This window comes from Lepidochelys olivacea (assembly GCF_965140295.1).
Source record: "Lepidochelys olivacea isolate rLepOli2 genome assembly, chromosome: 7".
NCBI classification, from domain to species: Eukaryota; Metazoa; Chordata; order Testudines; family Cheloniidae; genus Lepidochelys; species Lepidochelys olivacea.
This window is the reverse complement of record NC_140417.1, coordinates 77358433-77427302: the sequence shown is the minus strand read 5'-3', so window position 1 is coordinate 77427302 and position 68870 is coordinate 77358433. Positions and strand designations below refer to the sequence as shown.

General features: G+C 42.1%; 1 protein-coding gene across 3 annotated transcripts; it reads right to left on the bottom strand.

The window, feature by feature from the left end:
* Window positions 1-36690: 36690 nt before the first annotated feature.
* CDK1 (cyclin dependent kinase 1) lies at window positions 36691-50790 on the bottom strand. 3 transcript variants are annotated; one of them, XM_084633602.1, is made up of 8 exons: window positions 50572-50739; window positions 47502-47557; window positions 45812-45968; window positions 43439-43562; window positions 42688-42858; window positions 41689-41852; window positions 41418-41559; window positions 36691-36979 (listed from the first exon to the last, which is right to left on the bottom strand). In XM_084633602.1, exons 2-8 carry the CDS (start codon window positions 47536-47538, stop codon window positions 36863-36865), a joined length of 912 nt encoding a protein of 303 aa, XP_084489728.1. In that variant the 5' UTR covers window positions 47539-47557; window positions 50572-50739; the 3' UTR covers window positions 36691-36862. The 3 variants fall into 3 exon arrangements, with proteins under 3 accessions (XP_084489728.1, XP_084489730.1, XP_084489729.1); XM_084633604.1 differs by having other exon boundaries at window positions 50577-50598; XM_084633603.1 differs by having other exon boundaries at window positions 36692-36979; window positions 50654-50790.
* Between the last annotated feature and the right edge of the window lie 18080 nt (window positions 50791-68870).

The window sequence follows — 68870 nt, the reverse complement described above, 5'->3', positions numbered from 1 at the left end:
AAAGGCCTGGTGGACTAAATGGGCCCTATAACATGAAAGTTCATAAATCTAGGCTATTTTGAACCAAGATCAGAAAGGCATTCCAGAGCCCCAGGATCCTGATAGCAAATTCCCTGCTGGGTGTCCCTTCTCTGTTATATGGAGGGGATCTAGCATTATTATTTATTTGCATATTACCATAGCACTTAGCAACCCCAGTCATGGATCAGGACCCCATTGCAGTAGTTACTTTATAAACAGAACAAAAAAGACAGTTTTAAAATCTATTTGGCAACTCAATGGTAAACAGTGCAGGTCCCAGAGCACCATTTTTTTTTTGTCATTGTGTAGCCCCACAAACAGCACATTGCACAACAGTCTACCCTTGAAATTACAACGACATGGATGATGGTATTAAACGTGTGGAACAATATAAAGCCAGTAAACCAGGCTTCTGCTTCCTAAAGTTGTGGAATAGAACTCTCCCCCTCCAGATCACAGTTGCATGCTTCAGCAATTACGCACAGTAGCCAGGATTTAGCACCACTTTATTCTACGCATCTGACCATCCACTTTGGAGAAATACTGATGTAGTTTTCTCCTCCTCCACTGCTTTCTGCTGTTCTGAAGTTTCTGGATAAGAAAGTGACTGATGATGCCCACGAGAGAAGATTTTATTCTTTAGCTGACTTTTTTACCTCTAACTAAAAAAAAAAAATGAATTCTGTATTCCCTTGGGGGATTAATTTTTTGAAGCTGTTATGGCCATTTAGAGCGGATTACATGGTGTGAAAGGTATTAGTGTTGAGCATTCTAATGATCTCTCCTGTAGCCCATTGAAGCTGAAAATTCTATTGTCTATCTGTGGGTACATGATAAATTAAATTGTTACATATGTATTATCAAGTATATAATCCGGACATTCTCATGGATGTGAATCCCTCCTAGACTATTAAGAACATTTAGTTGTTGAATACGTATTTAAAAGAGTATGTTTCCTTAGATTTCCAGTAAGGTCTCCACTTAGACCTATGTCCTTTTTCCTACAAAGTGTATTATTGATCTCCTATACTAACTATATCAGCACTCTCACAAACTTTCTTAATTGTAAAGTGATTAGAATATTAATTGGTAGATAATTAGCAGATCAAATAATTTCTACCACATCACACATTTTATGACCACTATTTAGACAGGTGGTTCTGTAAGGAGAAGGGAAGAATTATTCTAATGAATGTTGTTTATTCAGCTCCAATTGATGAGATAAGGCTCAAGCTGCCTGGTTTGGGGTCTTACAAATCTCCCTCCACTTTATTTAATTTTATTACAACCTGAACATTTTTGTGATTGAAATGGACTCTCTAGTTCTCAAACTCCTCTTATGGGAGTTGCCTTGTCTGATGTCATGGAGGCTTTCTCCTGCCACTACTGTCTGTGCCTTCTTGTGGCATTGCCAAAATTTGAACTAAATCCTTGGGTTGTGTAGGGAGAAGGTTTCTGAAGTATCAGGCAGGGTCAGAAGACAGGGTACTAGGCTAGATGACTGGGTTGGTCTGACCCAATATGGCCATTCTGATTTTCTTAAGAGGCTGACAGGGAAACAAAGGAAGACAGCAAGCCTTGCAATTTAAGGGCAGGTTGAGTCATTTTAGGTTAAGCTGATGTACTGCGCTAATTTGAGATAAATAGAAGGGACCAGTTAGGAGAAATCACAATGAGATGCCTTCTATGGCATGTAGCCAATCTGCAACTGCTAGCAGCAAATATCTCTAATGACCAGAGATGGGACACTAGATGGGGAAGGTTCTGAGTTACTAGGGAATTCTTTCCCAGTTGTTTGGTTGGTAGGTCTTGCCCACATGCTCAGTGTCTAACTGATAGCCATATTTGGGGTCAGGAAGAGTTTTCCCCCGGGTCAGATTGGCAGAGACCCTGGGGTTTTTCGCTTTCCTCTGCAGCATGAGGCACAGGTCGCTTGCAGGTTTAACCAATATAAATGGTGGATTCTCTGTAAATTGACATCTTTAAATCCTGATTTGAGAACTTCAGTAACTCAACCAGAGGTTAGGGGTCTATTTCAGGATTGGTTGGGTGAGGTTTTGTGGCCTGCAATGTGAAGGAGTTCAGATTAGATTATCATGATGGTCCCTTCTGATCTTAGAGTCTGTGAGTCTCTTTTGCAGATCCATCTCCCTTTGTGCAAACTCTCTCTCCTTGCTGTCTCCATGACTTCCTCCCACACAGCTAGAAGTGTTACTGGCTCAGTCCATCCAGCTGCTCAGTGTGCACCCTGAGATTCCTTTTCACCTACAATTAAGTATTGAGGGCCTCTTCCTGCTCCCTGATAATCATCCATGCAATGGCTACAACACACCCAAAGCATCAAGTTTTCTGCAGTTCCCTTATTTCATCTTCATTCTGGTTGGTGAATGGCAGTGAAGTTGAAGCTTTCACAAATGAGTTGGACAGAGTTCATCTCTGGCAGACCACCAGGGTCATTGAAGAACTACAGTTCTCACAGATGCCCATCCTTTCTCAAGTTACTGTTAATGCAAAATAAATAGGCTTAGTGGCAGGCTGCAAAGATTGATTGCTGTGTTTAATGGACAGTTTAGTTGAACTGAGATTTTTCTTCTAGTCATCGCAAGGTTTGCTTTGTTTTCTGGAAATGAATTGGTTAAGAGGAGGAAGGAGAAATGAGTAGGAATTAATGCACCTGGGGCAAAAGATAATTGGACTCTTATATTAACATTGAGGAATTGATATACTTTTATTTTGAGTCTAAATTAAAGGCTAAGTAATAGTGTCTGATGGTCAAGAGAGTCCAGCTGATGTAGGCATTCAGAGTAACAGCCGTGTTAGTCTGTATTCACAAAAAGAAAAGGAGTACTTGTGGCACCTTAGAGACTAACCAATTTATTTGAGCATAAGCTTCGCTGGCTGAACATTTTTTCTTCAAAGATTGTAGAATCTTTTCATAAAGTTTCTGTGATGTCTGTTAACACAACTGACTCTGTTCTTCCAATAATGAAAAAGCAGACTTGGAAGGAAAAAAAAAAGTAAGTCCAAAACAGGCTTATGATTTGTGAGGCCCCAGGGAAAAGTGGGTTTTGGGATGAAATTACCTTCACACCCACATCCCACGTGGTATCTTTGCTTTCTATGGCAACATTAAGAATATGGGGTAATCACACCAACACAGATTCCAAATAACTGTGTTTATTTACTGTGTACAAATACAAAAGCCCTAGCTAGCTATATACACTGCTGCTCTGGCAGGGTTTTGAATGGCTTCTGCCATTGAAAACACAGGGTACATCTACCAAGGGATAAAAACCTGCAGTTGGCCTGGGTCGGCTGACTTGGGCTTGCGTGGCTCAGGGCTGAAAAGTTGCTGTGTAGACATTAGGCACCTGTGGGGTTTCCTGGGACACTGGGAGGGTGGAGGGTCCCAGAGTTCGGGCGCCAGCCCTCACCCAAACGTCTACACAGCAATTTTTAGCCCCGCAGCCCAAACCCTGCAAGTCCGAGTCAGCTGAGCATTGGGGATTGTGATCAGATAGGTAGCTGCTCAGTTAGCTTAGAACCATATTCTATTCAGAGCCTCTGTCAGGGACTCCCTGGAGAGCTGAGCGTTAAGCGGCTGGAAATCCAGCAGCTATAACTGTTGCAAAATACACTCATAACATTTTAACCTGTTTTAGATTAGGTATTTGGGAAATAACTCCAGCTAAGTTGTGCGCAGAAAGATTTAGGGGGGAGGGTATTCATGACTTCTCTCTGACACTGGCAATTTAGAAAAGTAGGCTCTTTGCACTTTCTTCCTAGGAACAGCTGGAACATGTGGTGCATGACTACGTAGAAAGCTTGCATCTTTAACACTGTACTGTTTACAGCAGTAAATGTCAACAGTTATTCAGGGTGACACTAGCTGGAAGTGTATCCTAGTGGATTATAAACTTTGTTTTCATCTACATTTATAGTAGATTATGAACAATTTACTTCATGTTAAAAGCAAGTGATGTATGCTCTCTTAGCATACTACTGCCTAAGACATATTAATATTGTAACAACGCATAGCTCTTATATAGCGCGTTAACTCTCAAAGTGCTTTATACTTGCAGCTAAGTATCATTAGCCTCATTTTACAGATGGAAGAGCTGAGACACAAAGAGGTGAAGTGACTTTACCATGGTCACACCACAGGTCAATAGAAGAACAGGGATTAGAATTCCAATCTCCTGACCTCTACTCCACAGTTGATCAACACCGACTTTGTACAAAGAGTCAGGAACGAACCAAAGGTTTAGTAACTCAGTTCTTTTTGCCATTTTATTTTCTGCTATCCCCTTTTATATAAAAGATGGATCTTTTCCTTGAAATACAAGCCTTCTTTTTTAATTGTTTACTTCACAAATTAATGGCAGGTAACCCCCACCTCCAAAAGTCTTGATTTAATATTACCAAATGAAAGCATTTCAAGTTAGACTGAAATTCCATCTTTAACTCAGCTCATATGACCTTAACTACTGTACTGTACTGTGTGATACTTTATCTAGGCAGAACAGGTTGACTTTGACAGCTGCAGCTTTAAGACCCCACTTGCAAACACCTTATACCTGGGAGTAACTATGCAAGAGTCACACTGAGTTCAATGGGACTGCTCACATGTGCAAGCGATTGCAAGACCTGGCTTCTAACTCTGCTTTTTGGTGTTTACATTTCAGATCTGTACATGTAAGATTATGTGATTTAATCACTAAAAATTTTCCCTTGAACCCTTCAGCAATCATTTACTCTATCCTCTCTTAATTTTCCTGTGTATTTGAGTGAAGCATTAATCAAATCACACAAAATAATTTGGCCTCGTTGTACTTGACATTTCATGAGAATCCTCGTGCTTTGACACAAGCTGTAACCTGAGTGGAATGAGGGCAGACCCTGTCAATATTGCTATTTTTGTGCTGTCTGAATCCTTTTAAATAGGGCTTTTCACTAAGAGCTAGCTAGTTCTTTTTGTCTACGCTGAAATCAGTCATCCATATTGGACTGAAAGAAGAGGGATAAGACCCTCATGACAGGGAACTGTCCTGTTTCGATTTGGAAGATCTGCATACAGAGGTCATTATTCTGCCATTTCCATGACTAAGCTGTGATGGGGCCAGGGACTAGGATCCTATATACATTTACTTCTGCATTTCAAAAGCCATTGTTGGGAGCCGGGATTTTAGGACTGTTGAAGCCCAGGATGGGAAGGGTGAGGGTTAATTTTCCTCTTACTGTGACGTTGTGTTTCTCTGGGACTATCCATATAGACTCTCTCTGAGTGCCAATGATCCACCCCATTTCAACTCCATTTTACTCACCCTTTTGCCCTTAATGCTCCTGTGGTGCAATAACCCTTCTTCTGGTAAAGGCAAGTTGGATGTGACTTCTTCTGTGTGACATACGGAGTTTGAAGGAACTCCTGAAATCTGATGAGGTTCAATAAGGATAAGTGCAGGGTCCTGCACTTAGGACAGAAGAACCCAATGCACAGCTACAGACTAGGGACCGAATGGCTAGGCAGCAGTTCTGCGGAAAAGGACCTAGGGGTGACAGTGGACGAGAAGCTGGATATGAGTCAGCAGTGTGCCCTTGTTGCCAAGAAGGCCAATGGCATTTTGGGATGTATAAGTAGGGGCATAGCGAGCAGATCGAGGGACGTGATCGTCCCCCTCTATTCGACATTGGTGAGGCCTCATCTGGAGTACTGTGTCCAGTTTTGGGCCCCACACTACAAGAAGGATGTGGATAAATTGGAAAGAGTCCAGCGAAGGGCAACAAAAATGATTAGGGGTCTGGAACACATGACTTATGAGGAGAGGCTGAGGGAACTGGGATTGTTTAGTCTGCAGAAGAGAAGAATGAAGGGGGATTTGATAGCTACTTTCAACTACCTGAGAGGTGGTTCCAGAGAGGATGGTTCTAGACTATTCTCAGTGGTAGAAGAGGACAGGACAAGGAGTAATGGTCTCAAGTTGCAGTGGGGGAGGTTTAGGTTGGATATTAGGAAAAACTTTTTCACTAGGAGGGTGGTGAAACACTGGAATGCGTTGCCTAGGGAGGTGGTGGAATCTCCTTCCTTAGAAGTTTTTAAGGTCAGGCTTGATAAAGTCCTGGCTGGGATGATTTAATTGGGGATTGGTCCTGCTTTTGAGCAGGGGGTTGGACTAGATGACCTCCTGAGGTCTCTTCCAACCCTGATATTCTATGATTCTATGATTCCTAAGATGTTGAGTGCTTCACCTCCATAACTCCTGGATTAGCAGGGCTGAGGACACCTAGGCCTGGTCTACACTACGGGGTTAGGTTGAATTTAGCCACATTAGGTCAATTTAAAAATGACTGCATCCACACAACCAACCCCATTCCGTCGACCTAAAGGGCTCTTAAAATCAACTTCTGTACTTCTCCCCAATGAAGGGAGTAGCGCTAAAATCAACCTTGCTGTGTTGAATTTGGGGTAGTGCAGACACAAATCGATGGTATTGGCCTCCAGGAGCTATCCCAGAGTGCCCCATTGTGACCACTCTGGACAGCACTTTGAACTCTGATGCACTAGCCAGGTACACAGGAAAGGCCCCGGGAACTTTTTAATTTCATTTCCTGTTTAGTCAGCGTGGCGAACTCAGCAGCACAGGTGACCATGCGATCCCCCCTGAATCATAGAGCAAAGAATGTTTCTACATTCCCCCTATCATCTCCGTCCCTGAGGTTATCGCGGATTAGAAGGCAAAAAAACCCACACTCGTGTTGACACATTTTCCGAGCTCATGCAATCCTCCCGGACTGGTAGGGCACAGCTTAATGCATGGAGGCATTCAATGGCAGAGGCCAGGAAAGAATTAAGTGAGTGTGCAGAGCGGAGGCAGGCCACAATGCTGAGGCTAATGGGGGAGCAAATGGACATGATGAAGCGTCTGTTGGAGCTGCAGGAAAGCCAGCAAGAGCACAGAACCCCACTGCATCCCCTGTATAACCACCTACCCTCCTCCCCATGTTCCATAGCCTCCTCACTCAGACGCCCAAGAATGCGGGGCAGGGGGAAGCTCTGTGCACCCAGCCACTCCACTCCAGAGGATGGCCCAAGCAACAGAAGGCTGTTATTCAAACAGTTTGATTTTTTGTGTGGCTACAATAAGCAACATGGCCTTGTCCTTCCCTCCTCCTCCACCCCCACCTGGGCTACCTTGTCTGTTATCTCTCGCTCTTTTTTTAATTAATAAAGAAAAAATGCATGGTTTCAAAACAATAGTTACTTTATTTCAAAGGTGGGAGGGTGGTTGGCTTACAGGGAATTAAAATCGACAAAGGTGGCAGGTTTGCATCAAGGAGAAACACACACAACTGTTACACCGAAGCCTGGCCAGTCATGAAACTGGTTTTCAAAGCCTCTCTGATGCGTAGCGTGCCTTGCTGTGCTCTTCTAATCGCCCTGGTGTCTGGCTGCTCAAAATCAGGCACCATGTGATTTGCCTCAACCTCCCACCCCACCATAAATATCTCCCCCTTACTCCCACAGATATTATGGAGCACACAGCAAGCAGCAATAACAATGGGAATGTTGGTTGCACTGAGGTCTGACCTAGTCCTCAAACAGCGCCAGCGAGCTTTTAAATGTCCAAAGCACATTCTACCACCATTCTGCACTTGCTCAGCCTATAGTTGAACTTCTCCTTACTACTATCCAGGCTTCATGAGCCATGGGAGCAAGGGGTAGGTTGGGGTAGGTGCGACTGCACAGTATTGCTGGCTGGGAGAGCAGCCTGAGGCAGAAGCCTCCAGCTCACATGATATTCCAGGCAGGACTGAATCTCCCCAAGCCAAAACTTAAAGAAGAGAATGACCTGGAGTCTCTGGCTCCCATTCGGTGCTCGAAGAGGAGAATAGCCATGTCTGTCCAGGCACCCCGATCAACCAGGAGACGTACAGTGACGGTGAGCTGAGTGGGCTCCATGCTTGCCATGGTATGATATCTGCATGGGTAACCCAGGAAAAAAGGTGTAAAACGATTGTCTGCCATTGCTTTCATGGGGGGGGGGGGCTGATGACATGTACGAAAACCACCCGCAACAATGTTTTTGCCCCATCAGGCATTGGAAGCTTAACCCAGAATTCCAATGGGCAGCGGAGACTGTGGGAACTTTGGGATAGCTACCTACAGTGCACTGCTCTGTAAGTCGATGCTAGCCACGATAGTGAGGACATACTCCACCGACTTAATGTGCTTAGTGTGGACATACACAATCAACGGTATAAAATCGGTTTCTAAAGATCAACTTCTATAAAATCGACCTAATTTCGTAGTGTAGACATACCCCTAGACTGCCTCAAGCATTGGTCTAGCCCAGAAGAGGGGAGTATAGAAACAGAAATGTTCCTGAGGGATGAGGTTAAGAATCTGTGGTCAATCAGCCTTAACAGTGTGTTCTCATCTTAAAAATGTTCTGTATCAAATTCATCCCTGGTATAGCTTGACTGCAAACAATGGAGCTACACCAGAAAGGAATGTGACCTACAGCAAAATGTTTTTTTTCCCATTCTTTGGAACAACTTGTTTGCTAAACTTGAGAATCTGAAGTGTCAGAGAAATAGATGCTGGGAAGATCAAAAACAACGCTCCTCTAACCCCTCCCTGCAGCAGCAGAAAACTGATTGGAAGGAGATACACTCACCTGATCCTACAAAATCATTAAGAAACCTTACCACTTTAATACCACCCTTTATCCAGAGATCTCACAGGACATATTTCATTCCATTTTTATCCTTCTGGAATGTTGAAGCCAAGGAGTTAATTTTCTATCCACATTTGATATAAAAACTGCTCATTTAGCTGTTGGCAAATATCTGCCTCAGGTTTCAGGTTTTTTAAATTAATTTTTCCTTCATCATATTTTCATGCTCCAGCATCACTCGCTGAGAAGGATTAACCCTAAACGGGGGCCAGATCAATGGGACAATGATTATATTCACATGTGAAAGGCTGCACAACGGAGACCCCTTTGGCACATAAGAACTCAATAGATGGTTCTGCCCTAAGTCTGTCCATGTTCACTTGGGCATGGTACAGAGTGGTTTTGTCTACAATGTACACACAGCTTTATGCATGTGTCTCCAGCCTGACCCACAAGACACTTACAGTTGCAGCCTTCTGAAGATGATGGTACTTGTGCGAACTGGAGGAAATGGCATGAGAATGTTCCATGTGAAAAAATGTCTGTTAGGTTAAGGCTGTCTCACACTATGATCTAAGGTACATTTAAACCCATCTCCCCATAGTGAGACATTAGAGCATTAATCCCTTGTACTACCAAGCCCTAGAGAAGTGATACTCAGACTGAGGCTCGTGAGCTGCAAGTGGCTGTTTAATGCGTCTCCTCCAGCTCTTTGCAGCACATGATATTAAAACACTGTGATTAATTATTAACCAATGTAAGTGATTAGCCAATCCGGATGCTTTTACTATGTTATTAACCAATTGTAGTTGATAAAATAATAATACTTGGTCAGTGATTTTGCTGTGAGAAATATTTATATATATATATCGCTAAATATTTCTTCTTTCATACTGTTTAAATAGGAATATATTTTACTATAGTAAATTAAACAATTAATTCATACTACTGTGGCTCTTTTGGGTAATGTTGATCGCTAATTTATCTCCTGAACCGCTGAGGTCTGAATATCACTGCCCTAGAGTCATTAACTTTGTGCTCCTTTTTTAAGGTAGCCCATTTCCATGTTGGGAATTAGCGAGTCAGCTCCCAGTTCCCTTCGGAACATGCTTTGTCCTATAGTATATAAAAAGTGCTGAGCTCAGCTAACATCTGTGAAGGGGAACAGCTGCACTTTAGTTTTAAATGTAACCTGCAGCCTGTTACTATGTGTACTGCTCCTGCATCAGTACAACTGTGTCTTGCTGTCATTTCTCTCTACCCTGTTGGCTTTTACGTTTTATTGACTTTGTTTTCACTACCAATGTGCAATGCTGACAGAGCATCACTTAGTGAGGTCTATGTTTCTTCCATTGCATTTGGGTGTAATCTTTCATTCTGATGAGCTTTTTCAATTTTCTTAAAGCTCTTTACCACTCTGCCAGTGGAGCATGATTTACTTTGTTAAGTGGTTTACATGCATTAAAGTGTGCAAAGCTTTATTTATTTGTATCTGATGGGTTCCTTCCTGGCTAGTGGATCTAAGTGGTTTTGCTAGTTTTTAGCTTTCAGGGTGTAATTAGAGTGGGGTTTCAAACTAGCTGGCTTTGGCCAGCTCATGCCAGTGTAGTTTCCTCAACGCCATACAGCCAGTATGTGTCACGCCACCATCCCAGCAGGGGCTCTTCTCAGTGTGTGCGGATAGTGCTGGGGAATCTTTAGACTGTAAGCTAGAAATATCATTAAAATCAGTTTTCCTTGTACATTACCACTCCTGGTTTTAGTCCCTGCCAGGAGCTGAAATTTAAAATAAAAAGGAACTAGACATTTCAGGTTCTGTTCAGATTTGACTTTAAAAATGCACAAAGGCTTGAACAGGTTCTTATTTTTCCCAGCCTAATTTGCCCATCCCTTATTTTAACCTTCCCAAGGTATGTGTAGGGGATTCCCCTATCAGATATCTTATTTGGTTTTGTTGTAGAACAATTGGCATTAAATGTATGGGATGATTGTAAAATTCCTGGCACCAGAAAGAAGGGTTGACTAATTGATATTCTGTGCAGGTGATCTCATCCTATGTATAAGTATTACCTGAACAGTCCGTCTCCCAGAGATTACAAACATAGGGAGTTCCTTTTGAGATTCAAGTAGAGCATCAGTTGGAAAATATCAGAAGTATGGTACCTATAAAATACTTGTGTGCCCTCATAATTTTGCTTGTGATAGCTCATCTGTTAGGGTAGCTAGATATCTTATTGACACTAGGTATGAAACAGGTGATTCCTTATTCCTGCAGCTCTGCAAGAACACGGCTGTCATTAGATCTGACTCAGCAAATATCTTCCTGGGGATGCTTAAATTCACCCAAAAAGAACGACCATTTTATACAGAAACCTAGGCTCAAGTTGCAACAACGCATACTTAAAGCGGATGTCCAAATCCTGTATCTGGGCACTTCTGTTGGCACATCAGACACACGCCAGTATTGATTTGATTGTCAATAATACAGGATTAGTCTCTACTTAGTTTTTCCATTTTTGAAAACTGATATCAAAGGCTCTGAATTTTAAGACCAGCAGGTCTCTCTCATTTACCAGTTTACATCAGTTTGACTACATTTTACATCAGTTCAAATGAGTTCAGAATCAGGCCCAATTTTTAATACATATAAAATAGGTACTTTTGATTTTAGAATTTGTTTAGAGAAAAAATAACCAGGGTTAAATATCTCTAAACAGCAGGTGTCAGCTGAACCCTGGGAGGAAGTATGCATTATTTTTAAAAGATAATTTATCACTGAGTGTGTACTCTTGCTCCTGTTTGGCTTTAGGCAGTAAGTAGGGCCCTACCAAATTCACGGTCCATTTTGGTCAATTTCACAGTCATAGGATTTTAAAAATCGTAAATTTAATTATTTCAGCTATTTAAATCTACAGTGTCATGTGTTGCAATTGGAGGGGTCCAGACCGAAAAAGGAGTGGGAGGGGGTCGCAAGGTTATTGTAAGCTGGGGTTGCAGTACGGCTACTCTTACTTCTGCCCTGCTGCTGGAGCCGGCACTGCCTTCAGAGTTGGACAGCTGGGATCCCAGCTCTGAAGTCAGAGCCACCGCCAGCAGCAGGGCAGGAGTAAGGATGGACTGGTGTGGGGTGGCCACCCTTACTTCTGTGCTGCTGTCTGCAGAGCTGGGCCCTCAGTCAGCAGCTGCCACTCTCTGGCCGCCCAGCTCTGAAGGCAGCGCAGAAGTAAGGGTGGCAATACCATGACCCCCCCTCCCCCAATGACTTTGTGACCCCTCCACAACTCACTTTTGGGTCAGGACCCCCAGTTTGAAATACTGGTCTCCCCCCGTGAAATCTGTATAGTATAAGGTAAAAGCACACAAAGACCAGATTTCATGGCGGGAGACAAGATTTCACAGTCCGTGATGCGTTTTTCATGGCCAGAATTTGGTAGGGCCCTAGTAATAACAATGCTTGCTAATGACAAGTAATCTCTTTCTCAAACACACTCAGGCTCCTTGTCCCTTTCAGTTTAGTAGTTCATTAAGCAATATTAAGAGTGAGTCAAGACTCATAATGATGGCGCTTAAACTGATTCTGTGTGATGTGAATGAAGATATTTCCAGCCCATACATACAAATGGCTTTTCTTTGGCCCTGTTTGCTGCTGAGTTGATGATATGGCAGAGCTGGTGGCAGCTCAGTATCTTCCTTTGCACAACTAGCCAGAACATGGCTTTGCTGGCCAGTTGTGAGAGGGTATCATGTTTCCTGCTAAATATGATGGCTCAGTTTTATTTCATTTGGAAAGGATTTTGGAGGTTAACTGTGGCAGAGGAGAAAAAAATCCCATCATACTAAAAACAGTAAACTAAAAGCTGAATAGATTGTTTAGAGCCTGATGCAAGTAATCTGAGCACCTAATAGCTAAAATGTCAATAGCACCTTTGATCCAGTGATAGGAAAGCACATTACTAACAGTAATTAATTTATCTCCACAATGCCTCTGTGAAGTAGGTATTATCATTCCATTTACAGTTAAAAATGGATATTTTAGGTTCATAAAAATATCCCATGCTAACTAATTGTAACTACATCACCCACAAAAAGCAGTAATTACCTCTATGCAGGGCATTACCCAGACACTAATGACCAGCTAGTATTAATGGTCCAAGGTGTCCCCCAACTGGCCATTAATCCCTAGGAAATACACTACACTTTACTATTTATTCTTTTAATTAAATATCCTCTCTTTCCTTAGTACAATAATGGGGGGTGGTGGGGAAGACTATAGTGATGAGAGGAACTTGGTGGTGTTTTGTTTGTTACAAAACGCGCATTGCATTCTGATGAAATAGTGCATGTGTGACTCACCGCAAGGAAATTGAAAGAAGAGGACTTCCAAAAGGGCATTCTCTTGGATGTGAAAGTAGGGCAGAAGTAGACTGTGATGGATGTATGTGCCTTTTCAGATTAGTAAGTCCTGGAAGTCAGACATGTATTTGCTGAACTATCGATGGCTTAATAGTGTTCACAATACAGAAGTTAAAAAACACACAAAACAAAAAACTACTCAACTTTGACCTGTTACACCGAGCTCCCAGCTCTGAGATAGAGTAAGTGGGTTTGTTTGTTCCCTCTCTCAGAACAGCCATCCCTTAAAAGCACCAAGCCTGTCAACTCAGCTTTTATAGCCCTGTAGACTCCCAGAAGTCCTTGCAGCTTTCTCCTTCCCCTTTCAGGACACTGCCTCTGTATTTCATTGCAGTGCTACTGCCAGTCAGGATGCTGCCCATTTATATAAGGTTTCTTAAAGGTCAGCTTCTGTGTTTAATGTCTTTTCTTTTCTGCTACAGCTGTGGTGTATTAAACCATAGCCTACATCTTTTATTTCTCATTCTACAAAATAAGAAATATTTGTTTCATAAGAACATAAGAATGGCCATACTGGGTCAGATCAAAGGTCCATCGAGCCCAGTATCCGGTCTACCGACAGTGGCCAATGCCAGGTGCCCCAGAGGGAGTGAACCTAACAAGTAATGATCAAGTGATCTCTCTCCTGCCATCCATCTCCACCCTCTGACAAACAGAGGCTAGGGACACCATTCCTTACGTATCCTGGCTAATAGCCATTAATGGACTTAACCTCCATGAATTTATCCAGTTCTCTTTTAAACCCTGTTATAGTCCTACCCTTCACCACCTCCTCAGGCAAGGAGTTCCACAGGTTGACTGTGTGCTGAGTGAAGAAGAACTTCCTTTTATTTGTTTTAAAGCTGCTGCCCATTAATTTCATTTGGTGGCCCCTAGTTCTTATATTATGGGAACAAGTAAATAACTTTTCTTTGTTCACTTTTTCCACACCACTCATGATTTTATATACCTCTATCATATCCCCCCTTAGTTTCCTCTTTTCCAAGCTGAAAAGTCCTAGCCTCTTTAATCTCTCCTCATATGGGACCCGTTCCAAACTCCTAATCATTTTAGTTGCCCTTTTCTGAACCTTTTTCTAATGCCAGTATATCTTTTTTGAGATGAGGGGACCACATCTGTACGCAGTATTCAAGATGGGGGCGAACCATGGATTTATATAAGGGCAATAAGATATTCTCTGTCTTATTCTCTATCCCGTTTTAAATTATTCTTAACATCCCATTTGCTTTTTTGACTGCCGCTGCACACTGCGTGAACGTCTTCAGAGAACTATCCATGATGACTCCAAGATCTTTCTCCTGATTAGTTGTAGCTAAATTAGCCTCCATCATATTGTATGTATAGTTGGGGTTATTTTTTCCAATGTGGATTACTTTACATTTACCGACATTAAATTTCATTTGCCATTTTGTTGCCTAATCACTTAGTTTTGTGAGATCTTTTTGAAGTTCTTCACAGTCTGCTTTGATTTTAACTATCTTGAGCAGTTTAGTATCATCTGCAAACTTTGCCACCTTTCTGTTTACCCCTTTCTCCAGATCATTTATGAGTAAGTTGAATAGGATTGGTCCTAGGACTGACCCTTGGGGAACACCACTAGTTACCCCTCTCCATTTGTTTCCCAAGATGTAGTACGGTCTTTAATGTAAAAATAAAAGCAAACCAACAACAAGAACTAGTATGTTCTGAATGTGCTTCTTGCCAGAGACCCATTGCCAGAGGACAGTGGAATCAAATTCTCTTATGGAGACTCTGCTTCTGCTGTAACACTCCTACAGCTTTTGGGTGAGAGGATCCCAAGGGGACCTGATGCCTTCAGAGATCACAGAGACAAGAGAAGATGGCTGACTAGCCAAGAAAAAGAGACATTATGTATACTGTCTGTACATAAATACAGCCCACATGCTGCTGCTCCACCCCTGATCCCCTTCTGAGGACTTTCTGGAGAAAAGTAGGTAAAGTTTTTTGTTTTTTTTTAAATTGAGGTCCATTATTTAGCTCAGTGTGGGAAAGGGCAAGAATGCAATAGTTTGTATCAATGCTATCAGCTCCTTGGTATGCACTTGTAATATGGACCTAAAGTACAGGAGATAAACTTACTTCTTCCTTGCGAGATTATTTCTATTAATGGTATTAGTCTATGGTGTACACTGTATTTAGTAATGCTACATTTGGTTTCATATGGAGTACATGAGTATAAGGAGAAAATACGAGCGACATTCACATTCTCTTTTTAAATCAGACATTCTGAAAAGTATCCTGGCAGCATCCTTTGCAGCCTGTCTCTGGTGAAAGTTTTTCAGTGTTTTAAAGCATGGAGAGCTGTTCAGTCACTCAGATAACTGGACTAGATACAGCATTAGGAGTCAGAGTGGTAGCCATGTTAGTCTGTATCAGCAAAAACAAAAACAAAAAGGAGTACTTTTGGCACCTTAGAGTCTAACAAATTCATCTGGGCATAAGCTTTTGTGGGCTAAAACCCACTTCATCAGATGCATAGAATGGCTCATGCTGTGGAACTGATTGTTCAGATTTTATAAACCATTATTGGTTTGTACAGGTCCTTGAGGTACATTTTAGCATATCAACCCAGCAAAGAACAAAGCAGATGGAGAAGATGGGGGTGCTCCAAAGTTCCAGATATATAACATTAATAAACAGAAGTAGCTATTTCCATGTTTCAACTGATACAAGGCAATACAACAGGTGAACTGAAGTAATTGTTGGAATTATTGGGTCTGTATTATTATGGATTTTAGGTCTATGCACAATTATGGTAGCCAGGCGTGGATTAAAGCTATCTGCAGCCTTCGGCATGACCCAAAGTTCCCCTTCCTCCACCTCCCATTTGGGAGTGGGGTGTTGTCATGGAAGCTCCCTCCCAGACACATAGTGGCATGGACTATTTTACCCTCAGGAGCAGTAGCAGAGGTGCCTCTCTCTCTCTCTTCCCTCAAGCACAGCACAGATCCATTCTCCCCTGCTCCCGAAGAGACAGGAGCAGCAGCAAGGTTGTCTCCCAACAGTCAGTGTGTATCTGCTAGGGTAGGTAGGCCAGGCTCGCTGCAATCGTCTCCTGTTGCCACACAGAGTTCTCTGGTGGGAATGTGTTGGTGAGGCCCCCAGAGTCTTTGAGTTACCATCCCATTGGGATGCCTGAGGCAGTTCACACCTCTCAGAGTTATTGCTTTATCCTCTTAGCAGATTTGGCACTCAACCCTGAATCTGTTACACTCAGTCCATGTCTTTAAGTTTTCCTTTGCAACTATGTGGGCTAAAAACTTACTTTTTTAAAATGAAAACTGAGATTCTGACATAATCACATGACTCCTGGAGCTGGGGTCCTAGGTACTGGCCGAGAGTTGCACTGGCCTTAGTCTGGCCCTGGTAGCTGGTCAGACAGCCTTACAGAAATAAAGGTGATCATGTGGTGTCTGTCAAAGTTTGGGGAAAGAAACTTTGAAACTAATTATAATTATAAAGCAGTCATAATGAGCTTACTTTCATGTCAGGTCATTACACTTCTGGCTCGTTTTGCTCAGAGTTAACTCCGACAGTTTATCTGTGGGATAAACCTGAAATGTAAGTTTAACTCTTGAGTAGCTGAAGGACTCTTTGAACCTTCCCAAGATGATATTTTGTGAATGGGGAGAGCTGTGCTTATTGCAATAGTGGAATCAAGCACCAGTCCAAGCTATGGTGAATTCTGTGATTCCATGACCTGGAATTTACATTTAGCAATAACTGCTGTAGATATCTTACCCCTGACAGTGGAGCCCTCAGGAGTGTTTCAGGGTTGTACCACTATACAATGGGTAAGGAAAGAGGGAATGACAGGGCACCTGCAGCCAAGAAGAAACCATCATGTAGGTGTGGGGGAGGTTGATCCTTATTGACCGCTATTAGGTCAGCAGAAGCAGAAGGGGAAGCAGGCAAAGCATCCATAAACTGAAGTTCCAGAAGGCAGCAAGGGACCTCCTGGCTGCTCCTGGAAGACCCCAAAAGGCTCTTTTCCCTGTACAAGAAGACAAGATGAGGTAGAGGGAAGGTTGTGGGCTCTCTAGAGGGGACTGTTTGTAGGAGAGGGTAGTACATTTGTAGGGGTAGTGGAAAGACAACATGTACATCTCAGGTAAGCAGGAACCAAGCATCTAAATCTGTGAATGTGTATCTAAACCCAAACTCTCCAAATGATCATCTATCCATTACACCAAGAACCTACTGGGACTAGTTAATGTATCTACCAGGCTCTCCACTCACCCAAGCATTGCCTCCCATGTCTACACTGCTGTTTTTAGCGGTGTAGTGTCCCATTGCTACAGCCTTTTCCCTCTGACTTCCCCCTGCTGGAGTCTTTTCCTGTCACATTGTGGGAGAGTCTCCTGCAATAGGGGCCTGTCAGAGCCCAACAGCTCCCTGCTACAGTAATCTTTCCCTGAGGCAAGGAAAGGCTTCAGTAGTGGGAAGCTGCTGGAAGATGCAAGAACCTTTCTCCAGAACAGTGAAAGACTCCAGAAACAAGGAACTCCCTGAGCCTTTCTCCACTGCCTCCCTGCCAGAGCCTTTCAGTGACACAGGCTACACCCGATAGTTGGACGCAGCCTGCTTTTTACTGCAGTGTGTAGCTACGCATACCCTACACGCCTACATACCTAGTACACAGTGTAGACTTAGCCATACTCCTATCTGCATGCTTCAGCTCAAGGAGTTCTCAGGGCCTACAGAGCAGCTTGGTGTAGCATAAAGCTTCTTTCCCAGAAATAGCGAAGCTTGGGCACCTATCTACAGTGAGCATTGTTCACAGTCCACCATGTGTGTGGGAGAGGTAACACTAATTAATTCCTTCACTGGTCTGTGTAAAAGCCTTTGGTGAGAACACCAAAAATAGAAGCAATAAACAGTTTTAACAGAACTTGAATTCAGGGCGGAACCAGAATAATGTACAGAAATCTAAGAGTTTTGACTTCGCTAATTCAGTCTTCCACAACTAACTGATTCTGTGAAGCAAAAAACTTCAGCATGCTTATTCCTAGCTCTTTGTCCTTCAACAATAATCTTATTTCCTGCCAAACTGGGGTCAAAATATAATAACATGTTATCTCTTTTCCAAGAGATTTGAAGTAGCAGCATATTTGTAGGACAGGGTGAAACAGACAGTGGGGGTGCTCCCAAATGAAACATAAAGGATGACTGAATGATAACTGTTGCTGGCTGGGGATTGGTTATTGAACTGACAGCTAGTTTGAATATGTTGAAAGCTCAGTTTGGGGGTTGATTGTTTTTTCTGGTTACTGCTGAAGAAGCTTTGCTTGCCACAATATTTTTTTATGGAGTGCATTGTCACTTCCTAGATTTATCTAATGTGAAATTTGATTCTAGACATGGAAAATCACGCTGCAGGAATGTGTTTATTTTGCTCTCTGCTGGAGGTAATGCTGAACAGTTTATTATCTGGCTCTGTTGAGGTTTCAGCTATGATGTATGTTACAAATGTGATCATCAAAGCTGGCCTACGCAGCAAACAAAGGGAAGGCCCAGATCCTGCAATGAGCTTGCCATACACAGAGCCCTGTGCCCATGTGGAACTCATTGCACTCATAAATCAAAAGGGCCAGATCCTCAGTAAGTTAGCTTAGTTTTCATAGAAGTCACTGGAGGTACACTAAATTACAGCAGCTCAGGGTCTGGCCCTAAATGTTTAAAATATATTTATCTGATGGAGAATGTTCCCCGGGCTTCAAAATATTCAGTGTATATTTTTAAAATCCATTATGCTATTCAATTAAAAAATCAAATTAAAAACACCATTTATATAGAACCTAAACGAAAGTAACATTTTGTGCTGTACTGCTGCGCAGGTGGCAGAGAGATCACAAAGTAAAATCTTTACTTTGCAAAGGAAAGTGTATTTCTGATGAAAATAACTAACTGGACTGTACATTTTAGGAAATAGTCTCACTTACTTTCAGATCAAATGACAATAAAAAGGTTTGGAGGGCTTATTAAAAGTAGTTAATGTTTGTGAGAGCTTTGAAGATGAAAAACACAATAAAAGTGCTTATTGTTTTTTTTATTATCTAACAACATCCTCCTCTTAAAGCCAAGATTATTCTTACCTAAGAAAGAATGTTTTCATGCAGCCTCTGACACATCACGAGAAGAAAGTTTCATATTGCAATTTACTATCTTTTTAATGTGTTTTTAGTCCTAGTGTCGGAGCCAGGGTTTATTAAAGTGTTTTGTACTGGGAATGGCAATTTACAGAGAGAAGTTAGTTTTATAGATACATTTAAAAAAAAAAGTTTTTTCGCCTTGCTGGAGTGTGGTCAAATTAATAATGTCTCTGTTCTCTTTCTCTAGTCTTACTATTAATGTGATCAGTCTGCTTTGCAAGGGACTGTTCTAGTCTGTGTCACATACAGCAAGGGTGACTGCAAGGGACAGAGTGGTAGTAAGGATATGTCATTACTGTCTCACATTAGAAATATTACTTCTATAGTGAAAGGCTTTGCCTTGTAAATGTTTTGGCTGCGGGTTGGTTCCTGTCTGGGTGTCTTGTTCAGTGTTACAGATGAATTCTGAGGGAAAAGATGTAGTCATGGAGCAAGAGAACTGTGTCATCTGTGTTCCTGATTAAATGGGCACATTTAAACTTAATTGGAATGTCTTTTAGAGAGATGGGCCCAAGCTGCAAAAGTCAGCTCTGAGTGTGAACTCTCCCACGGTTCATTGACACTGGGATCTGGAGTTTTGGTTTGGCTCATTATAGAACCAGGATGAGCTACAGATCCTAACTTCCTAACTTCCTGAAAGTTTAGGGCTGTTCAGATCCGGGGTTCTGGTTTGTTTGGATCCATCTTGGCATTAATGTGTTACTCCATCATCAACTTATCAAGACTACCCCTAACCAGAATGGCATTGTTTGTACTCTCCAAAGGACTGAACTTTTGCCCCACCACAGAATCTGATACCATATTAACATGTGGAGAACTAGAGGAATTCTTTCAACAATTCCACCTCAAAGAATTATTTCACAACAAAGACACCACCCCTCCCCCCAACTACTAGGTCCCCACCTCTCCACCAAAAAACAAAACAACAAATAACAAAAAAGAATCATCTGACTGGATGCCCCACAGCGGACAAAACCATATACTTGATCTTTACAGTGATTGCTTCTGGAAAAAAAATAGACTGTGAAATCCTTAACAAGCATCACATCCACCACAATCTCTCCATCTCTGAAAGGTCAGCTATACAGACCCTGGAATCCAGCCACCTGGTAATGATCAAATTAGCAGACAAAGGGGGCACCATCATAGTCCCCAACCATGATGACTACGTCAGTGAGGCCAACTGACAACTCTCTAATACCATCTACTATAAAGAACTCAAAGAAGACCCCACACCACAAGTCACCCAGAAATTTAAGGATATCATCAAATCCTTCTCCAAACAACCCCAAGAGAAACTCTATAACCTCATCATCCCCCATGAGACTACCACTCCAGGGACCTTCTACACGCTTTCCAAGATACACAAACAAGGGAACCCAGGAAAACCCACGGCACTCTTATTGGAGAAATATCAGGACTATTCGAAACCATCCTCAACCCATTCAACACACAAAAGGCCAGTTTCTTCCAGAACACAATTGACTTCCTCCAGAAACTGTGCAACATTAACAACCTCCCGCAGAACACCATCCTTTCCACAATGGATGTCACCTCCTTATACCCCAAGCTCCCTCACAATGACTGAATCGCTGCCTGCCTCAAATTGACAAGGACAGCACTCAGATATCTACCCCAATACATTACTAAACTCATACATTCATCCTCACCGATAACCGTTTCATTTAACAAAAAGCTCTTTGTCCAAACCATGGGAACAGCCGTGGGTACTAGGATGACTCCCCAGTATGCCAGCATCTTCATGGGCTATGTTGAGGAAGAATTTCTAGAGAAATGCACCACAAAATCAACGATAAAGCTGAAATACATCAATGATATTTTCATCCTCTGGACAGACAACCTAAACTTCCTCATAGATTTCCACCACAATTTCAGCCAATACCACCATCATCAAAGTCTCTCTGGAACACTCCCACACCAACATCAACTTTCTGGACACCACAAACAAGAATGGAACCCTACAGACAACTATATACAAGAAACCCACAGATCTCCACATTTACTTAGGAAATCCAGTAACTACCCCAAACACCAAGAAATCTGTTAGCTACAGCCAGGCACTCAAATACCACAGAATATGCTGAGGAGAAAGTCTTGGATATACACCTTAACATGCTTAAAACCACCTTCACCAAACAAAGACACTCCACCAGGGAAGTAGCTCGCATCGTAGAATAGGCCACCCAAATATCTGAGAGAACCTGCTTCAATACAGAAATAAAACCCACTCTGAAGCCCACCCCTAGTTGTCACCTAGCCCCCTGTCATAAATATAAAGGGAAGGGTAACCACCTTTCTGTATACAGTGCTATAAAATCCCTCCTGGCCAGAGGCAAAACCCTTTCCCCTGTAAAGGGTTAAGAAGCAAAGGTAACCTAGCTGGCACCTGACCCAAAATGACCAATGAGAGGACAAGATACTTTCAAATCTGGAGGGTGTGGGGGGAACAATTGGTTGGTTTGTCTGTGTGATGCTTTTGCCGGGAACAGATCAGGAATGCAGCCTTACAACTCCTGTAAAGTTAGTAAGTAATCTAGCTAGAAATGCGTTAGATTTCCTTTTGTTTAATGGCTGGTAAAATAAGCTGTGCTGGATGGAATGTATATTCCTGTTTTAGTGTCTTTTTGTAACTTAAGATTTTGCCTAGAGGGATTCTCTATGTTTTGAATCTGATTACCCTGTAAGGTATTTACCATCCTGATTTTACAGAGGTGATTCTTTTACCTTTTCTTTAATTTAAATTCTTCTTTCAAGAACCTGATTGATTTTTCATTATTCTTAAGATCCAAGGGTTTGGGTCTGTGTTCACCTGTACAGTTTGGTGAGGATTCTTATCAAGCCTTGCCCAGAAAAGCGGGTGTAGGGCTTGGGGGGGGGAAAGACATCTCCAAGTGGGCTCTTTCCCTGTTCTTTGTTTAAAATGCTTGGTGGTGGGAGCATATGGTTCAAGGACAAGGCAAAATTTGTACCTTGGGGAAGTTTTTAACCTAAACTGGTAAGAATAAGCTTTGGGGGTCTGTCATGCAGGTCCCCACATCTGTACCCTAGAGTTCAGAATGGGGAAGGAACCTTGACATCCCCCACACTGGAACCCATGTGTGGTATCAAACAATTATAACCCATACTAGATGAGGACCACATCCTAAAAGAAATCTTACCCCAACTCCCTTTCTGACATTCGTACAACCATCCAATCTTGCCAAGCTCATCAGCAGAAGCAAGCTCCCTGCAGACCAGGACATATCAACGCAAAGCAGCACCAGCCCGTGCCAGAATAACAGATACAAACCCTGCAGACATATCTCCACTGCTACGATGATCGACACCCTCTACCACACAGCTTTCAAGAACCATGAGTCATACACATGCCTATCACAACACATGGTGTACCTCATCCAGTGCACTAAATGCCCCAGTAACAACTATTGTGGGAGAAATGAAATAATCACTACTCTCTTGAATGAACTCCCACAGAAAGTGACAAAAGACAAAAACACCATATCACCAAAAGATCACTCCATATCTGACCTCAGAGGAAACCTGCACAACACCATCAAAAGATGAGCCTGGGAATTTAAATTCATAATTGTTTCTACTAGACACCAAACAAGCATGCACTTAATAAAGACATAGCTGTAATGAGCCATAAATCCAATCTGTAACCCACTAACCCTCATTTGGGATTATGAGTATAGAGGTGTGAACTGCCCACTTCACCTGGACTGGTCTCTTGCAATATCTGTTAACTCTATCTGTTCCACCTTGTATTTAGCTTTGACACCCTGAGTACATTTCCCAGACCTGAAGAGCTCCATGTAAGCTTCAAAGCTTGTCTCTTTCACCCCAAAAGTTGGTCCAATAAAAGATACTACCACCTCGTCTCTCTAAATTGCCTATTGTCAGTTAATTGTAACTAGGATTCTCCTTGCTAGACTGAGGATGCAGCTTGTGAATTTGCAGTTCCTATTGGTTAGGAGTGCAGCCTGGATTAAGGAGAAAGGCTAATCATTTTTATTTTGAAGGGGAACACTAGAGGCCAAATCCTGCCATCCTCACTGTCTCAAAACTTCCATTCCATGTGTGGTGTCCTACTGTGCCTCTGTAATTAGGTTAAGGAGACAGTGATGGACTTTGCAGAAGGGTTCTCCATTAACATGCATGTAGTATCCACACTCAGGTTTGTTACCTAGAAACCCATTGTGAAGTATGTATGTTTTCACATTTCTCTGTCACACACAGTGAGACATTTTTTAATGCTTATCCAGTTGCTATAACATGTCCTCTGTTGAAAGCCCCCTTATGTGAAATACAGATGACACATACTGTACAGCTGTGGACTAACAGTCTCCCATAGTGTATTGTTCGTTGACTGTGTGTTAAATGCACCCTAAGCAAGTCCATATGACAAAGATTTATAGGATAGTTAGGTGACAAGCAGTGTATAATTTTATCATTTCAAAGAACAATTAGCAGACAAAGTATGCATCCTACTATATTTATTACCTGTGCACTTGAGTCAAGCTGATAGGATGAACTGAAAAATGTTAGTGTTAACCTGTGTCAGTTAAATAGTTTCACATCACTACATATTTTGCAAAACCAACTATTGCTCATGTATTCACAAGTACTAGAGATAATTTTTCAAGGTATGTGTCCATATAATCCCATGCATCAGAGCGCGGAGGATCCAGTCATCTGAGAAGTATCTTATTTGCTTCTGCTGTTAGCCAGAAGGTTTTGTCTTTAGATAAAGTAAATTTCAACAAATAGAAACAAAACAATATTTAAAACAAATGTTCAGGGTCAGACTCTCAGCTGGTGTAAATTACACCATCTGAAAATCTGGCCCTGCATTTAAGAGAAGCCTAGAAAATTACAGAGCAATAAACAAGAGAAAAGGCATGTATTATGTGCACTGTACTACTACAAACACAACAGAAAAAGAGTGTAGGTCACACTCTTGAGTTCCATAAAACACACTGGAGAACTGGCCACTGTGATCAATCAGTAAACTGGTGTTACTGAGCCTATCATAGTTTAACAGTATCAACTGTCAGCTGTCACTTTGATGACACAATATTAAAATAAAGTCAGTTGGGTAATTAATTTTAGCTTTAAAGTGTTTTGCTGAGGCTTTTGAGGTGTTTTTGTATGTTAGCCTAAGTGACTCTTCTCTGAAGAAAAAAAATGTATGTCAGTATGGGGTTGGATGTCTTTGAAGTGAGCAGAATTTAACTGTCCAGATGTTTCATGAAAGCTTTCAGGTCAGAGAGTATTTTCAGCCTGGCTGCCCACCAGAAAATAAATACTCTTCAATTTTTCACAGAGCCCTAAAAGCTTGATAATCCCTCCCACCCCGCCATTTAGCAAGTCGTTAATATTTAGATACCGTAGTGACATCTTGTGGTCAAGAAAGACACACACAAAACAGAAATGCTATGACAATCAAAAGAGCAAGTTTAAGTGGTTATCTGGTTTTGTTTTTAATAACACACAGTTCAGGATTTATTAATTAGGTTTTATTTTATAGTTCATTCAAAATAGCCTTTTGGTTTCTGTTTTTGTTGCTTTAGTTTTCATTGCACTTACCTACACAAAACAAACCAACCAACCCACCCTATATATGATTTAAACTGGTGAAACTATAAATACATATTTCTGGAAAGCAACCAGAAAGCACATTTTGGAAATCTGTTTCATTTTATTTTACCATTGAGGACACCAGGTGTTAGTCAGGCAACAATTTTCAAGGAAGAATTTCCTTACAAATACCGTTTTCTTTATTCAGAATGTTAAATATTTTAAGATCTCTCAGGCATCTGTCCATTTTCTACATTGTTTACAAAATGTATTCTGTTTCATTTACTTATAATTTCTTTAATCCCCCAGCCTGCTCCCGACAGGTGCTGAGCACTCATGATTCCAACTGAAAGTCCATGGAGGTTGTGGGTGCCCAGCCCCTCAATTTGATGAGATTATTCATGAAAATTGTAATCCCTTGTCCTCAGATTGCAGACTTAAAATCAGATAGAGAAAATGTAACAGATGAGAATTTATTTCTCAGTCATGTGTGTAAGAAATCTAAACATCCACAGAACATGTCCCTGTGTAGTTACAACAAAGGCAGGTGTCACTCAAAAATGCATAACGTAAACCCTTTCCAAACATTAACTAATCCTCACACTGCCACTGTGGAGAAGGTACATTCTGTTGTCCGCACTTTACAAAAGGAGGGGTTGGAAATGGGCAGAGAAATCAATGGGAGTTAGGCACTTAATTACCTTTGAGGATCTGGGCCCTAGTTAAGTGCTCTAATTCACACAGTGAGGTAGCGGCAACACCAACATTAGAAGAAAATGGTTGTTTACCATAGTAACTGGTTCTTGAAGAAAGTGACCCAAAGTGAGGCACACCTTTAGCATGCAAGCTCAGCGGTGTTCACAGGGACCACTTCGCTCTCCCTCCCTTGTTCTGGGTTCTAAGAGCTAGATTCACAAAGGGATTTAGGCACCTAACTGCCACTTTAGATGCTTATGTCAAATCCTGCTCAACTGCTGCTTAACCCTATGGGTGCCTAAGTTTCTGCCAATAAAATCCCCAGGCACCTACAAATCTGCACTGGGCAAGCACACAAATGCTTCTGTCCTGATGCCTGGGTTCCTAGCTCACACCTAAGCCCCAACTGGATCCTCAAACTAAACATTCATTGCCCTGCCTATCTCGCCGGTGAAGCCCAATCCAGTAGGTGAGCTCAGAGGCTGCCTGAACAGATTGGGCTCCATGCAAAACAATGCCCCTGGAGGAATAGCCATCCCTCCACTCCTGTTTGCCCAATGGTCCAGTGGTTAGAGCGCTCACCCAGGATGTGTAACAACCAAAGTTCAATCCCCCCCTTCTGCCAGATGTGGAGCAAGGATTTGAACCCACACCTCCCACCACTCAGGAGAGTGCCCTAACCACTAGTTATGAGATAGTTTGGCTGCCAATCTCTCTCATTCTCTCCTGTTGAAGCCATTCCATTGTGTATAATTAATTAGTCATTAGGACGGTGAATGACTCTAAGGGTATGTCTACACAGCAAAAGAAAAATCCGCAGCTGGTCCATGACAGTTGGCTCGGGCTGTGGGGCTGTTTCAGTGCTGTGTAGACTTCTGGGCTTGAGCTCTCGGCGCCTGCAGGGTGGGAGAATCCCATAGCTTGAGTTCCAGCCCAAGCCTAGAAGTCTATACACCAATGAAACAGCTCCATGAGCCCAAGTCAGCTGGCACAGGCAACCCACAGGGTTTTCTTTGCTGTGTAGACATATCCTAAGAGACTGAAGACCCTGCTCCAATGACTATTGTATACAATAGAACAGCTTCACCAAAAAGATAGAGAGATCGCCATCCCAGAATATCCCATAGCCCATTGGTTAAGGCACTTACTTGAGAGTTGGGGGTTCAAATCGCTGCACCTCTTCAGGTGGGGGGGGTCCCCTACATTGTGGGTAAGTATTGTAAACACTGGACTACAGGTGGGGGAAGGGCATAGGCATCTAACTGAAGAACAGGGCTCACAGCTGTGAATCCTAGGCAAAAATAGGAATCTCTCTATGTCCTTTTGAGTGGTGGGGCTTAGGCCACCTGCATATCCTATTGGCTTAATAAATTACTAATTTAGTTAATAATTTAATAATTACTTCAACATTCAATTAGAAGCTGATTTGTACAAAGGGACATTTTCCAAGATAAATTTTTAGGAACTGCATAATGTTATCATTTAATAAGGATTTTTAAAAATCATTAACCTACATCTCCTTATCACACATCATTAGCCTAACCTTATTCCCTGCAGCACTAAACTATGCACTAAGTATAAAGTGGCAGGTAACACAGCGACAGCTGCTTTTTCATTTTCCTGTAAATTAAATGGTTTTCTACTGAACTCAGTCTTATCATATGTGGCAAATATTCTTTCCTTGTGCTAATAATTACAGTTACACCCACTGTTGAAAGTATTTGTTTCCTTTAGCAGTTGGCTCAGAGTCAGAGTTCCCCCTACTACGTCTCACAAAATATCCAACTTGGTTTATTCTCTAGGTACACTGTAAGCTCTCTGGGCAGGGACCGACTCTTATGTGTTTGCAGAGGGCCTAGGACAATCAAACATCACCTTGGTTGAAGCCACTAGTTGCTACTATAATACAAACAAAAAAATTACCCCATGCTCATCACCATAATATCTGAGATGAAAAGATAAAGGTGAGTGTATTTGTTTTCCTGAAGTTAGTGATCTGCAAGACCCAATAAAGCTCCTGAGGACAACAGACAACTAAGCTACCACTTGCTGACCTGAATCACAGTGTTGATGTAAAAAGTCTGAGAGATTTACAGACTGATTCAGAGACAAGACAGGAATTGCTTGGACCATAACAAAGAAAGCAAGAGTCTTAAGCTGAAGACATTCTTTATCAGAAGAAGTTTAGAGTGAATAAAGACATTTCCTTCTACTTTCCCACTCACTTCCTATGCTCCTCTGAAGCCTCTCATCTTACAGTGCTCTGTCTTTTTATACTCTTGGCTTCCTACCTTCTTTCCTGCTGCTCCTTCTGCTTGGGGCAGTCTCCTACTTCCTGTCCATCAAGACTTCCCACATTTCTCCTGAAAACCCACCTCCAGGAAGCCTCCTTCCTCTACTCACTAATAATGAGAGGAGACAGATCAGGGACAGGACACAACTCTGGCACTCCAGAAACGTTGGTTTTATTCTGAACTCTGCCATCAACTTGCTGTGACACGTTGGACAAATCACATAACCTCTTTGTGCCTCAGTTTCCCCCCTTCTACAGTGAGGACATTTACCAATGCTACACTCCAGTAGAAGATGTTAGTAGCTTGCAGCCATGCCACCACGTGGATGCATATGCAGTTAAAAGGTAGCTATGTGTCAGCCAATAGCTCGCTACTTTTAAATATTGGTTGATGTGATCCTTCCATGTCTCTTACGAAATTCACAGAGGCGTCCTGGAGATTAATGAATATTTGTACGGTGCCATGAGATCTTTAAATAAAAGTCTCAAATATTGCTACATTATTACTGCATACACCTGGTGACTCAACAGTGGATAGGTGGCAGATGACTTACACTGTACCTACTGTACACCCTGTGCATTCAGTAGAAATGTATTCCATTTTAAGCAGATTGACTTTTATTCACTTCCGGAATGATACCTGAAAACTGGTTAACTGAAAACGGAGGACATTCTCTGTGTACAGCTGCTGGCTGTTGCCTACTGAGCCCATCTCCAATTGCTGGTTTAGTACAGTTCTCTTGTCAAAAAAATGCTATTAAAACAGATGAACCAGTAAAGCCCTGCCATCCAATCTGATGCGCTCAATTTATGGACAAAAGCAACTCTGTATCTCAGCATACAGCCCTTGCGTTGTGTATGGATCGTGTCTGGCTCTCAATAAAAACAAGTCGGTTACATTTAACACAGGGCTACACAGTCTTATCACTAGCTGCAGTGGGCCAAATCTGACGAGGTACCAGACACTTCACCTTTCCACTTACTTTAAATGAAGGTGCTGATGCTCAGGACCTCTCAGGATGTGGCTCTGTGGCACACACAAAGACAGTAATAACTCTTCCGCATATCAGAGCTGCACAGTAAAAGAATCAGCTGTAAATAAATGTAATATATTTTCTTTTTCCATGGCTGAATGATTTTTACTGTCTGGGCCTAATATTTTCTGCCATCAGTGGTGATGAACTTACACTGCCTTTCACAATAGAACTACTCTTGTAGTGATGCTGTCATGTCATTGTCACATGCAGCAGTGTATCCTAACTTACAAAAGTAAAAACAATATGTACATTCCTCTCTCCACTCTGACTGAAGAGATCAAGGTTGTGACCTTGCCCAGGGTATAAGCTAGTTGTATGAACTGCTATCTCCCCTCAAATCTCCAACCTGGGGTGCCTTTTACCCTGCTTCGCTGTGAGAGCAGCCACTCCTGGTCTCATCATACACAGCCTCCAGCATGTAAATCACTCCCAGCTATACTGTATGAGTGCTATAGCCAGCCACTCATGAATTACACTATACGGCAACACCAGCAAACTCCCAGTCTCAGACTTTGCCCCAGAAGTGTGTGTCTTGTACTGCCCAGCCCCTAAGTTCCCTGTAAGCTGCATGGTTGTGCAGCCGCCCAACAGGCTATCAAGTGCTGTGCATACAGGTATCCCTCCCCCACTGCCATGTTCTGCTCCTGCCCTCTGCCTTGGAGCTGCTCCCCGGAGCCTCCTGCTTCCTGTGCAGAGTGGTGGGAGGGAGGGGAGAGGAGCGCTGTTGTCAGGGTGTCCCTCTTCCCCTCCCTCTGTACCCCATCTCCAAGAGCAGGGTGGGATGAAGAGGGGAAGGACCCGACAGGGCTCAGGATGGAGAGAGCTTGCTGGTAGCTGCTGCTGTGTCTCAACTTGCTGATCTACTTAAAAGGAAAGCGTACTTAAAGGGGTTTCTGTCTCACACACATGGTGTGTCTGTCTTACACACACACTGTCTTTCACACTCACCTCCTAACACATACTTGTATTGCTGTTGTTACTTGATACTTCTTTCAAAGTGCGTTATTTTATTTTTTTGACTGGTCTATGCATTTCATAATTTTTATTTCTCTCTCACGCTTAAATTTAATTCTTTGAGTAGTGAGTTCTAAAACGCCTAACCTGTCCTGGCTGGAGTAATTATCCCTATGGTAACTTTTTAAAAATATATATTATATCTAGGTTTTTCGTTTCTACTGGTGGTGCACATCCGCACATTACCTCAATATGGTGCACATAACAAAATTCATTCTGCAACGGGATGAAAGAAGTTAGAGGGAACACTGCCCAACAGCCCCCTGGACAATACAATCTGTGATTTATACAAGGAAGGAGTAAAAGCAGCAGAATAAGAACAATGGACTTCAAAAAAGCAGACTCTGACAAACTCAGAACTGGTAGGTAAGGTCCCCTGGGAAGAAATTCTAAGGGAAAAAGGAGTTCAGGAGAGCTGGCAGTTTCTCAAGGAGACAGTATTAAAAGCACAATTGCAAATTATCCTGATGCAAAGGAAAAAGAGGAAGAATAGTAAGAGACCAATAGGGGCCCATCAGGAGCTCTTTAATGACCTGAAAATCAAAAAGGAATCCTACAAAAAGTGGAAGCATGGACAAATTGCTAAGCAGGAGTACAAAAGAATAGCACAAGCATGCAGAGACAAAATCAGAAAAGCTAACACACATAATGAGTTTACCTAGCCAGGGACATAAAAGGCATTAAGAGGAGGTTCTTTATGAGCAAGAGAAAGATGAAGGAAAGCATAGGTCCTCTACTTAGCGTGGAAGGTGAGCTAATAACTGATGACAAGAAGGCTGAGGTGTTTAATGCCTATTTTGCTAGTCTTCAATAAAAAGGTTAATGGTGACCAGATACACAACACAATTAATAGAAACAAGGGGGAAGGAATTCAAGCTAAAATAGAGAAAGAACAGGTGAAAGAATATTTAGATGAGTTAGATGTATCCAGGTCAGTAGGGCCTTATGAAATTACTTCTAGGTACTTAAGGAATGAGCTGAAGAAATCTTGAACTATTAGCAATTATCTTTGAGAACTCCTGGAAGATGGATGTGGTACCAGAGGACTAGAGAAGGGGAAACAAAGTACCTATCTTTAAAAAGGGGAACAAAAAGGACCCAGGGAATATAGACTAGTCAGCCTCGCTTTGATACCTGGAAAGATAGTGGAATAAATAAACAATCAATTTGTAAGAACCTGGAGGATAATAGTATAAGGAATAGCCAGCATGGCCTTATCAAGAACAAATCATGCCAAACCAACTTTATTTCCTTCTTCGATTGGGTTACTGGTTTAGGATTAGAGAAAAGCAGTAGATGTGATATGTCTTGATTTTAGTATGGCTTTTTGACACTATGCTACATGACATTCTCATAAGCAAATTAGGGTAATTTCATCTAGATGTCATCAGGTGGGTGCACAACTAGTTGACAGACCAAACTCAAAGAGTACTTATCAATGCTTTGCTGTGAAATTGGTTGGGTGGATCTAGTGGGGTCCCACACAGGTCAATCCTGGGCCCAGTACTATTCAATATTTTCATTAGTGTCTTGGATAGTGGAATGGAATGGGGAGTATGCTTATAAAATTTGCAAATGACACCAACCTGGGATGGATTGCAAGTACTTTGGAGGACAGGTCTGGAATTGAAAAGAAACTTTAATTGGAGAAGAAGTCTGAACAGGATCTTGGCATTATAGTGGATCACAAATTGAAAGAGTCAGTGTGGTGCAGCTGCAAAAAAGGCTAATATTCTGGGATGTGTTAAAGGAGTGTTGTACGTATGACACGAAAGGTAATTGTCCCTCTCTACTCAGCACTGGTGAGGCCTCAGCTGGAATAGCAGCTCTGGGCATCACACTTTAGAAGAGATGTGGACAAATTGGAGAGAGTCCAGAGGAGAGCAACAAAAGTGATAAAAGATTTAGAAAACCTGACCTATGAAGAAAGGTTAAAAAAAATCTAGGCATGTTCAATCTTGAGAAAAGAAAACTGAGTGGGGGGGGGAAACCTGATAACAGTTTTCAAATATGTTCATAGCGGTTACAAAGAGGACTCATCAATTGTTCTCCATGTCCACTGAAGATAGAACAAGTAGTAATGAGCGTAATCTACATGGAAAGATTTAGAGCAGCTATCAAGAAAAGCTTTCTAACTAACTGTAAGGATAGGCATGCTCTGGAATAGGCTTCTAATGGAGCTTGTGGAATCCCCATCACTGGAAGTTTTTAAGAACAGGTTGGAAAACACCAGTCAGGGATGGTCTAGGTTTACTTGGTTTTGCCCCAGCACAGGATGCTGGACTTGATGACTTCTTGAGGTCCCTTCTAGCCCTACATTTTTATGAAAACGTCATTATGGCTAGTACTCACATTTCTAAGGTGCTTAGTTGGAGGATTCCAACTAAACCTCCTGGAGAAACTCTAGTGTAGCTGCAATCAGCAAAACTTGGGGATTATTATTATAACACAATAGCTAGTAAGAGTTCAGGGCCCCATTGTGCTGGGTTCTACACAAATAACAAGGGTAGTCCCTACCTCAAAGAGCTTGCTGGTTCCCTTAACACTGGAAACATAAATTGGATCTGATCAATGAATGAAATAGCCTTAAGTTCTGTCTGGAGACAAAACTGCATCCAAAGCTAATGGAGAATCCATGCTTCTTTTCTCATACCCATGCTATTAGCTGTAGGTGTTCCTGGTCTGAAATAAGGAGTTACTGCTTCAAGAGGTCTGGAGATTCCTGCAGGTACAAGGTGGGATTCTTGGCTGTCTAGCAAGTCCAAAGTACCGTCTGGGTCAGTGGAATACTAGGAGGACTTCAGCTGTCCCTTTCCCTCTTTTCTGTATCCTTTATGTGAATTGTCTTGAAAGATAGCAGATTCTTTTCTACCCAGGACATTATTTGCATTGCTAAGGACCTTTGATCTCTGGTTACTTTGGAAGGGATAAAAGACAGTCATGCCTCAATGATAGGAAGACTGCCTCCGAGTGCCATAATTGCCTACTCGTTAGTTTGTTGCACCTTCCACTGATACAACTGCTACTGGTCATTGCTATAGAGAAGGTACTGGACTCACTGGACCAGCATTCCGCTCCCCTAATGCCACATCTGTGAATTTTATGTTTTGGTGTTCTTTTTTAAAGAAACACTCTGATAGAAGTATCAAAATGAACTAAAAGGATGTGTATAATGAGATTTTGGAAATTTGTTGCCCAAGTATACTTGTTTCCATAGAAAATATGCAAGGGGGGAGAAATGAAAGTTGGGTTGTTTGTATTTACCTTCCCTTTTTCAGCATGTTGTTTGTATTTACCTGCCCACAAAAGGGCATTCAGATGTGATCTGAGAATGATATGTAATTTTGCATTGCATCATGTGTATGGCTCTATGAACTCAAGGAATTCCTGCAGGTGCATTTTAAGAACCCCACATGGGGATGAAAGCTGAAGCATGGCACAAGCACTCCTTACCATTGGAGATAACTGGCTACTGGGGATCACTCAAGAAATGATTGATGCAATGAAATTTGGGAGCTTTAAATCTTTACCATTATGGTAAAATTATAGTCACAGCTATGTCTGTTTTGACTTCTTGGTGAGCAATTGGAATCAAAAGCTCTCTTTGATTTTGAAGAACAGGTGGGTATAAATCCTTACAGCAGCTCTCAAGTTATGTCCTGTTTCTTTTGACCGGGTACTGATAAGCATGTTGTCTATGCATGGGCAATGTGCAACCTTGTGACTTGCTGGGACTACTCCCAGCCACTTGAGACAGGTGCAGAGAAGGAAGAGTCTAGTACAAAAATTGCAGGCTCTTATGCCAGAATGCTTTTTGTCTCTCTCTCATACTAAGAATCTTGTTGGTTTGAAGAAAAAATTAATCGAGATTTCCTTGGAGTCCTCTGTTCCAGATTTTTCCTTCCGCCAGAGGGATAGTCCCTTCATGGATATGCCTGAATTGTTACGCGGTCTTTGGCGGTGAGGGCTGAGGCCTTTTCAAATGTTTCACACCAACAACTCCTCACATGTAAGTATGGATGCATTAGACATCCATTTAGGATAAATATTCTTGAGTGTACCATTGTTTCCTTTTAGCCAAGTTAGAATCTATTGTTTGTCACAAATCACATCAAGGGTGTGACCAAGAGAAACCCAAGACAGCTGCCTCCCAACCAAGAATAAGGAACCACAAAGTAGGCTGTCCTTGCTAAATATGGGAGTGTCTACGAGCAGCTATGCTGCTGTAACAATGGAGCGTAGATACTTCTTAAATTGATGGAAGGGGTTTTTCCATTGACGTAAATAATCCACCTCTCCAAGCAGTGGTAGCTAGACGCAAGGAAAAATTCTTCAGCAACCTAGCCATATTTACACAAGGGATTAGGTCAGCTGAACTACAGTGCTTGTGGTGTGAATTTTTTTTACATCCCTGAGCGACAGAGATAGGGTCAATTTAAATATTAAGTGTAGACTGGGACTATATGAATAACATTTGGTCTGAAAGGCTATAAAGGAGGCTTTGACACTGGCATGTACTGTCATCACTGGGTCTTTTGGAAGGAAGTTACATTCTGAAGGGGACCATCTTTCACTGGGAATTACTGCTGCACCAGGATTAAGTTTGTTTTTATATGAACATTTTAGTTTAACATTTGGATTAATCAGATGTCCTCATTTGGATCTTATGACACCATCAAAAGGAGGCACTGATGGGAAAACATGTATCTAATAGTGCTTGAAAGGGAACATATAATGACTTTCTTGCAGGGCACTAACATCCTGTCCTAGAAAAGTCCCGTAGGATTTTGTGAGCAATAGTACTGCTTCCCCTGGTGTTTACGCAAGGGAGTTAATACACTATTCATCCAGTCCTGGGGACCACACAGAGAAGGGGTACTGGTACACACCTTGACTGTGGCAGTAGCTTGCTAGAGGTTCCCAGGAGAATGAAAGGCTACCTGCCCCGCCCCTTCCCCACAAAGGCTGGCTAGCACACAAGTAGTAGAGGAGCAACCTAATATCACATGAGGTTTTACTCAGTAGGTTAGAATCATTTTGATTCTATGAAAGAATTTCTCACTTACCTCACTGTAATCCCTTGAGGATGCAGCTTCATGGGGAGTGGAATCTTCATGTACCTGTTCTGGTCACAATCTTTCCTGAAGTGCTCCTAAGGCTTTAATGTGGAGCCAGCCTTTGGAGCAGGAAACCCCCTCATCTTTCAGAATCAGAGCCCTTTGCCCTACCGGAGTAAGGGTCTTTGGACTGAAAGCCAGACAAGCACAATCCCCATTAGACTACACCTGCAAGCTGAGGCAGGCTTGCACAGGAGTGAAGGCTTACAGAAGGGCAGTAACTGTCAGCTTGTCTACACTACCACTTAAGTCAATTTAACTTACATCGCTTAGGGGTGTGAAAAAGCCACTCCCCTAAGTGATGTAAGTTAGATTGACTTAAAGCGGTGTCTATACGTTATGTCAGGACATGCTCTCCCACCAACACAACGTCCGCCTCTCCTTGAGGTGGAGTAATTAAGCTGATTGGAGAGCGCTCTCCCATAGCACAGCGCACTTTAGTGCATCTATACAGCTGTGTGGATATAATGTGGTAGTGAAGACAAGCCCTTGGATACAAACACTGCAGGAGCCTCTGTATAGGAGAAAAGGTCCAGAACTCCCCAGGGGGAAAGAGGCCAAGGAGAAGGGGTTCAGTATCTTATTTTTCACTCCATGTGTTCAACAATACATTCACACAGCAGGAATTAGTAATTTCTTTTGCCTTTTTGGACCCAGAGTCTCTGGAGTTTGTAAGACTTACCTCCGAGTATCATGAGAATCTGGGGATTCATGTTGGGAGGAAGGAGAGCTGTATAGGAGCTCTGCTTCTTTCCAGAGAGAGTTGAGGACCCACTTCAGTTTCGGGGGGGGGGGGAGAGGAGGAGGAGAGTGTCCAGGTCCTTTAGTTTAAGGGGGATTCCCCTCTCCAGTCCAGGGAGGAGAGGGAACAGGGCCCCTAAGTTGGCTAGATAGATTTCTCATCTTCAGACTTTCCCCCTGAAACCTCAGAAGCTCCTGATCAGGCTTTTCTGTATTGGAGACTTGGCTCTTCAGGCTAGTGTGGAGACCTGACATGCTAGTCTGACTGAGCTCTGTATCCTGGCAGTGAGAGGTTTGGCTGGGAACATGCTAGTCATAATTCACTTTCTGTAGAGCTTGTAAATGTTGCCTCACATAGGGAATATGTCTCCAGGACATAAGGCTGAGATTTAAGCCAGGTGCTTGTAGGACAGCTTTGCACTGCCAGAGTGGGGATGGAGGAGTCTGAGAGAGAGGTTGTGCAGCACCACATCCATATAGTTGAAATCACCACATTTGCATTGGGTAGATAGCAGAGGAGAAGTCACGACTGCCCAAAACCAAATAAAAATCAAGGTTTTAAAACAAAATGGTCGGAAGAAATTAAGTGCCAATTTGTTCATCTACTGGAGGCAGAAAATCTGGTTGCCTGAGCTGAAGGGCACAGTATGGTCCTGGAGACTCCAGCAACAGCACTGGTCTACCTCTGAATTCCTTATGTGGGGTATTACCTCATTAGTAATGAATGAGGAGCAAAGCAACAGAATTGTAATATCTTGAGATTTCACATTTGGGTACTCCCCCATCTGTGGTTCAGAAAGAATCCAGCAAAAGAGTGGAGGATTTAAAGCTTTATTTGTAGAAACAGTGGACTGCATTAATAGCAGCAAGATTTGCATTGTATTTAAATTCAGCACTAATAATAGGTTAATATTTATTTACATTTAATATTTAAACCAAGACACGCTAAATACAGCTGCAATTTTAGAGCAGAAAGGACAGACACATACAAAAACAAAAAAATTAGACAGACTCAATAGTAAAAATGTCACGATTAATTATTTTGCTCAGACCACTCAGGTGGATTTAGTCCAATGGTGAATCAGAATTTCTTAATCTGATTGGCTGGAAGATTGGATTTGTCCAAGTCATCGAAGTATGGATGGTTCAAGGCCATTTTGCCAGAGATTCTTTTTGCAGGATCATAAATTAACATTTTCTGGGGATAAAAATAGTTTAGTTACTTATAAAGCATGGTTGAGCTTCATCTGCCAATACTTTAATAAAACAGAAAAAGGAGTTCTCCTATATGCAATGACTTCCAAGCTCACTTTGACTAAGAAGCTTCATTTAAAAGGTATTTCAACCTACATCTCAAATACAGCAATTCTTAGAACTTCAAAATATGAGACAAATGCATTCATTTGCCCTCTGGTTTAGTAACCAAGCCACTATGTTTGGTAGTTCACCTGTTTGCATTAGGCATGCTTTTAAAAGTAACTCTGGGTACCTCATGGCAGCCTTTGCCTTAGTTTTAGTTTCCTGATAGTGCAATTAACACCCTGCAGAATATCATCAAGTATTCCATGCTTTTTAAGAAGTGCGTGAAGAGGCACAATAGTTAATATTTGTTTCCCTAAATTCAGTATTCTTAAACATATGTGAAGTTGACAGTTTGACAGTCAATGTTTGCACTAATACATATAAAATAGTTTGTATTTGTGCATATGAGTGAGCAGTTAAACGTGAAACCCAGTTTGAGAGGTATGCAAGTGTGTTCAATGTAGATGGGGTTAAGTCAGATCAGGGATTTTTTGTAAACAGCTTAAAACGGCAAGATTTTGCTCCCACAGAACAAAGATGAAAGATTCAGCACAGATGTTACATACAGTGTATTATTAGTCTCCCCACACTTTTAGTACTCCTTAAACATAAGGAGAAAAGGAATCATTTTAGTTACTATGGCATTCAAGGGCCTTCTAGGCCACATAAGGAACCATTTATGTTAGATTAAAAACTTAAACTCAGCGGGACAACTCCATGGTATGTCAGTCCCAAAACTAAGACAAGCAGGGCATGGGTCTTTCCTTTGCTGTAACCTCTTTTCAGCTAAAAGGTATGCTTTTGATAGGGAACTCCCAGAGGTCCACCTACCTCTTCCCTCCAAATCCTCCCGACTTCCCTCTCTCTCTCTCTCTCTCTCCAAGTTACCAAGGAAGACAAGGAGCATTGCCTCAAAAGAGCCAATTCAGATTCTGGAAGGTGGGCAGAGGGATAATTGAGGATCAAGGTACCCACTACAAAATAGCAAGTCCTTGAATATTTTTAAAATGTAATCATTGTCTCTACTGGGAGGTCTCCCACTTTGAATTTCCAAGCCCTGAACTTCATTTGGCTAAACAGTTCTATAAAATAGAAAAGTAAATATTGCTTCTGGCTTTAGAACTTGTGTATCACGTTTTAGTCCTAAATAACATGTTACAGCTCAGTTACATCCCTGAAAAATAGGGTTTTCTAATGAACACTCACAACCTATATTAGTTAATTATGGGAGTTGATGTACTTATGGGAAAAGCATCTACAGTAGAACCTCAGAGTTACAGACACCTTGGGAACAGAGGTTGTTCATAACTCTGAAACATTTGTAACTGAACAAAACTTTATGGTTGTTCTTTCAAAAGTTTACAACTGAACATTGACTTAATACAGCTTTGAAACTTTACTATGCAGAAGAAAAATGCTGCTTTTATCCAGGTTAATTTAAATGAAACAAGTACAGAAATAGTTTCCTTACCTTGTCAAGTCTTTTTTTAATCTCGTCTTTATTTAGTAGTTTACATTTAACACAGTACTGTACTGTATTTGCTTGTTTTAGGGGGGAAGGGGTGGAGGTTGTCTCTGCTCCTGCCCGACTGCGTACTTCTGGTTCCAAATGAGATGTGGGGTTGACTGGTCATTTTGTAACTCTGAGGTTCAACTGCATGTAGCACTACTATTAAATCTATAAGTTAGCTACCAGAAAGCCTTACAAGCCTTGAAGTGCTGACTGCCCAAATATGTAACTCAGATATGAAAGCCATATTGGAAGGCACTGCCAGTTAACCTCTGAGATACAGGAACCTCTCAGACAATTTTACACTCTGTGCTGCTATCTGTCAAGTAGAATCGTCCTGTCTGTTGAGTTTTGACCAGTGATTGTTAAGAAATTTAACTGTCTTTTTTGTGTAACTTTAATTGATGAAAAATTTGCTTTTGTCCTGTATGACTCCAAACTTAGACAATTTTGCTTTATTAGATATCATTAGCATATCCTTTTTACTTCTTATAAGGGAAGTTGAATATGATCAGGGAAGTGATTAAGAATAGAAACATTTCCATCTTCATATCCTAGTTTAATGTATGGCTTTATCTTAGCAAGCTACATTTTGCAGATATGAGTGCCTGAAATCTGAGCTAAATTTGGATTTCAGATTCTTTATCTATTGACACTGTTGGTTGACTTATGAAATGGAGAACACTGTTGGATTTTTTGTTAACAAAATTCTCCACTGTGAAATACGTGTCCTTTAGTCTTGACACACAAGGTAGTGAGGGAGCCAGCTCAATAGGCATTTTATAAATCTGCACAAGTATATGTACACAAATTATGTAACAAAAAAAGTTTCTGCTTTATGATGTGTTTTAGATTATCACGTATTAAAGATTGTTGACAGTGACAAAGTATTGGTTTGTGCCCTATTTTGCTTCCTTATGCTAGCGCACAGGTTCAACCTTTTTTGACTCATGACCCCCCAAACTTTTTCTTCTTTTAGACTTGGAGCTTTCCTCCCCCTGTGTGATTGGGACTTTCCAGTGTAATCTAGATGGAACTGGGGCCATCAATACTTTAATTCCAATCAAGGGGTTTGTGTTTTAAAGACAATTAGTGCTTTGATGCTGTTGTCTAACTGTGTATAGGCAAGGAAACCTTTTAACACATACATTAATATCCACAAAGTTTTCAGGGCAGTATTTTTCAATCCCAGCATCGAAGAGTCTGCAACCCCATGCGCCAGGTCACAACAACACTCACTCAAATTTAGCCTGGCCACCCCTCCGTTATTATATGTTCTGCTTGTTTTACCTTAGAAGTCTGGGTACTCTTTAAGCTGGAAGACTGATAACTGCAGAACTAGTTAAATACTGATCACACAAGAGAGGGATTTTTAAAAACTCTATTATTAGTGAGATTACAGAGAAAGGAAGACCTTGTTAAAGATTCATCACTCTTACTCTTTCATTTAATGTTTTTGTGGTCACAGGTCATCCTAAAAAAAGTGAGGGAAGACCAAGGCCTTCATATCAACTTAAGCTGCACTGGTGAAGCGAATCTACAGTAGGGATTTTACACACTACCACTGCCAAGTGCTGTGTTGTTCCACAGAGGTATTGAGATCAGTGTCTCAAGATTCAGGAAAAAGTTGGCACTTTTTCCCCCACACCCCACATTTGAAATGCAGGTCTTCCCTCCCTTCTTTGTTAGAGGGCCACAGAAAAATCCCAGGCTATGAATAGTTACATCACACAGGGCTGCAACCTGAGCTGCAGCCTTTCATCCCCACTAAGAGAATAAAGGATGCCAAGTCTAAGGCTGTCCAAGAATCCTAGGTTACATCATTATTGATTTCTAAAGATTTTGCTAAGGCCCTCCAAAGAGGCAAATGAAAACCTGATATTTTCCATATGAAAAAGTAGAAAAAGGCAGGATTCTCCCCCCCGCCCCAAATTTAATCCAGTGTTTTACAGATTGTAAAGAGTAGGGGAAGGGTTGGGCTTGCAATTCTAAGTATGACAAACTGAGGAACTGGTTTTGAAATGTACAAATGGTTTTGAAGTTTCCTTAAAAACAAAACAAAAAAAAAAAACCAAACGACAATTCCAGCAGTACAATTCCACAAACCAAACATTGGTTCAATATAACTTTAAAAGCGCCAGATACATCGCTAACACACCTGATTACCATCCAAGTAATGACCAGAGTGGCCCCAGCTTACTTTGCAAGATCGAAACACAAGATGGCTATGAATTCCTCTTGTTGTGTATTGTGTAAAGAGCTGAACAAGTCCAACCATGGCAGAGAAGCTGAATCTTTTGGCCCAGAGGTAAGAGTGCAAACAAAACACTCAATAGATCTTATTCAAAAAAGTCCAAGCTAAAGGATGACTCAGGATAAATAGAATGCTATAACAAACTATAATTTGGCCAAGAAACTAGGAATTCAATGTACAGCCCGGAAGAGCCATGTAGTCTTCAATGACAAGTATTTAAAACTTCAGGTTTAAGTTGCCTCTCTGACTCACTAATATAAAACAAGCTCTGGCTGCCCTCTTGCTTACCTATAGCTATGAAGGTGAGATCAAGTGATTATTCTAATGGTCCAGAGACCAAAGTTTGCTATCCATCAAGGAAGTAGAATAGATAAATATGCTAATTAGGCACAGTTTCTAAACTCCCAGCAAGCTGCCTGCATGGCCTTTACTATTGCAGAATTTAAGCACCTTTGCATCATAGTTATACCAAGATGGATTAAGTTGGTTTTAGATACCTTAGAAGACACCAGGTACTTTTAACCCCCAATAGCCTCCTTGAGAAGATACTTAGAAGAAAAGGCCACTTACAGAGAGTAAATCTAGTCCATCTTCATCTAGGTTTTTGACATGAGACGCCAGACTGCCAGGTTTCCACTTGGGGAATGTGTTCTTATAGTCTTGCAAGGATTCCACTTCGGGCCATACCTCATTGTTGGGTGTCCCTAAAGCTCTACAAAAGAATAAGCAAAGAGCTGATAATTTATATTCGAGCAATTGTATTAGAATGTTATGCAGAGTATAGCTTCATAAAGCATTCTTTGCATTACTATGTATTTAGCAAAAATTTTGTCTTAAATACCTGAAGATTCTGAAGAGTTGATCAATTTCAGAGTCTCCATGAAAGAGTGGTTTCTTAGTTGCTATTTCAGCAAATATGGTACCTATGCTCCAGATATCTACAGGAGTTGAGTAACGAGCAGATCCTAGCAACACCTCTGGAGATCTGTACCACAGTGTCACTACCTATTGCACAAGGAAATTCTTATTTGTAATTTATAGTTGCATTAAATCTTCTAGCTGGTTGTATAAAAGTATGGCTCTTCATCTTCCAGTGGGAAAATTGTTCCAAATACATTAATTCTTTTAATAAAATATAACCGGAACTGTTGCCAACTAAACTACTACAAGTGGAACCTATTGATTTATTTGGAATAGCACTATCTGCAGTAATTACACCCTGCTCTCTTTGAGGAGTGGATATATTTGTATGTTTATCAGCCAGGAACAAACAAATTTAACTATTTTTGTTAGCATTTTGACAGAAAGTCACACTCTGTATGTTTGTTATGATCCACGGCAGAACTCCCATTGATTCCAATGGGAGATTTTTTAGATGATGTAGTTCAGAGCACCTCAGGGTAAGTGGAAATAATAAACTTGAGAAAGTCAGTTTAAAAGTTATAAGTACCACCTACTTACTTGAGGTTCATCCCTCAACCTACCATTTTATTACAACCACACTGTTGTTACGCTTATCAAAACGTGTCTATCAGAGTAAGAGAGAAATGACTACAGTGAAGCTGCCACTGTCAAATGCACAAATTGAAATGGAAAAAGTAGTCTCACTGCTATAGTCATCTTTTTGAAATGTAATTTTAAGATAAAGTTTTCAGAATAATTCTTTTCTTAGTAGACAGTATCCTTTTAGCTACTTCATATTAGCAGTTAGCATTTTGTCAAAGAAGCTATTAATGAAGAGAGAGTAACTGGAATGTGAGTTATTTATTATACGCATTATCATAGTGCCTACAAACCCTCGTTGTGTCACTTATGGAAAAAAACACTGCAATTCACTTACTTCATGTGTATATACCCGGACAGGGATCCCAAAGGCTCTTGCCAGTCCAAAATCTGCTAATTTAATTACTCCTTTATCATCTATTAACAAGTTTTGAGGCTTTAAGTCTCTGTGCAGAACCCTTCTTGAATGACAGAATACAATACCTTGCAGGATTTGGTACAGGTAACTCTGCAGGAGTGAAATAAGAGAAGGGAAAAAAATAAAATTAGCTTTACTGCAAACTACTGTTCTGCATCATGTGGCACTATTTGCTTATGTCAGATCTGCCACTCGAGTTGACATACTATAGAAATGGTCAGCTAAGAGCCATAACGTTGCAAACAGTGAGTAAACTTTACACAATTCTCTTCATGAAGGCAACACTGTTATGATTAATGCAAAAAAGATATGTAACAGTTGTCCATTATTCAAATGCTTGCGTTAGAACTAAGTCATTTTTAGGTTTTGAAATACATCTAAAAAAATTTGAGGGTGCACTAGACAAAGAATGTCAGATTTAAGATTCAGGTGGTCCACTCCTTAATGATACCAGCAAATTGTTCCCAAGTCTCCCCTCCTTAGGGGTGAAAGGAAAGAAACATCAAAAGTAGTCATGCAGTTTGAAGTATTATTTAAAAAACAAACAAACAAACAAAACAGATAATGTTTCCAGCATGGCAGATTTCACAGTTTGCTCTTTCCATATATATCTTTAAAATACAAGATGAAGTTTATAGTGACACTGATAGTTACTATATTGACTCCTTACCTTAACAAGCATGGAATCTACATACTGGCCAGATGGAATAGAGTCCAAATATTTTTTGAGATCCATAGAAAGGAATTCAAAGATGAGGTACAGTCTTGAATCTTGCATAAGCACATCCTGAAGACTAATGAAAAATATATCTATGATACATTAACTCAATACTACACCTCCCCTGAAAGCCTTACACAGATGCAAGCGGACATTACTGCTCAAGCACTTTTCCAAGAATCTCAGAGCTTAGAATTGCTTAGCACTTTCCTAGCTGAGGCTATTCCTCCACATTGTCACAAAGTCACTGGTTTTCTCTTGGCTTTCATCTGAGCTGGCATGAGTCAAGGTTATTTAGCCTCTCAGCAGTATGGTCAAGCAATGAGATTCAGTGCAATTTGAGAGATCAGGCACATGTGAAGTTATTAATGAAACTGGTAGTGCCAGGCCAACATGAAACTAAGAATTCAATCTTCTAGGCAGGAGGGAACAGTGCTCTATCATCATCCAGAAAAAGATTCTGGGAAGCAGATACACTCAAAAAAAGGACAGGGCTCTCTTTTTAAAAATGGCAAACAAGGTACTAGTGAAACTTTTGAAAATAAGTAAAGGCCCTATTCTAACTTCCACTGAAGACAATTACTTCCATAGGGGTTTGATCAGTGCCTAAATAACTATATTATGGGCCCAATCTCAGTGAGCTCTACATAAGCAGACTCCTATTTCAGTGGTACTCCATGTGAGAGAAGTGGTCTACATGTGGACAGCTCAGTGAAAGATTGGAACCTAAAATAGGACTTGTAATTTAGCGGTTTTTATGGTCCCCTTCCAAATAAGAAAACAAGATGTGGATTGTGATTTGAACCTACACACAAGACAAAGACATCTTTAATCTTAACTGGTGAGCATCTCTATCAACTAAAGCCCCAGTTAAGCCAAATAGGATCTGAATATCCGATGAAGAATAAGTGAATATTTTAGAGGCAAAATATATTAAATGGTTTTCTAAGGTCAAGCAATTCTACTATAAATTCAAAGATTTCCAATACCCCAAATTTTAATTACAGCTCTCAGATTTATACCAATTATGAAAGTGCACTATCAAACAGCTATATATTTTAAAATATCAGCCGCAAAAACAAAGCAAACCCTTCAGACAGCCAGGACTCAAGCAAAACCATGTTAGTGATCAGTCACTCGGGTCAGGTAAGTTACTTGCAGTTTTGAAGTATCAGGAGATCTTCATGGCTCACTGCATAACACAGCATAAACTGATTCCAGAAGGGAGCCATACAATCGTAGAAATGTAGGGCTGGGACCTCAAAAGTTCATCTAGTTCAGCACTTTGCACTGAAGCAGGACCAAACACCCTGACAGGTGTTTGTCTAACCTATTCTTAAAAACCTCCAATGATGAGGATTCCATGGTCGCCCTTGGATGTGTATTCCATACTATACTAATAGTCATAAAAGTTTTTCCTAATACCGAACCTAAATCTCCCTTGATGAAGATTAAGGCAATTACTTCTTGTCCTACTTTCAGTAGACATGGAGAACAATTTATCACTATCATGTTTGTAACAACCCTGATCATATTTGAAGATTTATCAGGTTCCTACTCAGTTTCCCCCCCCCCACTCCCCTCAAGAAAAAGAAAAAAAGCCTAATTTTAACTTTTCCTCATAGGTCAGATTTTGTAAACCTTTTATAATTTCTGTTGCTCTCCTCTAGACTCTCTCCAGTTTGTCCACATCCTTCCTTAAATGTGGCACCAAGAACTGGACACAATATTCCAGCTGAGGCCTCCCCAGTGCCAAGTAAAGCAGGACAATTACGTCCTGTGTCTTACATATGACACTCCTGTTAATACACCCCAGAATATTAGCCTGTTTTGCAACTGCATCATATTCAATCTGTGATCCACTATAACCCCCAAATCCCTGGCAGCAGTACTACCATTTAGCCAGTTATTCCCCGCTTTGTAGTTGTGCATTTGATTTTTCCTTCTTAAGTGAAATATTTTACACTTGTCTATAATGAATTTTATCTTCTGACATCCCTTTCTATTTAGCTGGAAAAGGGATAGCTATGCTGTACAGATTCCAAAGTGACAAATGAGAATCTTGGAAGATTCCCAAAGTGGTGGGTGGAGGAGGGAGTGGGAAGAAGAGCAGAAAGACACTAAGTAATAAGGATGTGCAGAGAAAAAAGTCATTATCTGGGGCTGTACAGAAGATTTGTAGCTATGAGAAATTCAGTCTGAAGCAAAAGCAAGGCCCTACTCTTTCACTGGAGAGTATTTAATAATCAGATTTGACATGAGAGGAGAGAGAGAGCCCTTCCCAATAGAGAAATTGGCTTAAATCTGAGAATATTGCATGCATACCAGACTATATTGGGATGGTGTAGCTCTTTTAGTAAAGAAATTTCTCTGATTGCTGTACTGGGAACACCTTCTTCCTCACTTTCTAGTCGAATTTTCTTCATGGCAACCACCTGGCCTGTGGATTTGTGTCGACCCTTATACACAACACCATAGGTACCTGACCACACACACACACAAAACAAAACAAAACAAAAAAAAGTTGGCACACACTAAACCACACTGTGAACTTTTAAGAACAGATCAAGTCATGTGTAGTCATTTCAGATGAAATAAGGCTTTGTTCTACATAAAGAATCACTGCAATGAAACCAGACACTTCAATCTGGATAAGGTTAGTATTTCATTTTCTGTATCTATGCTATAAGTGATGTTTTATGTGCTGCATGCCAGAAGTGGATAGTGCCATTAATGGCCAGAAAAGGTGTGTTTTTGGCAGCTGGGAAAGACCAATTAAAACTTTGGGATTACTTCCACAAATCAAATTCTGAGCCATATAGAGAGTGTCTGAATTTTGAGGAAGCTAGTTTTGTTTTAAACTGGGATTTTTGTACCTTTGTTCCCGATAAAGTTAGCTTTGTTATGCTAAAATGAAAGGTGTACAAAGAGATATTGTTAAAAGGTGGCCTGTTTTCATACTTTTTAAATTGGAGCTGATACACAAGATTGAAATTCTTTAACAGGAAAACAAACCGATATTTTTAAAAGATCTTTGCATATATGCTTATGTAATACTTCAGAAGGCTCATAACTTCATACAGTACAGTATGTAAGTATTTTACAACAGTGATTTCCCATAACAAGCAGATTTACAAAAGTGAATAGACTCTAGGTTTAGCCATTCTCTCTCATAAGGCCAGAGACAATTTGTTGCAAAGTCTCATTAGGCCAAAGAACTTAGTGCAAAATCTCAAGTCAACATAAAATCTGGAGTTTATGGAAAGACAGTATATAATCTGCTTAAACTAAAGCACAAAGAATGTGGATAATACCTGCACAGAGGAACTCAATACGCAGCACAAAAGTGACCTCCTTCCACAGCAATGTGCTATTGTGTGTGCGTTACAATAGACTAACATTACTTCTGCACAGCAGTGCCATTGACTTAGCATCTTCACAGTTAAATGAAAGGTATCAGATCATACCACTTCCACGGGCAGGATGTAGTCCAGGGGCAGGATGTACCAGAAACTGATACTACTCCTCTTCTACATGTGCCCCCAGAAGAGAATGTAAACAGGACACAACTGCTTTTATGCCACAGCACAATCTGTGGCCCAACCAATGCATCACATTTTAAGGGAGCCAAAAGGTCTTGAACTGTATAGGGGCAGACCTCAAAGCCTACAGTCTGTTCTCCTCCCACTCTTCTCAGGGTTAGGGGTGGAATACAATCTGAGATGTGCACAGATAATCCTCAACATGAATGCAGGCAACTGACACCACAGGTAGAAGATTGCACTTACTCCATTGGCACCATACAAAGATGCTTGAATGCACTTGTGCACTCATTTATTTTGATGAGCCACAGATTCATCTGGTCAGATCTTACTTTGTGGCTCTGTACAGATTCATCCAGGAGCTTAAGTGTACTAAGACATGATATAGCTCCAGAATAAGCTTTCTTCAGTATCTAACAAATTGATAAGTAAAATTACATAGTGGAAAGGATCATCGATCAAGTGTTACTCACCTTCACCAATCTTCTCTATCTTTGTGTAGTCATCCATTGCTATTTGTTAGGATTGCCTTGAAATGAGTGGGGGAAGGGAGGGGAGAGACAACAAAACCAGAGGTAAGTGGTTGCTATCCTAAAAGCAGAATACAAAGGAGCCATTGAATATATGGCTGGTCCCTGGACACCAATATATATTATATAGTGAGACATTAGATTAGTTTGGGAAGGTTCTGAATGTGCACATAAGCTTTGTATCCTGCTTAAACTTGGATTCATCCAACTCAGTTATGACAAAGTAGCAGGGAAGACATTTCCCTTACTATTCACTCCTCCACCTCCATGACAAAGCAAAAAACCCCCAAAACAGCGTTTATTGAGGGTTCCAACCACTCATAACAGTGTAAGACTTTAGGATAGGCGGTGGAGGTGCATAACAGGGACGCAGTGATCGTGAGACAAGAAGTTACTGTTAAACAACTATAGTTCTTGCGTGTTGCCTCTGCATATTCATACTTGAGAGCTGTGAGTTTGGAATTTTCTAGCTGTGTCCACTGGGGTCTGTCACCCTTCCTCTCACATCATGGTCAGAAGATATAAATGGAAGAGTGGCCCGCAATTGCCCCTTAGTTTCTTTTGATTGCTGACATGAGGACAGGCTTACACCACAAGTGGAAATAGGCAGAGACCCCTCATAGAAGAAAAATTGCATTTTTTGGTATGTAAATAGTTGGGGGTGGGAAATAGAAAAAAATTGACAAAGTATAATGTCTTTTTGCTTCACATTTGACAGCACTTTGCAGTACTATCACGAAGGGCAGTGAAATGGTTGGACACCAGCAGGAGGAACAAACAATGAACAGAGAGGAGGCAGGAACCTTAACAGTAGGGAGGAGAGCAAAACATTTTGGCAGTGAAGAGGGAATAATGGGAAGCATAAGAGAGGCTGCCCCAAGAGTAAAAAGAAAGGGAATACTTGTGGCACCTTAGAGACTAACCAATTTATTTGAGCATAAGCTTTTGTGAACTATCGGATGCACCCCAAGAGTGCTCCCCACCATGTACCCACCCAAAGATCCTGCTTCCTTTGCACCAAGGTCATCAAATTCACTCACAGTAAAGAACTTGTACTTTATACTTTAATAGTCTGACATTTAATCAATAGAGATATATGAATATTTTCTCTAATACACAGTAAAGAGGGGCCCTGAACATATTTGCATTGATAAGAAAAGTCACAATAGTAAAAACCTCAAGCACCACTACTGTCCTAGACTAAGGTGAAGGTAGAGGAGGAAGATTCTTAGGGACAAGGATACGGGGAGAAGTTTAAACACATGATGGAGATGTCATACATAATTTTCTGTACAACTTCTCAATCCATTTCATGTGACACTGCTAACCAGAGACATTAAGTTTGGAAAGAATTTAATGTATCATTATTGGCATTTACCTGATTTACTTTGATACAATTTGATAAAGAAGTAAACAGTTAAATCTGTAGATGGGGAAGGGAGGAAAGGGAAGGAGAATCAGGCCCATGGGTGAGTACTGTTCAAACAACTTTACTATAACAATGAAGATTGTTTTCAAACTGATGTGGTAATAGTACACCCTTAACACAAGTTATTTCAAGGGCTCACAAAATAAATCTCTACATAGTTTGACAGGCTCATTCTCTGAAGTCTTCTAGAGGAAGAAACTTTTTTTCTTAAAGAATGTCTTGGGGGTGGCTATGAGGTTGGTAACCTGATCGCCCAACATTTTAATTCGGGTTTAAAAAGGGGGTGGGGAGGTGGGGTAGAAGAGTTAAAAAAATAAGTAATTCTGCCCAAAGACAATTTTACTACAAACATATGAGAACACAGTAAAAGAAAAACTCTTTGGGGCAGAGGCCTTTCCATCATGTGTCTATGTGCCATGAATTCCTACAGTGTTTTCATACAAAGTTATCACATTAACATTCATATAGTGTTTTAAAATAATGTTACCAGTTAGATTATGAAAACTGAAAGTGTTTTAAGATGCAGTATCAACCTGACAGTTTAAAGCAGTCATTCAGATACTATTCCTGCTCAGGAATCCCAATGTGGTTTATGGTTTTATTTACATTTTCCTAATTTAACTCTTGCTCTTCTGTGCTGTTGTATTAGAAAAAACACACCACGCACAGGAAGCTTTCTATGAGCAGGGAAAGAGTGAAGCTGACTATAAACAAATGCTCAAAGAAGACAAACTAAAGTATTTCCCCTTTCTAATCTCTGTCAATTAACATTATTTGGTCATTACTTTTTATCTACTAGCAGTGAGTTCAGACAGAAGTGTGTTAGTTTTAGGGTGCTCCACTTAGTGTCTGGTATATTTGTCAGCGATTGTGGTGTTTGTTTACCTTCGCATGGTATGAGCTAGAAAGCTTAATTTTTTGTTAAAATTTCCGGGCCTCGTTGGCCGGATGTGGTTACAAGTAAGGCCAGGGATTTAGCATCTTTCAAAAGAACAAGTGGATTTTAAAATTTTAAACACACTCCTCCTGCTACACTCCGTTAATATGGGTGCATTTAATATATGAAACGGACGTGCAATTTGCTCCTATTCTTAGCAACAGTTGCCTCTGCCATTAGCCCTGGGAAGGCAACATGTAACTGAGCAAGAGCCGGGCGCTGGAGCGCCGCACGGCAGAGATACAGGAGGCGTGAAATGAAACAGGAGGACCCAGCGGCTGCCCTTGCCAGACAGCTGCCATCGCCCCAGGGGCCGCCGCCGGCTCCTTCGCTGCTTGGCTCTGAACGCACGGAAACAAACAGAGGCGATGCCCTGGCGCGGCCCAGCGCCAGCCACCCGGTCTCCGGCCTGCCATCCTGCCGGTGGGGGCCGGGGAGAGAGGGGCCCTTTCCTCCCCCACTGCCCACCCCCCGCTCAGGACGGGGGGACCGATCCCCCGGACTCCTGCCCAGGAGCCGGCTCAAGCCCCCTCTGCCCAGGCAAGTCACCAGGCGGAGAGGCGCCCTGCCTCCTAAACAGCCCCCGGTACAAGCCCCCCCGCACCTCGCCGGCCTGGGCCTGGGCCCGGCCCGGCCCCGCGCCTCACCTCGCCTCGCCTCGCCTCACCCCGCGGGCCCGGGCTCGAGCAGCAGCGGCACGGTCGGTCGGTCGGTCGGTCGATCACTCACCTCCCTCCCTTGCTGCAAGAACAGCCCCCACACACCGAGCCACGGCAAGAGGACGCTGCAAGCGCCGCTGTGGGGCCGATTCGAACTAACCGCGCGAAGCCGCCCCCGCTCCACCAATAGCGTCGCGCCGAGATATTCAAAGCGGCCAATCAGCAGGCACGCCTGGGCAGGCGCCAAACACAAGCTGAAAGGCGGTCTTCGCGGAGAAGCGCGGCCGGGCTCGTCAACCTGCAAATGCTTTTGAGCGTCCCACTGATTTCTAATACGAAGGCAAGGAGCAGGTATTGTAATGTGGGCGGGTCCTTTCAAAACTCAAGAAAGTCTTACTGGTACTTCTACCAGCACTTACAGGTGCCAAGGCTCCTTGCTTTGGGCTTTATTTAAAGAGAGTCTTTAAAGTCTGCCCCTCCTGCGATGAAGGATTTTCCTGGGTGTTTCAGTGAAACATCATCAATTTGCCTCAGACTTTTTGTACTTTGTGTGAATGATCACAGCACCTCCACATCAGTCATAGGCCAGATAAATGCAACAAACTAGTAATGGAGATGCCAGCTATATTCCCTAGACCCCCTCCTCTTTCATGCTCATCAGTGCAGGATCTGACACCTCCCAATCAGTTATCTTTGCAGCACCCCTAAAGTAGGACAATATTGTCACTCAGTAAAATGGTTTCAGACTGTTTAGGCTGATGCACCCATCTATGTACTTTTCATGAGACCATCCTTTGGCACATAGAACCATAAGGTCAGAAGGGGCTGCAAGGGTCATCATGCTGTAAGATGCTTAGGGAGATTAGAAAGGCTACAAAAACAGAAAACGCAATAATAATGGTGGATTTCAACTATCTCCATATTGTCTGGGAACATGAGACCTCAGGACAGGATGCAGTGATAAAATTTCTAAACCCCATTAATGACTGCTCCTTGCAGCAGCTAGTCTTGGAACCTAAAAGGCAGAAGTGACTTGTGGGGTGGGTCATGTGCTCCCCTCACCCCCATTTCTGCCAAGGTTTATATCCACCGGAGAGATGGGAGTCCTCCCCAGGGTGCAGGGCAGAGGCTGGGGGCTGGCTGCTAGATGAGATGTACAGCCAGCTTCTCCCCTCCCCACACAGGCCTGGGCTTGGCAAACCTGCTGTGGCACTTCCCCTGGGTGGATAGGGCATTTGGCAGCCGGGCTCCAGGCTCACTTGCTGCTCTTGTCAGCATCCACAGCACCACTCTCCCGCTCACCTCCTCTGCACACTGCTGGCTCCTGCCCCCTCCCACATGCACACAGCTGGTGCTAGCCCTCAGTGCCCAGCTTCTCATTCCTACCTTCCCTGCACACAGATGGCTCCTGCCCTTCCCCCCAGTACATAGCTGGCTGTAGGTGTGCACCTCACATTTGGTTCCCACATAGAGTTGACCTTGGCCCAGCTGCCTGCAGGCTCAGAGTGGTTCCCTCACAGCTAGCGCCTCTCCCCAACCCTCCTGCATGCAGGTCACTCTATGCTTTTACTGTCAGTGCCTACAGCTCCTGTCTCCCATGCCCTGAATAATGCTGCTGGTGCTGGGCTCTCCACATTACTCAACAGCTGTTCCCCGCCTACCTTACTCGGGTGCCGCAGCTTTCTTCCTTCATGTGTCTTCCCCAGGCACTGGCTTCCTTGCCTGCCCAGAGCAATCCCTGACGCCAGCTGTGCTGGAGGCTGATGGGGTTGGTGCTGAGAGAGCCAGAGCTGCGGCTGGTCCTGTTGGCGTATGCCAGCGACACGTTCCTCGTGGTCCTGTACTTGGGTGACCTGGCGTGCACGGGTGAAGACTTGCCAGGCCGGCTACTCGGCAGCCTCTTCTGCCCAAGTCAGCTGAGTCAAGAGCTCTGGCCTGGTGGTCAGGGATGGGTGGCAGGTGAGCTCCCTCCCACCCGCGCTTCAGGCCATCTGGTGGAGCACGGGTCTGCTGCTCTATCTTGGTGTTTACCTTTCTGCCATGCATCCGTCTCTGCTGGAGAACTGGCAAGGTTTAGAAGGCAGGATGGCAGAGTGGCTCTGGAGATGGACAGGACTACTCTGGTGCCTCTCCCTCTGAGGGAGGGCAGTGGTGCTCAATCAGCTAGTCCTGTCCATGCTCTGGCACCAGCATAACACCCTGGTCCTGGCTCCAGGCTTCCTGGCCAACCCCCGGACATTGATTCTGGAGTTCTACTGGCCAGGACTGCACTGGGTCTCTGCAGGGGTCCTCCACCTGCCCCTGGAGGAGGGAGGGCAGAGCCTGAAGTGCCTGCGCACTCAGGTCCACATCTTCCACCTCCAGGCCCTGCAGAGGCTCCTTTATGGTGCCGGTAGTCTAGCATGGAACGTACAGGTGCACAACTTCCTGCACAGCTTCTGAGGGCTCCGATACAACCAGCAGTTCCTTTATCTCCATCTGAGAGGTCTTCAGAGAGATCTCTCCAGGTTGCAGGTCTTCTACTAGGACCCCCTCCACACCTGGAAACTGCTCTCGATGACCAGGTCCATGGCTGCCACCAAGGGGGCAGATCTTCGTATGGAGCCCCTGCTACACAACCCCCAGCTTCGTATGGAGCCCCTGCTACACAACCCCCAGCCCTGTGCGCAGGTGGCGGAGTCCCCCTTGAAGCACCAGAGGTTGGTCCTGGCAGAAGTCACCAGGGTCGGAGACCTCCTGGACTACGACCAGGGAGACTGGCTGGATCCCCTGACGCTCACTGGACACATGGGGGTCTCCAGCCCTTGTACTCCCCGGCGCGTACTTCAGGAGGTGAGGGCTGCTTTACCGCCCACTGCTTGGGTTTTCCTTGACCAGGTCCTGTGGGAGGGCACCCCCACCCACTCACCACCCCAGGCCCTCCGGACCTTTTCATGAGGCTCCTGCCCTGTGGACCTACCTGGCCACCCCACCCCTTTACCGTGAGCCGGCTGCATGAATTACAGCCAGTTCACTTCCGGACCATGCCAAGAAAACATCTGTACATGCTCATGCTCCACACTCTTCACGTCCTCACCCTTGCGTCCTGCCACAGCACAAAGTGGCGGGATCTCCTGCCACCTCTGGAGGGTGAGGAGCCCTGGTGGGCTAGCCTATATTTCACCCTGGTCCCTAGGCCCGCTGGGGACATCAGCTGGCAGCTCCTTCACAGAGCTGTGAGCATGGGCATGTACTTGGCGCGGTTCACTCCCATCCCAGACACCTGCCCCTTTTGCGGTGTGAGGGAGGCCCTGGCGCACATATATCTGTAGTGCGCCAGGTTGCAGCCCCTATTCCAGATCCTCCTAGATATATTATTACGTTTATAATTTCATTTTCCCCCTCACCTTCCCATCTATGCACTCCCTATCCATGGCCCCACAAAGTCGCAGGACCTCCTTGTCAACGTCCTCCTAGCCCTGGCCAAAATGGCCAGCTACAAAACCAGGGAGCGGAGGTTGGCCAATGGGGTTTGCTGCGACTGTGGTGCCTATTTCCGCTCCTCGGTCCGTTCATGCATCCACTCAGAGTTACTCTGGGCGGTGTTCACAGGCTCTCTTGACACCTTCGAGGAGCAGTGGGCGCTGTCCAGCGTTCTCTGCTTGGTGTCCCCGTCAGGTTCCCTTCGTTTAGTCCTGTGACCTCACTCCTGTTCCTGTTACATCTTTAGTTGTCCCCCGCAATCATTTGGAATCCCGGACCTGTGGATCCTCCCCTTAGGCTGGGGGAGGTCCTTTAGCACTGGATCTCAACTTTCTGGTTCTCAACAGGACCAGCTGCAGCAGCCTTTCCCTTGGATCCTAAAGTCTGACACTCGTGCTGCCAACGAGGTAGTTTCCAAGCTTCCAAGTTTCACGGTTGTAAACCTCCAGGGCTGGAGTACCCATGGAAAAAAATCAGTGGGTGTTTAGCATCCACTGGCAGCCAAGCTCTCCCCTTGCCCCCTGTGCCTCCTGCCTGCCAGTAGCCCCACCAATGAACTCCTCCTCCTCCCTCCCAGTGCCTCTGGCATGCTGTGATCAGCTGTTCAGTGGTGTGCAGGAGGTGCTGGGAGGGAGGGGGAGGAGTGGGAACGGGGCGTATTTGGGGAAGGGGGCAGGAGAGTGGGGCCTTGGGGGAAAGGATGGAGTGGGGGTGGAGCTGGGGGTCAGGAAGAGGCAGGGGTGAGGCTTGGGGGAAGGGGTGGAGTTGGGGCAGGCCTGGGGCAGAGGGTGAGGTTGAGCATCTCCCCTCCCAGGTAGAGAGGTAGTCGGCCCCTATGTCAGGAGTAGCTCTCCTTTAGAATAGTGTCCATCTGCTATTACATAGTATTGTAAAACATTACATCAAAAGTACCTCTAGAAATCAGACCCCTTTGTCTCTTGAGTACCTGCCCTGAACCCCACTACATACCACCAGAATCTTTAAATTGTGCTCTCCCACCATATCAGCAGTTATGAGTCCTTTCTGCTACAAGGATTGAGGCAGTTCTAGCTTTAGACCTAAATGGAGCACAGGATCTGTTCCAAGAGGTTGAATATAGCTAAACCATAATTTAAATTTAACATCTTTGTAGGGGGGGAATAGGAGACCCACCACGGTAACATTTATACTTCAAAAAGAGCAACTACACAAAAATGAGGTGGCCAGTTAAATGAAAATTAAAAGGAACAGTCACAAGAGTGAAGTGCCTGGAAGCTGCATGGAAACTTTTTAAAAACACCATAATAGAGGGTCAAATTACATGCATACCCAAATAATAAGTAAATAAACAATAAGAGGATCAAAAACACCACCATGGCTAAACAACAGAGTAAAAGAGGTAGTTAGAGAGAAAAAGACATCCTTTAAAATTGGAAGTCAAATCCTACTGAGGAAAATAGAAAGGAGCATAAATTCTGGCAAGTCAAGTGTAAAAATATAATTAGGAAGGCCAAAAAAGAATTTGAAGATCAACTAGCAAAAGACACACTCTGGTGACAAACTAACAGCAAAAAACATTTAAGTACATCAGAAGCAGGAAGTCTGCCAAATAATCAGTGGGGTCACTCACCGAACAAGGTGCTAAAGGAGCATTCAAGGAAAACAAGGCTTTTGTGGAGAAGCTAAATGAATTCTTGACATTAGTCTTTGCTGCAGAGGACCCACCACGGTAACATTTATACTTCAAAAAGAGCAACTACACAAAAATGAGGTGGCCAGTTAAATGAAAATTAAAAGGAACAGTCACAAGAGTGAAGTGCCTGGAAGCTGCATGGAAACTTTTTAAAAACACCATAATAGAGGGTCAAACTACATGCATACCCAAATAATAAGTAAATAAACAATAAGAGGATCAAAAACACCACCATGGCTAAACAACAGAGTAAAAGAGGTAGTTAGAGAGAAAAAGACATCCTTTAAAATTGGAAGTCAAATCCTACTGAGGAAAATAGAAAGGAGCATAAAGAGGAGATTGCTACACCTGAACCATTTTCTTTTTAGGTGCAAATCTGAGGAATAGTCCCAGGTTGAGATGTCAATAGAGGAGGTTTTGGAAAAAACTGATAAATTAAACAGTAATAGGTCACCAGGAGCAGATGATATTCACCCAAGAGCTCTGATGGAACACAAATATGAAATTACAGAACTACTAACTATGGTATGTAACCTATTGCTTAAATTTGTCTCTGTACCAGATGACTGGTGGATAGTTAATGTGACACTGATTTTTAAAAAAAGCTCCAGAGGTGATCCTGCCATTTACAGGCTGGACTTAACTTAAGTACCAGGCAAATTGGTTGAAACTATAGTAAAGAACAGAATTATCAGACACATAGATGAACATGATATGTTGGGGAAGAGTCAACATGGCTTTCTTAAAGGGAAATCATGCCTCCTCACTAATCTACTAGAATTCTTTGAGGGTGGTCAACAAGAATGTGGACAAGGGTGATCCAGTGGATATAGTGTATTTGGACTTTTAGAAAGCGTTCCACAAGGTCCCTCACCAATGCCTCTTAATCAACTAGGGAGTCATTGGGTAAGTGGGAAGGTCCTCTCACAGATCAGTAATTGGTTAAAAGATAGGAAACAAAGGATAGGAATAAATGGTCAGTTTTTACAGTGGAGAAAGGAAATAGCGGGGTCTCCAAAAGATCTATATTGAGACCGGTGCTGTTCAACATAAACATATTCATGATCTGAAAAAGGGGTAAACAGTGAAGTGGCAAAGTTTTTAGATGATATAAAGATAGTTAAGTCCAAAACAGACTGCTAAGAGTTAAAGGGATTTCACAAAACTAGGTGCCTGGGCAAGATAATGGTGGATGAAATTAAATGTTGATAAATGCAGAATAATGCATGCTGGAAAATATCATCCCAATTATACATACAAAGAGATGGGGAATAAATTAGCTGTCATCACTCAAGAAAGATCTTGGAGTCATTGTGTATAATTCTCTAAATACATCTGCTCAATGTGCAATGGCAGGTTGTTTTGGGGGGTTTTTTTGTTTGTTTGTTTTTTTGACTAACAGAATGTTAGGAACCATTAGGAAAGAGATAGGTAATACAACAGACAATATCATAATGCCACTAGGTAATCCATGGTACACTCACACCTTGAATACTGTGTGCAGTTCTGGTGCCACATCTCAAAAAAGATGTATTGGAAAAGGTACAGAGAAGGGCAACAAAAATTACTAAGGGCATGGAACAGCTTCCATATGAGGAGAGAGTAAAAATAATGGGACCGTTCAGCTTGGAAAAGAAATGACACATCCTGGTATCCTGTGCCTTGGACAGTGGAGGGGAATAACCTCAAATTTAAGTGCTGGCTAATGCAGCTGAATTCATAATCTGGTAAAAGTTTGAAGTTGCCCCACACAGTACCACGGTTTTATGGTATTGCAACAAATTAGGATTTAATTCTTTCCATTACCCTTCACTTGATGAGGTCATCTAGACCAGTGCATAGTGGGTATAAAATGCTATAATTCTGAGTATACAATTTTATGCCCATTTTGCACTGGTGTAAATTACCACACAAGATGCAGAGCAATGGAGAATCTAGTCCTTGCTTTCAAAAAAGTCATATCTTGAACCCCTGGGAAAACTATATGTCCCACACCTTTGGTTGTAGTGTGTAATATGAAACAGTGTACTGTGGTCTGCAAACTTTCAAGTTTCTCCATCTCCATGTCACCTGCTGTAACTTCAGTGAACTTCAGTCAGTTTCACTTCACCAGTCATCTTTGCTGGTGGTGTAAATAGAGTGCTACAATGTAAGGCAGTGTGAAAATATTGTGTGCAGTAAACCAAAGTCAAGTGCCCAGATCAAAAACCTTTAACCCATATCTTATCTAAATATGAAGACATAATAAACATGTGCAATCAGTTTCCATAAGGCAGTGCAAATGTGTAAATGGATAACAGCTCAGATAACACACTAGGCTATTTGCATGTTATGGTAGATATAGTCATATTGGGATTAAGCTAGGCTGTGTAGCTGCAGTTGCTCCTTTTAATCAAGCAAGTCTTTCAGATGTAGATATTATTACCTGCCAAAACATAAATTCATAATTTCTTCTTTCAAGAGTGCTGACTTATAAAATACTGCTGGGACTCACTAAGACAGTTTTAAAGTTGGTACAGTAAATAATGTGATTGTATAAAAGGTCCCTGGAGAACTTTGTTCCAATGGAGTCAGAGCCTATGTCTACATAATAGTTAAATAAGATACTGTGCAAGACACATCATTTAGTTCCTCTGTTATCTTAATATATTATGTGGTGGGGAATGTGGCTAGAGCAATAGGGTAGTAGTTAGGATTCCTGGATTTCATTATTGACTGACTCAACACATGGCCTTGGGATAAATTACTTTAACTGACTCCCTAAAAGTTCCTGTGACAGACTGTACCCCATGTTCACCCTTTTTACATGACGGATACATTTTGTACAAACTATGCCTTGTGAGTGATCATTTGAAAACTCAATCTGCTAAACATTATTGTCCTGGTAAAACGTGCATGGCAACATTGTATGTAAAGTTATAAGATTCTACTGTATGCCTTTTCTGAGACATAGTCCAAGTTTAGAAAACCAGGCACAAACCAGTTCTTCAGAGACAAAAGGCACAACCAGGTGTCAGTATAATCAAATGAACGGTCATAGAATCATAGAATATCAGGGTTGGAAGGGACCTCAGGAGGTCATCTAGTCCAACCCCCTGCTCAAAGCAGGACCAATCCCCAACTAAATCAACCCAGTCAGGGCTTTGTCAAGCCTGACCTTAAAAACCTCAAAGGAAGGAGATTTCACCAGCTCCCTAGATAACACATTCCTCCCCCACTGCAACTTGAGACCATTACTCCTTGTTCTGTCAGACTCCAGGATCATGGATTATCATGTGTTAAGTGGCCATTCTTCGGCAGGAAGAAGGATGTGAGCAAGAACTTTACATATTAGCAATGGAACTGTTGGGGGGTTCCTGGTTCCCCAGACCTCCTGTCACCTGAACCCAAGCTAGAGATAATCCTCAGAGAAGGAAAAGATATAATAATGAAAAAGAGAGGCCCCCAAATCACCTCTTTCCCCTCATCTCTACTCATGGCAACTACAATGTTTGAAAGACAAAGGAAGCATCATTGAACTAAAGGAGAGGTCCTTGCTGGGAGGCTTTCCAGCTAGTAGAGACTGCAGAAAGCATATGGGTGAGAAAGACCTTTGCTTTGAATTCATTTTAGCTAGCTAAATTAGGTATTAGTTTGAGTCTTATTTTTCATTTTCTTTGTAACCAATTCTGACTTTTATGCCTTATTACTTGTAATCACTTAAAATATTTCCTTCTGTAGTTAATAAACTTGTTTTCTTGTGTGACCGGGGTTCCAGTGGGGGCCAGCTAAGGTCACTCAATTAGCGTTAACTGCAAAGAATCAGGTAGATAATCCCCAAAGCTGGTGGATATTTTCAATACTTAGCTTTACCAAGACAGCATAAAACAGCTTCTTTATTACCTCACTGGTTGCCCAGAAACAGAGTTTCCTTAAAGTAACCCAGCCTCAGGCCTCCATCCAGGTACCCAAATCAAATACGATGAAGATTTCTGAAAATCTTATTTCATCATATAAAAGAAAAGGTTCTACCAATCCCAAAGGATCGAACACATTACCTCCCAGATTATTGAATATTCCAGATCTTATCCAAATACATGCATACAACCAATTCTTAACTAAACTACAATTTATTAAAAAAGGAAAGAGTGAGAGTATGGTTAAAAGATCAATATACATACAGACATGAGTTCAATTCTTGAGGTTCAGATTCATAACAGAGAGGGTGAGCTTTGTAGTTGCAAAGAGTTCTTTCAGAAATAGTTCATAGGTTATAGTTCAATGCTTATATTTCAGGGCGGTCCAGTCAGAACTGGGATCTCATCTTGCGACTCAAACTTCCCCTGATGAAGCTTAAGCAGATCTGAGATAAATAGGATCAGGACCCAAGGATCTTTTATACAATTTCATGTCTTCTTTGACAAGTTGGAGTCCCTCAGGGAATAATAGGCCCTCATTTCCTAAACATAATCATTAATTATTCACACAGATTAACATAAGGCAATTTATCCATTAGGCAGTCTATCAACAGTACTTAGCTATAAGAATTAACATAAGACAATTGCCTGTTCCTCCACCATTTGCTATACAGTTCAAAGAGAGATGCATACAGAGATATCCCGCGATTACAATTCATTTAAATGCTAGGATATTCTTTTGATTTCTGAATTATCAGAATACAGCATAGACAGGGACTGTTGATTACATTGTTGACCACTACCCATACATATGTAAATGCACAAAAACACAAACATTATCTCCCCACATGTCTTTAAAGGTCAGCTTTGGGTTAGTTAGCCTGCAAGCTGTTTAACCCTTTCTGTCCATAAGTTATATTTTGTATAAGATTTGCTGAAATTATATAGCAGTGATAGCAACAATGGTTTTCAATAATTATATTTTAATCAGACAACGTCACATATTGTTTTATCTAAACCAGTGTGTTTGGACTGAAGTATCTGGGAACCTCCATTCTGAGGTAACAGGGTTTGTGCATATCATTTTCTATTAATGAAATGACTGACTTTCTATGAGCTTGTATTGTCCAGAAGGAGAGAGCTGGGCAGTATGGGATGCAGATTTCTGGGGGAAGGTCTGGGACTGTGAATTTGCTGGTGTTTCCCTGTATGTAATTCAGGAGTGGTTAGCTCAGACAATATAGCTTGCATGTAAATTACTCCTAAAGGCTGTACGTGAGCAGTGCTAGGACAGGTTGCTCTCATAGTGAAGCAGCATAAAAGATACCCCAGGTTGGAGAAGTGAGGGGATACAGCTGTCCAGATTGCACCCTGGGGAATGTCACAGTACCTATCTGTAAAATGGGTATAATAATACATACATACATACCTCAGTGAGCAGTTATGAGACTGTTTTTAGAATGTATTTTGAGATCCTCGGATGAAAGAAGACAAGTGCAAACTATTATTGTCATAAATATAAAGGGAAGGGTAAACCCCTTTGAAATCCTTCCTGGCCAGGGGAAAGCTCCTCTCACCTGTAAAGGGTTAAGAAGCTAAAGGTAACCTTGCTGGCACCTGACCAAAATGACCAATGAGGAGACAAGATACTTTCAAAAGCTGGGAGGAGGGAGAGAAACAAAGGGTCTGTGTCTGTCTGTATGCTGGTTTCTGCCAGGGATAGACCAGGAATGGAGCCTTAGAACTTTTAGTAAGTAATCTAGCTAGGTATGTGTTAGATTATGATTTCTTTAAATGGCTGAGAAAAGAATTGTGCTGAATAGAATAACTATTTCTGTCTGTGTATCTTTTTTGTAACTTAAGGTTTTGCCTAGAGGGGTTCTCTATGTTTTTGAATCTAATTACCCTGTAAGATATCTACCATCCTGATTTTACAGGGGGGATTTCTTTATTTCTATTTACTTCTATTTTTTATTAAAAGTCTTCTTGTAAAACACTGAATGCTTTTTCATTGTTCTCAGATCCAAGGGTTTGGGTCTGTGGTCACCTATGCAAATTGGTGAGGCTTTTTATCCAACATTTCCCAGGAAAGGGGGGGTGCAAGTGTTGGGAGGATTGTTCATTGTTCTTAAGACCCAAGGGTCTGGGTCTGTAGTCACCTAGGCAAATTGGTGAGGCTTTTTACCAAACCTTGTCCAGGAAGTGGGGTGCAAGGTTTTGGGAAGTATTTTGGGGGGAAGGATGCGTCCAAACAGCTCTTCCCCAGTAACCAGTATTAGTTTGGTGGTGGTAGCGGCCAGTCCAAGGATAACGGGTGTAATATTTTGTACCTTGGGGAAGTTTTGACCTAAGCTGGTAAAGATAAGCTTAGGAGGTTTTTCATGCAGGTCCCCACATCTGTACCCTAGAGTTCAGAGTGGGGGAGGAACCTTGACAATTATTAAGGATAAACTTGACAAATTTTGCCATGTTCTTCATATAGGACACCAGGAGTGCTGAATTCACAGAAACATTCCATAAGCGTAGTGTCAGAGCCCTTACCTAAAAAGCTGGACACGTATAGTCTATTTTCCAAACAAACAAACAAAAGCATAGCTAGCTCATATAGTCATTTATGATTCTGTAGTAGAATTATTTTGAGGGAAAGGAGGCCATTCTGGATAGGTTGCTCAGACTTCCACTAGAGGGTAGTACAGACAAATAATAAATATGAACACAAAATTACATTTATTTTTTATATTGAGTGGTAATGAAGCTGGCTTCAGACTCATAAGTACACAACTTGCCTATTGGTAGTGTTGATAATGCTCAAATTACACTATCAAAGGCTGATGATTATGGGTATTGTGTCATTTTAAAGGAATACCAGCAACTTGAAAATACTATTTTCAAATATAAAGGTCTATTACTTAGCAACCACAGTGAGAAATTCATTTTCAAGCAAGGTTTGCAATTCTCTAGTTTCTGTGCAGGTTTGCTGACGCATCTTGGTGCTTGCTCTTCAAATGCACCAGTACCGTGCTGTCATTGGACCGATGTATTGCTCAGGAAGCCAAGTGCCTTCTGTCCCATTCACTCTATAGAGTGTGTAAGGAGAGCAATTACTCCAGCTTCTGTGTTAGATATGTCAGCGTGAATAAAGGCAACAGATTATTGCTTTAACTCACTGTTAAATACCATTTTGGGGAGGTTTCAGAGTAACAGCCATATTAGTCTGTATTCGCAAAAAGAAAGGGAGTACTTGTGGCACCTTAGAGACTAACCAATTTATTTGAGCATGAGCTTTCGTGAGCTACAGCTCACTTCATCGGATGCATACCGTGGAAACTGCAGCAGACTTTATATACACACAGAGAATATGAAACAATACGTCCTCCCACCCCACTGTCCTGCTAGTAATATGCAGGACAGTGGGGTGGGAAGAGGTATTGTTTCATATTCTCTGTGTGTATATAAAGTCTGCTGCAGTTTCCACGGTATGCATCCGATGAAGTGAGCTGTAGCTCATGAAAGCTCATGCTCAAATAAATTGGTTAGTCTCTAAGGTGCCACAAGTACTCCTTTTCATTTTGGGGAGAAGGGCACACCTGTCTCCATAGCATTGAGTAGGGGTGGGTTGGCCTCCCTGCAACTGCACTTGGGGAGGAGTGGGAAGCTACCTCTGCAAAAGTATCTCCCACAGATGATATTCTGAGGGGGTCTGCCAGTATCTCTTGGGGTGATCTTTCGAGATGTCTCTGCTTCTCCTGGCTGATCCTCCCGACTTTGTTCTCAGTCAGCTCGATTCCTGTACCCTCCTCTCCAATTAAGTCTATCTCTTGGCTGTTTTCTTGGAGGCAGCATGGTGTAGTACTATTACCCCTTTCTGCCTCCATTTCCTTCTCTGTACTCTCCCTTTTATAGCAGGTTCTGTTTTCTCTATTGGTTGCAGCTGTCGGTGCCTGTATCCATGATTGACAGCTCTGGCAGCTGCATGGGGTGTGATCAAGCTGCTGGCTTGTAAATAGGAGAGACTCTCCTCTGCCCTCTCTAGGTTCAGTATGGGGTTTGAAGACTCCCATTACATATTCTCCCCTGTAAGGCCAAGGCTTGGCCTTGGCTGGTGTTGGCTACTTCCCTGAACAGAAAATCAGTGCTGCAATGCAAACTTCCTGTCTGGTGCTGCATCTGAAAGGCATATGGTTCTAGCAACAGTTACCATCATTATCCTTGGATGTGTCTTTTATTTATCACATGTAGTCAGCGCAAGGGAGCATGATCAATAACTAGTGTGAACTCATTTTCTAGGAGGTAGTACTGCAGGTTCTTTATTGCCCATTTGGCAGCCAAGTACTCTCTCTCTCCCCCCCCCCCCCCCCCCCCTTATCACTGATATACTTTCTTGTGGAGAAGAGTTTCCAGTAATATACTGTCAGGTGTTCTCTATCTCTTGAGAAAGGACTGCCCCTAGAACTACCTCCAATGTGTTTATTTGTAGCATGAATTCCTTTTTGACGTTTGAGCTATATAGCAGTGTGTGTCTGCAGAGTATGGCCTTGAGTTTTTGAAAGGCACTTCTGCAGGTGGCTGTTCACAGCACCCATCAAGGGGTGGTCTAGTTAGGTCAGTTAGCAGGGACACTATATGGTAGCAAAATGGGGTATGAACTGGCGGTAATAGCCAGCTAAGCCTAAAAAGGCATGCATTTGCCTTTTGGTCATAGGGCTCTTGTATGCCTAAGGCATGAACTTTACCCACTAAGGGGTAGACTTGTCCTCCTTCAACTCAGTGGCCTAGGTAACAGGCTTCTTCCTTTCCTACCGCACATTTAGCAGGCTTTGCCATTAACCCAGCTTCTCTCAGTGACTGGAGAACAGCAGCTAGATGAGAATCTCAATCCTTGTTATAGATAACTATGCTGTTTAAGTATGCCACTGCATGTTGATTGTGCTATCGGAGTAACCTGTTAATCAAATGTTGAAAAGCGGCTGCCACCCCATGTAACCCAAAGGGCATGGTCTTAAAATGAAATATGCTGAGTGGCATAGAGAAAGTTGTCTCCTCCTAGGAATACAGTGTTAAGGGGATCTGCCAACACCCTTTTGTCAAATTTAAAGTGGTGATGTATTGAGAGTCTCCCAGTGGGTCTAGGAGTTCATGGCATGGCTTGTGGCATGGGGTAGGCATTACATTTGGAAACTGAGTTCACTTTTCTGAAATCTACACACAAACATAGTGAGCCATCTGGCTTTGGGACAAGCACAAAAAGGCTCCTCCAGTCCCTCTGGGATTCTTCTATCACTTTAAATTCTAACATGGTCTTGATCTCTTTCTCGATGGTCCCCACCCCCTCAACTTGCTGGGGATTGGTCAGAGCACTTCCCATGTTACCTTATGGGGTTCTGTATTAGTGTGATACTGTGCCAGGAACACCTTCCTACGGAGAGCTGAGAATACCTGTGGAAAGTGGTCACCAGCTGGAGTACCCATTCCCTTTGCTTATGGTTTAGGTTCTTTCCAAGGGGTACTGGGCTTTCTTTTAGGCAGCCATTAACTTGGAGTCCTAGTACCAGTTCCTCAGGATATGGTGTGACGAAAAGGTTTTACGTGGCTTTTTCCAGGACTTCAGTAAGTTTGTGGTAAATTTGTGGTTTGTTTTTCTTCCTTGGTTGTCTGATCAAGTAGTCTACAGTCCCCACTTTCTTTACAGCCTAATAAGGGCCTTGACACTTGTCTACTAACTTTGATTCCAAGCTTGGAAGAAGTAACAGGACTCTGACGCCTGGCTGAAAGACACGCATCCACACCCCTTTATTATGCTTTCATTATTGTTCCTGTGCTTCTTTGAGATTTTTGTCCAGTGTATGCCTCCATAGCTTCCAGTCTCTCACATAACTATAAAACATACTGCAATATGTTGTCCACTCTCTGTGCATGGCTTTCCCAAGTTTCCCATACCAGGTTGAGTTTGGCCATTGGTTGTCCTCCATATAGCAGTCTGAAGGGCAAAAACCATGTTGAGACTTGGGGCACCTCTCTGATAGCGAAGAGTAAGGCTGGGAGTAGTTGTTCCCAGTGTCAGGGATCCTGGGCAATGAATTTCTTGAGTATTCTCTTGAGTGTCTGAATCTTTCTACTAGAGCATATATGGATTTGCATAATACTTTGATTTCTAATAGTTCCCAAACTTCTTTCACCAGCCAGGATGTGAAATTTGTCCCCTGGTCCGTCAGGACTTCTTTGGAAAACACTACCTACACAAAGACCTTCAGCAGCTCGTTAACGATAATCTTAGGATTTGTAGACTGGAATGGTATAGCTTCCAAGTATCTGGTGGCACAGTCCATGACGACTAGTATATGCTGAAGTCCAGAGGTGCCCTTCTCTAGGGGACCTGTAACATCTACTCCAATTTCTTCGAAGGTAGTCTTCATCAAGGTAGCCCACAAGATTCCCTTAGAAGCCATTAATTGGCATTTGGGACATGATGCACAGAAATTCTCGACTTCCTTTTGTCCAGGTGCCTTTAAGAATAGGGCTAGGACCCTAGATTGCATCTTGTCCTTCCCAAGATGTCCCGCACATGGGTTTGCATGTGCCAGATGCAGTAATTTGTGGCAATATACCGGAGATACTAGCAGTTGTCAATATCTCTTGTCTGCTTGTCTTGGTCAATGCAATGTAGCAAGTCTGAACGAAAACAAACTCTTAAACCTCAGCTTTTTTTATGAACCAGAATTCTTATTTTTTTCTGCCATGCCACCCCTACCAAGCCTATTCTGGTTTCACTTCCCCTAACCTTTGTCTGTCTAGCCGTAGCTTGTGAGGTCCTTAAGACAGGAACCATGCCCTCTTTTCTGTCTGGAAAGTGCCGGAAAGTACCACACTGAGTATTACCATAAGTAAACAGTAAATATAGTAATACTGAGAGAAGATTGCATCACTGTCAAAAGTATCTGAAGGGATAGTAAAAGGATCTAGCATTGAACTTGTTCACACCAGGTCCATAATTTGAAATAGAGGTTTAATTACATTTTCTAAATGTTTCATAAGATGGTAGACTGGCTGCTTCCATTAAATTCAATAGAATTGCATATGTAAAATTTCTTGCAGCACCTTGGAAATTTAATATTAATTGCCATTTTGGTTACATGAATGGGAAATAGTAACATACTAAAATTGTGCACCTCAAACTCCTTTTCATTTTAGTTGAAAATTTTGGTGCAGAAGGAATGCATGAACCAACCCATAATACCATATTATAGTATGGGAGATGTATCTGTGGATAAGAATCCAATGTAATCCTCTGAACAACACTCTTATTTTCTGACTAGAGGGCAGCTGCAAGAGTCAATATAGTCTTGTCTTTTATATATTATATTCTCCTCAGCAATGGCATTTCTGTAAAGTAAAGAGAAGTGTATTCTGTTCTTTAAATAATAATGTGGTTTAAACAAGTTTGACTCATTTATGAATATTAATTTGAGTATTTAAAATAGATTGTGTTCACTGTACTCAAAATAGCAGAGAAACACAACCAATTGCTTTTTTGCTTTAAAATAAATTACAAAGAGAAGAACACTGCTGTTAGTATGTCAATACAAAAATACAGTAGGAGAGACTTAGGGTATGTCTATATGTACTGCAGTGCAGCATCATAGCTGTACTGATATAGCTGTATCGCTGTAGCATGTGTGGTGAAGATGTTCTATACTGACAGGAGAGAGCTCTCCCATTGGCATAAAAAAAACCCAACTCTGCGAGCGGCATAAGCTATGTTAGTGGGAGAAGTTCTCCTGCTGACGTAGTGCTGTGCACACATATGCTTATGTCAGTATAACTTATGTTGCTCGGGGGGGGGGAGAAGAGTGAATGGGGAATATTCACGCCCCTGAGTGACAGAAGTTTTGCTGATGTAGACATAACCTAAGCTACATTTTAGGAAAGCAATATCATGTTACAGTGCTGGTCTCTCTTTAATGTATAGCTCCAGTACACACTTAATTGATTACTTTAACCTATTAAGTGTGTCTGGCTATGAAGGGACAGTTCCGGATATCAAATTTTGTTTTTCATGTATTGTACTAGCTTTTTCACATCTTGCCAGTAAAACAAGAAAAAATAATCTATTTCCTGAAAAGGGTATGAAAGTAAGCAAAAAGGATGGAAGCTGGAAAGAAGCAACTTTAGTCCCATGTCATTAAATTTAACCACAATGTTCTATAACTCATCCAAAACTATTTGAATTTGAGATAGAATGAGCACTGAGTAGTTCACTGTACATTACACTGTGATTATAGTGTATACAGTACTAACCCAGGGAGAAGCCAGGCAATAACACAAGTAAATTAACTGATTAAAATACTACATACAGAGTCTTAATTTAAAATAGATTAAATGTGTATTAGAGGAAATGTTTTTGCCTGCTTAGTTTATTCATGTGTCTGTAACTCAAGGGTGAAATCTTGGCTCCATGGAGGTCAATGGAAGTTTTGCCAGCATGATTGCTTCTACATTGGTGCTTTTGCTGGCATTGCTATAGCGTAAAAAAATCACATCCCTAACTGACATAGCTATGCTGGCAAAACTTTTAAGTGGAGACCTGGTATTACTCTTGGGAGTTCAGGGTAAAAATTAAGGGGCAGGTGTGGTGGACATTGTTTGTGGCTGAGATAACATGGCATTAAGTGCGCCTTCTAAAAATAAAGTGCTGAGCTCTAAACTCCTCTCCTTAATCTCATTCCTCCTTTTAGGCAGGAATAACTCAGTAGCTGTGCAGCATAGCTCTTATTATTACTGCAGGTTTGGCTTCCCCTGCTTCTTTGACCTGCTCATCACTTCTTGTCTTATGTTTATACACCACACTCCATGTAACAGTGTTGTACAGGATCAAATGCACTATGGTAGTATGTATAAATCCCATACAGTGTTTGGCATAGTCTGGGTTAAATTCCTTCATTGAAATAAGGGAAGTGAACTTTTCTTCCCCCAAGGTACAGTTCCAACTGCCAAGAATGGATGCATGTTTTTCCAGATGAGTCAACTGAGATGAAAATCTATGGGCTCTATTTACCTGATTTGGATATAAGCAAACTTACACCCTGGTCTGCTTATTGCTGGTTTAGCACATGTGGATCTGACAAAAATTGCCAGAACGAACACTGCAGGTAGGATGGGAACAGGCTTTTCTTATAAATCTGAAGAGTGTAACTTCTGTAATCTAAGTTATAAAGTTACTTTGTTTCATGATCTGAAAATAAGACAACTAAACCCTGAAT

What these genes read in the sequence shown, in the direction of transcription:
- CDK1 (XM_084633603.1), bottom strand. Translation starts at nt 47,538, where the DNA reads ATGGATGACTACACAAAGATAGAGAAGATTGGTGAAG. An exon ending in TCCGGGTATATACACATGAA is followed by an intron (nt 41,853 to 42,687) that starts GTAAGTGAATTG and finishes CTTGTGCAATAG; the next exon opens with GTAGTGACACTGTGGTACAG. An exon ending in CAACTCTTCAGAATCTTCAG is followed by an intron (nt 41,560 to 41,688) that starts GTATTTAAGACA and finishes ATTCTTTTGTAG; the next exon opens with AGCTTTAGGGACACCCAACA.